Raw genomic sequence first — 72089 nt, 5'->3', positions numbered from 1 at the left:
TGTCTTGAATAATTTGATACTTGGCAATTGTTGTGCTCAAATAGATCATGTTTAAGCTCTTGCATCATGTACTTCGCACCTATTAACGAAGAACTACCATAGAGCTTGTTGAAATTTGGATTGCATGATTGGTCTCTCTTAAGTCTGGATATTTTCTGGTGAAGTGTTTGAACAACAAGGAAGACAGTGTAGAGTCTTATAATGCTTGCAATATGTTCTTATGTAAGTTTTACTGTACCGGTTCATACTTGTGTTTGCTTCAAACAACCTTGCTAGCCAAAGCCTTGTACTGAGAGGGAATACTTCTTGTGCATCCAAATCCTTGAGCCAAAACCTATGCCATTGTGTCCACCATACCTACCTACTATGTGGTATTTTTCTGCCATTCCAAAGTAAATTACTTGAGTGCTACCTTTAAAATTTCATTCCTTGTCTTTGCAATACATAGCTCATGGGAAAATAGCTTAAAAACTATTGTGGTATTGAATATGTCGCTTATGTATCTTATTTCTTATAAGTTGCTTGTTGAGCGGTAACCATGTTTCTGGGGACGCCATCAACTATTACACTTTTGTTGAATATCATGTGAGTTGCTATGCATGTTCGTCTTGTCTGAAGTAAGGGAGATTTATCATGATCAAATGGTTTGAGTATGCATATTGTTAGAGAAGAACATTGGGCCGCTAACTAAAGCCATGAATCATGGTGGAAGTTTCAGTTTGGACACTAATCCTCAATCTCTTATGAGAATATTATCTGTTGTTGAATGCTTATGCATTAAAGAGGAGTCCATTATCTGTTTTCTATGTTGTCCCGGTATGGATGTCCTTAGTCGAGATCTATCAAAAACGAGAAATCAAATGCGATCTATCTCCTTGGACCTTTGTACAGGCGGCATAGAGGTACCCCTTTGTGACACTTGGTTGAAACATATGTAATGCAATGATAATCCATGGAAATCCAAGCTAATTAGGACAAGGTGCGAGCACTATTGGTATTCTATGCACGAGGCTTGCAACTTATAGGATGTCTTATGCATAACACATATGAATTATTACTACCGTTGACAAAATTGTTTCTATGTTTTCAAAATAAAAGCTCTAGCACAAAAATAGTAATCCATGCTTCCCTCTGCGAAGGGCCTTTGTTTTACTTTATGTTGAGTCAGTTTACCTACTTCTTTCTAACTTAGAAGAAAACACCTGTGTCAACTGTGCATTGATTCTTACATGTTTACTTATTGCACTTGTTATATTGCTTTATGTTGACAACTATCCATGAGATATACATGTTACAAGTTGAAAGCAATTGCTGAAACTTAATCATCCTTTGTGTTGCTTCAACGCCCTTTACTTTGAATCTATTGCTTTATGAGTTAACTCTTATGCAAGACTTATTGATGCTTGTCTTGAAAGTACTATTCATGAAAAGTCTTTGCTATATGATTCAGTTGTTTAGTCATTGTCTTTACCATTGCTTTGAATCACTTCATTCATCTCATATGCTTTACAATAGTATTGATCAAGATCATGTTGGTAGCATGTCACTTAAGAAATTATCCTTGTTATCGTTTACCTACTCGAGGGCGAGTAGGAACTAAGCTTGGGGATGCTCGATACGTCTCCAACGTATCTATAATTTCTTATGTTCCATGCTAGTTTTATGACAATACCTACATGTTTTATTCATACTTTATATCGTTTTGATGCATTTTCCGGCACTAACCTATTAACGAGATGCCGAAGCGCCAGTTCCTATTTTCTGCTGTTTTTGGTTTCAGAAATCCTACAAAGGAAATATTCTCGGAATTGGACGAAATCAATGCCCAGGGTCTTATTTTTCCACGGAGCTTCCAGAAGACCGAAGAGCATACGAAGTGGGGCCACGAGGGGCCGTAACCATAGGGCAGCGCGGCCAGCATGGGGCCCGCGCCGGCCTATGGTGTGGGGCCCCTGCACCGCCTCCAACTCTGCCCTTCCGCCTATAAAGTCTCTCCATCGCGAAAACCCTAAAGAGATAAGCCACGGGACGAGAAAAGTTACGCAGCCGCCGCGATCGCGAAGCCAAGTTCGGGGGACAGAAGTCTCTGTTCCGGCACGCCGCCGGGACGGGGAAGTGCCCCCGGAAGGCATCTCCATCGACACCACCGCCATCTTCATCGCCGTTGCTGTCTCCCATGATGAGGAGGGAGTAGTTCTCCCTCGAGGCTAAGGGCTGTACCGGTAGCTATGTGGTTCATCTCTCTCTCCCATGTGATCTTTATGTGATCATGAGCTTTGTATCACTATTAATCTATGTGCTACTTGAAAGTGCATGGAGCCCCCATGTGTGGTTTTGGTAATTAATGACAATCCCTATGGACTAATGTTTACATTGAGTTGTATTTGTAGGAGTTGTCCATAGGCAATGCTTGAACCATATGTTGGCTTCAAGGTTGCAATAAGAAGAAATTGATGAAGGATATCAAGTGTCAAGTATGTCTTGAAGATGAAGATGAAGTGAGCCCTCAAGTTACTTCAAGACATCCACATGATGAAGAAATGAAGTGCAAGTTCAAGATGAGCCAACTCGAAGAGCGAGATCATATGCTTGAAGCTTGCCATGAAGAAATGAAGTGCAAGTTCAAGATGAGCCAACTCGAAGAGATCATATACTTGAAGCTTGCCATGAAGAAATGAAGTGCAAGTTCAAGATGTGCCGAAGAAGAAGCTCTCCTATGGTGGATTAGGGGGGAGCAATCCACAAGACTTCATCAAGCAAGCACAATCAAGAAAGGCGTTCCATCTTGTTGTGATCAAGATCATCTTCATCGAGCTCAAGAGGAACGCGCAAGGTTAAGGTTTGCTCTTGATAGGGTTTCTTTCTCACCGGTCTCATAGTGTAGTTGGAGACCGGTTTATAGTTTAGTTGCCGTAGTATCAAGAGGGCTCTCGAGTGAGTAACTCGATCGTATCGTTCGGAGAGAGCTCAAACCTTTGCATCCTTGCATCATCTTTCTTGGTTGTTATTTGGATCTTACCCATGTGATGTTTTAGAGCTTGTGCTTATTCTCACGACAAGCTCTAGTTCATCGAAAACGGATTTTGCATAGATCACTTGTTGCGTTTTCGAGTTTGGTGATTTTCTCGGTTTCTCATGTTGAGGTATTGCACCTCTAAAAATAGTAGAAAATCACCCCCCACTGATTTCCATATTTCCAACAAAATTGGTTTCACCTAAATCCGAGTTTCCTAACTCAACTTATTGCATTTTCGAGGTTGGAGGTTTTACCGGTGTGTCTTTTGCTCCTGGCGGAAGTTCCGGCCTCTACAGCCGGAAGTTCCGCCCAGATACTCCTTTCGTCAGCACCCACAGCGCCCCTCACAGTTGGTGCATTCAAAAGCTGGCCGGAAGTTCCGGCGAAGAAGGCCGGAAGTTCCGGCCAGCGGAACTTCCGCCCAACTTCCGGGCTAGTTCCGGAAATCGGAAAATTGTGGCTCAGTATGTCTAGTATGGTTTTCTCGAAATTCCGGAACTTGGCCGGAACTTGGCCGGAACTTCCGGTCGCCGGAAGTTCCGCCCTAGTTCCGCCCCTATCTCTTTCTGACCAGGTCGTCTGCGCGGAATCTTCCTGGCGGAACTTCCGGTGTTACACAATATCCTGCAACGGCTCGTTTTTTCGGGGGGGGGGGGTATAAATACCCCCTTCTTCCTCCTTGGGAAGTGCTGCTCTTACTCTCTCTCTCTCCTCCATTGTTGATCTTGAGAAGCTTGCCCTATCTCTCAATCCCTCCATGGTTCTTGCCCCCATTTGAGGGAAAAGAGAGAGGAGATCTAGATCTACATTTTAACCAATCAAGTCCCTCTCTTTGTGAGTGGAATTCTCTAGATCTAGATCTTGGAGAATTTTGTGTTCTCCTCTTTGTTCTTCCTCTCTTATTCCCCCAATAGCTTTTGTAGCTTTGTTGGAATTTGAGAGAGAAGGACTTGAGCATCTTTGTGGTGTTCTTGCCATTACATTTGGTGCATCGGTTTGAGTTCTCCACGGTGATTCGTGGTGGTGAAAGCAAGAAGGTTGTTACTCTTGGGTTCTTGGAACCCTAGACGGATTCTAGACCTTTGTGGTGATTTGTTGGGAGCCTCCAATTAAGTTGTGGATGTGTGCCCCAACCTTTGTGTAAGGCCCGGTTTCCGCCTGGAAGGAAATCCCTTAGTGGAACCGTGACCTAGGCCTTTGTGGCGAGGGTCACCGGAGATTTAGGTGAGGCGCCTTCGTGGCATTCGGTGTGTGGTGTGAGTACCGCATCTTGGGGTGAGGCCTTTGTGGCGTTGGTGTGCATCGAGCAACCACACCTCAAGGTGAGCCTCTTGTGGCGTTCGGGGGCACTAAGCAACCGCACCTCTCCACCGGAGATTAGCACTCGCAAGAGTGTGAACTCCGGGATAAATCATCGTCTCCCGCGGGCCTCGGTTATCTCTATACCCGAGCTCTTTACTTATGCACTTTACCTTGTGATAGCCATCGTGCTTTAAGTTATATATATCTTGCTATCACATACTTGCTTGTATTGCTTAGCATAAGTTTTTGGTACACATAGGTGAACCATTGCTTAGAATAAGTTGTTGGTGCACATAGGTGAACAATAGTATATAGGCTTTGGGCTTGACAAAGTAAATGCTAGTTTTATTCCGCATTTGTTAAGCCCATCTCGTAAAAGTTTTAAATCGCCTATTCACCCCCCTCTAGGCGACATCCCTGTCCTTTCACTACTCTAGTGATGTTATTAAAGTAATCTATTCCTCCTTCATGATGTAATGTTGACAGTGTGTGCATCATGTAGTACTTGGCGTAGGTTATGATTGTGATCTCTTGTAGATTATGAAGTTAACTATTACTATGCACTCTAGATGTTACTTTAATATGAACTCCGGATTCACTCTCCACGGTGTAATGGTGACAGTGTGTGCATCGTGTGTGTTTCCTTTATGACGTTGTGGAGCTTGTTAACTCCGGCTTGAGGTGTGCTTTTGTAGCCCCACACAATGAATGGTGTTTGTTATCCAACAATAGAGTCTTTGAAAGTAGCATAAGAGAAGAGAAGTTATTTATTTATGTGATCATTGTTGAGAGTGTCCACTAGTGAAAATATGATCCCTAGGCCTTGTTTCCAAATACTGCAAACATCGCTTGTTTACTGTTTTACTGCATCTTTACTTCCTGCAATACCACCATCTATACCACCTATGTTTTACTATCTCTTCGCCGAACTAGTGCACCTATACATCTGACAAGTGTATTAGGTGTGTTGGGGACACAAGAGACTTCTTGTATCTTAATTGCAGGGTTGCTTGAGAGGAATATCTCTGACCTCTACCTCCCTGAGTTCGATAAACCTTGGGTGATTCACTTAAGGGAAACTTGCTGCTGTTCTACAAACCTCTGCTCTTGGAGGCCCAACACTGTCTACAGGAATAGAAGCATGCGTAGACATCAGCGGCCAGAGGAGTTCGTGGCCGAAGCCGGGGCGCGACGTCCGGCCTGCTCCTGGGTTGAAACGAAGTACGCCACCGCCACCATGAACGGTGATCTCGCCTTCCGCATCGAGCTCGACTGATCAATCAATGACGACGAGGACCAGCCAGGATCCCAGCGAATAAAAACGGAAGGGAAACCCACGCGCATGATCCTACAACGAAGAAAACAGGGAGGGATTCCCGCTGCGAGCGCACCCGGGGTGATTACTTCATCCCTCATAAAAAAACAACCTAAATCTATTGATCTGGAGTTCTGGACGCCAAGAAGGGCTTGGCGCCACTCGCCTCATGCGTAGAACCTCAGTAAGCCTCCCGGATCAATACGACGCCAAGCAGCTTTCTGATTTAGCACTTTTGTCAAATAACTGTGGCATCGGGTGCATTGAGATGGATCAGACTATGGGGTTGAAGGAGAAAGATGTGGTGCAGAAAAGAAGCGTTCAAGATTTGGTTCACCGGATTCGCATGTGCCTCCGCTGTCGTCTTATCTACTACACCCAGTCGTGAAGCTCCCCATGGCACTCTCACATGTCAGCAATATGAATGGCAAGCAATGACGAAACCTCTATCAGGGGTGACTCCAATGGACTGCACGTCCGCACCCTCGCTAAAGCCTTCACAAAATCTCCACTCGAATTAAGTGCTTTTACAAGGAAGATAATTTTGGAGCCAAATTCGGAAGCGGTCGATGATGCCACCCTTGTGAGATCGGCTATCATGCTTCTCATCTCACAGCCTATGCATGTTTTTTCACTCACAGTCAATTGACTAGATACTAGATGCCACCATCATTATAAGTGCGGTTTTACAAGTCGGTGAATCGATGGACTTTTAAAATAAATTATGTTAATAAAAAATAGGAGAAAACATGACCAACATCGATGATGGTGACCAAGAGGAGAAGTGTTAACACAGATAATTTACAAGAGTATTTTATTTATTTAACCCACTTTTACTAAATACATGGGGTAAACAATTGATATACCCGTAGCAACGCACGGGTATTGTGCTAGTCATTATATACTGGATTGCTAGCCGGACGTAGCGATCCTCCACCGCGGGGACGTGAAATTGGGTACGTCGTGTGCCATCTCGCTCCCGGAGTCTCCATCGTCGCCTTTATCTAAATCCTAATCCCCTCATGGTGGGCATTGCCGATGAGCCGCCTCGTTAGGATCCTTATTCTATGATATTATTTTATGAGATCTACTCATATTATATTGTGAGATGTATTGATAGATGCATATTATGTACCCCGTTCTTAAGTATTTGTTCTGATAAAAAATATGTTCAAGAGCGTGTGTGGGGTGATGTGTGTATTAGAGGGAGTAGCATGATTTTAGTGATTGAATAGTGACAATATGTTCAAGATCTATTATGTCCTTGCCTCTATTTTGCTACCTCACTAGGGATAAAGTGAATGCATGTGCTATCTTTATCCCGTGTGGTGATCTTGTTTGTTCAAAGTAGCATATTTGATATTCAAATTTAATGTCAAAGTACATATTGTTATGCTATGTTAATTCTTAATACATGATTGATGAAGTTTCTTTCTTGTGGAGTATAAGAGAGCTGTGTTACATCATCTCTATGTTAGGACGTGATGCACATATTAATTATGATCTTACATATACGATTATCTGCACGTTCATATCTCGTTGATGAATTGCTATTTGTCCACCACAACTTTAAGAGAGAATAACCCATGAACCCCGATCCATTTTTATCATAAGAAACATCTTTATATTGCTTTTACCTTATTTTCTATATGCCGCACTATTTTAATCCAAAAATACAAAAATATTTACTTTTCTTCTTTGCATCCAAAACACCAAAAACAATCAACCCTTTACAGTTTTTACTTAGTTATTTTGTCTAGTTTAGTTTTTACTTGTTTTATTTCTACTTGTGTTATTTACTTACACGCAACCTTGTGTGCTTGATAACCACACAGTGGAGTTGGGGACACAAGGCATTTACTTTACCTGCAGGATTGATAGAAGAAGAGAGAAGAGTATACTATTTTGTCCAGTTCCCCGAGAGTTCGATATAAACCCTCGAGTCACCCTTGTGGAGAAAATACTCTGCTGACGCAACACTCTACAGTTGGAGTCCCAACGTCATCACTGGGTTCGCTCTAGTCGCTACGCCGACTATCTTGCGGGTGGCGGTGATGATTCAGACGGTGACTCTTTTGTTGCAGCGGCGAGGATCCTAGGTGTGGTTGCCCAAGGGATGCTGGGCTCGGCTTCCTATTTTCAACGTCTTCGACGACGGACATCGCGATCTCTTCGTGTCGGTCGTTGGCTTAGCTCCGATGGTGCCCGTCGATCCCGGGCTTTACGTGGCACCCAGATGTCAGGGCGGCAGCCCCGGTTTGGTGGTTCTTCATTGTGCCGAGCTAGGAGGTGGCTCTGGCGTGAGGCGGTTGTAGGCCCCGGTGCCTAGTTCCGTTTGTGGTCATAGAAGTCAGGCGCGTGGGGCTGGTGTTGCTGTGTGCGGGTTGGGGATGGTGGTTCGGCCTCTTCGGGGCGGGGGCGCTCAGGGCCGGGGTGGGGACGCTCGGGGCGGAGGAGACGGCGGCGGGGCCTGTGACGACGTGTGCCCGCCTCCTCTTCACGCCGACGTGCATGGAGGCCACCATGCCGGCCACCACGGCGCTCGGGGCTGGGGCGGGAGGCGGCGGCGCGGGGCTTCTCGAGCCACGGCCGGGCGCGGGATTCGGCGACGGGGACGGGGGCACTCGGGTCCTCCATGGCCGGTGGCGGGCGGACGAGGGGCGGCGGGGCGCAGGGAAGGAGGAGCAGTTGAGGAAACTTCCCTCCCGCGACGCGACGTTGATCAGATGAAGGGCTCTGTGTATTTTGCCTCTCAACCTGTGTTTGTACAGGTTGGGATGGAAAATGAGGGTCGGGCGTTCAAATTTTTTTTTGATGGTTCATGGATTTGAGGGCTCTGTTCCACGCTAACTTTCTCAACCCTCAAAAAAATAGTTAATTTGAGGGTTTGACCAGTTTGAGGGTACCGCTAGTGATGCTCTAATGGATGATAACACCAGAGTCGCTCTTCCATGATTCCATCCAGACTCAATATATTTTGGGCCAGAACACGGCCTACCCTTCATACTAGACTAAAAAATAAATTAGTAGTATTTGCTAAAAAAACAATTCATTCAGTGCAACTAGGGAGTAAACGAATCGGATCAGATTTTGCTCATACCATTTTCTTTACCATAATTTTTTCCGGATGTAGATCGAAGTAGATGTTAACCGGTTTCGTATTTGAATGTGGATACACCGGACTGCGATTTCTAATCGGAAATGGGGCAAACTTGGACCGAAAATAAAAACAATCAGATATATGCTCCCATTGGTAGATAGTTATAGTTCTTGTAAATTTTAAGAGGGATTTAGACATTCAGTCTTGTTTAGTTAAAAAAAGAGACACAATTTATGCTAAAATTGAAGCATTCCTAGAAATTTACAGCTAAAAATAAATTTAGTAACTCAATAACTAGCCTTGGCTTTTGACTTAGTAATCAGATTATATGGTTTTAAATCTTTGAATTACTCTAATTAAATTTTAAATAATCCATATCTACATGATATTTTCCATACCATATCCTACATCGAAACCGAAGACCACTTCGTAATCAGATATCCTTATCCGTCGAATTCTTTAAAATCGGATATGGATATCTTAAAATGCATTTGAGGTCGGTTTCGGCGTGGAAACTCATCTTGCGGTCACGACAGGGGGGTTCTCCTATTCAACGTGTTTAGCGTCGAGAAGTGACTAAACGCACGCACGAACACCACAGTGGGCCGAGGCCCACCATTGCAGCGCCATCTTCTTGTTGTGCATCTCAATCGTCTTCTTCAAGTACGGTCACTTCACCTTCATCACCCGTGTCTGCGCTGCTCTCGCAGTCTTACTGCACCGCCCTCCACTGGTCTGATGGCGCTTTGAACCTCCCTCTAACCCCTCCCCCACCTCCTAGTATCAGGCGAACCCTGCACCCTAGCCCTAAGAACCTCGTCGGCGAGCCCCGAAAACCCTAAGTTTCTTCCTTAAGAACGAACTCAAAGGTTCTGATAATCCAGCTCTTCGGCTCCTTTCGAAGCTTGCACCGTTTTGAAGACCCGGTAGATTAAAAGTATCGAATGAAGGAATAATTTGAATAAGTCATCATCAACACCAACATCAAGCTCTTCGAGTAGTACAACGTGAGTCTACGCACGGTTGCAAGCACCCGTCCATAGACTCGGGGGCTACTCCCATCGGAAGCGCTTCACGCACCCGATACAAAACAAGTTCCACTCTACATCAAGCGCAAGATTCAACATTCTTTGGATGATCAAGATATTCGGACGATGACAACTTTAGTCCCTGCCCGAAGCTTTACTTCGGCCAGACACTCGGAGGCTACTGATGTGGGCATTACCTTCGGGTACCCGACATTGCTATATCCGATACAAATTATGAAGATGGACCTGCGCAACGACTCGACAAGCTTGACCCAGAAGGAATATCAATTTAGACTACAAGAAAGAAGACTCCAATATGAATTCTACTAGGACTCTTGTAAACCCTAGCATGGTTGATATATAAAGCCAGGCAGGGGCACCCCTTAGAAGATAGATTCAGATTTAGAAAAACATACACGCGATACGCCTAGACATCGCGCAACCCGTAGATTAGAACTAGATTAGATACAACTCTACCCACGGCGCCCCCTGATATCTTTACTATTAAATGTCAATACGGCCATGGTACGTCGTCCCGTCCCGTCCCCTCGCTCGCACGTCCATCTTCATAATGGGCCGGGCCGGTCCTGTCGCGCGTCGCACATATGGGCCACGCCCTCGCTCCTGGCCCCTCGCTCACGGAAAACAAGCCCAACAAAGAAACTACGGAAAACCGGAGGAGTTAGGGTTCCTTCTCCCGAGCGAGAACAAACCGGATGGAGCAAACCTCCTCGTCCCGCACGTATCGTGAAGATAACAACTCCACGGCGAGCACGTTTAGTCTTTCCTTGTACATATACGGTGAGGTAAGATCTTTTTTTTGAAAGCCGGTGAGGTAAGATCGAACACCATGGAAACTACCAATACCTACACACCGTCGATTGACCGCATCTACTCTTCCACCTGACCCTTTCGATGGCGATATCTGGATGAACAGGGGCAAGCACAACAGCCATGACCACCATATCGATCGACAGCCTCGCTACCACAACTCTCGGCGTGCAGCCTCCCCTATCGCTCGCCTCCGCGTCCGGCCTGGAACTCGCCATCACGTATTCTCTGAAAGAAGCTTGTTGAGCAGCCGGGGGGGGGGGGGACGGCGGCCAGAGGAGTTCGTGGCCGAAGCCGGGGCGCGACGTCCGGCCTGCTCCTGGGTCGAAACGAAGTACGTCACCGCCACCATGAACGGTGATCTCGCCTTCCGCATCGAGCTCGACTGATCAATCAATGACGACGAGGACCAGCCAGGATCCCAGCGAATAAAAATGGAAGGGAAACCCACGCGCATGATCCCACAACGAAGAAAACAGGGAGGGATTCCCGCTGCGAGCGTCCCCAGGGTGATTACTTCGTCCCTCATAAAAAACAACCACAATCTATTGATCTGGAGTTCTGGACGCCAAGAAGGGCTCGGCGCCACTCGCCTCAGCCGCGTAGAACCTTAGTAAGCCTCCCGGATCAATACGACGCCAAGCAGCTTTCTGATTTAGCACTTTTGTCAAATAACAGTGGCATCGGGTGCATTGAGATGGATCAGACTATGGGGTTGAAGGAGAACGATGTGGTGCAGAAAAGAAGCGTTCAAGATTTGGTTCATCGGATTCGCGTGTGCCTCCGCCGCCGTCTTCTCTACTACACCCAGTCGTGAAGCTCCCCATGGCACTCCCACATGTCAGCAATATGAATGGCAAGCGATGACGAAACCTCTATCAGGGGTGACTCCAATGGACCGCACGTCCACACCTCGCTAAAGCCTTCACAAAATCTCCACTCGGATTAAGTGCTTTTACAAGGAAGATAATTTTGGAGCCAAATTCGGAAGCGGTTGATGATGCCACCCTTGTGAGATCGGCTATCATGCTTCTCATCTCACAGCCTATGCATGTTTTTTCACTCACAGTCAATTGACTAGATACTAGATGCCACCATCATTATAAGTGCGGTTTTACAAGTCGGTGAATCGATGGACTTTTAAAATAAATTATGTTAATCAAAAATAGGATAAAACATGACCAACATCGACGACCGTGACCAAGAGGAGAAGTGTTAACACAGATAATTTACAAGAGTATTTTATTTATTTATCCCACTTTTACTAAATACATGGGGTAAACAATTGATATACCCGTAGCAACGCACAGGTATTGTGCTAGTCATTATATACTGGATTGCTAGCCGGACGTAGCGATCCTCCACCGCGGGGATGTGAAACTGGGTACGTCGTGTGCCATCTCGCTCCCGGAGTCTCCATCGTCGCCTTTATCTAAATCCTAATCCCCTCATGGTGGGCATTGCCGATGAGCCGCCTGGTTAGGATCCTTATTCTATGATATTATTTTATGAGATCTACTCATATTATATTGTGAGATGTATTGATAGATGCATATTATGTACCCCGTTCTTAAGTATTTGTTCTGATCAAACATATGTGCAAGAGCGTGTGTGGGGTGATGTGTGTATTAGATGTAGTAGCATGATTTTAGTGATTGAATAGTGACAATATGTTCAAGATCTATTATGGCATTGCCTCTATTTTGCTACCTCATTAGGGATAAAGTGAATGCATGTGCTATCTTTATCACGTGTGGTGATCTTGTTTGTTCAAAGTAGCATATTTGATATTCAAACTTAATGTCAAAGTACTTATTGTTATGCTATGTTAATTCTTAATACAAGATTGATGAAGTTTCTTTCTTGTGGAGTATAAGAGAGCTGTGTTACATCATCTCTATGTTAGGACGTGATGCACATATTAATTATGATCTTACGTATACGATTATCTGCACCTTCATATCTCGTTGATGAATTGCTATTTGTCCACCACAACTTTAAGAGAGAATAACCCATGAACCCCGATCCATTTTTATCATAAGAAACACCTTTATATTGCTTTTACCTTGTTTTCTATATGCCGCGCTATTTTAATCCGTAAATACAAAAATATTTACTTTTCTTCTTTGCATCCAAAACACCAAAAACAATCTACCCTTTACAGTTTTTACTTAGTTATTTTATCTAGTTTAGTTTTTACTTGTTTTATTTCTACTTGTGTTATTTACTTACACGCAACCTTGTGTGCTTGACAACCACACAGTGGAGTTGGGGACACAAGGCATTTACTTTACCTGCAGGATTGATAGAAAAAGAGAGAAGAGTATACTATTTTGTCCAGTTCCCCGAGAGTTCGATATAAACCCTCGAGTCACCCTTGTGGGGAAAATACTCTGCTGACGCAACACTCTACAGTTGGAGTCCCAACGTCATCACTGGGTTCGCTCTAGTCGCTACGCCGACTATCTTGCGGGTGGCGGTGATGATTCGGACGGTGACTCTTTTGTTGCAGCGGCGAGGATCCTAGGTGTGGTGGCCCAAGGGATGCTGGGCTCGGCTTCCTATTTTCAACGTCTTCGACGACGGACATCGCGATCTCTTCGTGTCGGTCGTTGGCTTAGCTCCGATGGTGCCCGTCGATCCCGGGCTTGACGTGGCACCCAGATGTCAGGGCGGCAGCCCCGGTTTGGTGGTTCTTCATTGTGCCGAGCTAGGAGGTGGCTCTGGCGTGAGGCAGTTCTAGGCCCCGGTTCCTAGTTCCGTTTGTTGGTTCGGCCGGTCATCTGACCCTGCGCGTGGGGCTGTGTGCGGGTGCGAGGTTTGCAACTCCCTACCAGGCGAAATCCTTGCCCTGGCTGCTGCGGGGTCAGATGACGCCGATGCCCTTGGGTCCCGTGTCCTTCTTGGAGGCGTCATCGTGGCATCGTTCTTCCTCCTCCACCCGGGATTTTCCGAGGGAAACTCCATATCCAGCATGGGATCGGACGAGGGTGACGTTCTTGCGTCACTTTCCTGTTGGGGCCTCGCTTTGGTTGAGACGCCGATCGGAGGGACTAGTGGAGCGCTTTGGTGGTTGGTGTCGGCGAGCTCGTATCTGTCGTGTTGCATCGAGGTATCAAGGTATCGGCTTTGGTTGCTTGGGTGACTTGGTCGGCGGCTCGCGTGGGGGCGCGTCCTCGGGGCCGGTGAGGTTTCCGGAGCTACGGCTCCGGCCTTTTGCCTCCGCCTTATCGCATTGAGGTGTCGACCTTGGTCGTTCGGGCGGATTAATCGTCGACTCGTATGTGGGCGCAGCCTCAGGGGTCGGAGTGTTGTGTTGGCTGTTGTATCAGGTTTTCAGACGGTTTCCCTTATAAATTGTTCAACTATTTTTTTGACTTAATCAATGAAAAAGCCATTGGCCAGGTTCAAAAAAAACTGAATGATATCTAGGAGCATGGATCTCAAAGAATGGAACAAAGTGAATCCAATGACACCAACATGCACGGAATGGGACAAGCACGTTTGTCCTAGGACAACATGCCTTTTTTCTCTTTCATTTAGAACAACTCCAATAGTATAGTTGGTTGTTGGCTATAAGAATGCCAAGTCATATATAGCCAATAGGTAGCTAACAAGTAGTATAATAGTTAGTTATAAAAATGTACTACTTTCTCAATAGATGACCCACCTTTCATTCACAAAACTTGCCTAGAAGCACGTGCTAGATCTAGCTCACAATAGGAAGTATCATACACTAGTATCATGCAAATGATACTAGTTTATGATACTATCCCACAATGCATAGTATCATAGTATCATCATAATTAATATTTGGTAGAATCTCAATGCAAATTTTTGTACATGATACGGTATCATATTATGATACCACTACCATCTGTCACCTCATTAATTGCCACATCAAATTTTTGCCAACATGGCATGCATGATACTACTTAGACTAGTCATAGTGCATAGTATCATAAAGTAGTATCATGCATATGAAGTGCGGACGAATTACACCCGAGCTTGGGTGCACTCGGTGAATGTGTGGCTGAGGTTAATCCATGATCATTTATTGTTTCTATTTTTTATATGAGAATTGGCTGAAATTTGCAATACCTCCGCATGTTGTGTACATCTCGCGTACGATATTGAATGAATATGGATGGTCGGCGGTATGAGAATTAAATCCGGCCGTGTGGTTGAGCAGGTGTAACATGTACGGAGTTTGGCACATGCATCTTGTACCTGTTGTGTTAGTGCAAGCCACTAACTAGATTTTTGAAGGTTGCCGCCGTGGAGTTTTTGTTTTCAAACCAGCATTTTAGAGTTTCAAAACAGTCCGACGAAAAATTCCTGGATTTTGACAATGCCATATTGTACGGTGCAAAAATATTAACATGAAATAGTTTGTTTTTTTTGGCTTACACAAAAATGAAAATACTCACTCCGGCGCGCCCCAAAAAGCGTCGGCGATGTTTCGGGCCCAATTAAACAGTAACCAACCCCGTGCTGATCCCTTCGCGCAGGCTGCCGAATGGGCGCGCCAGCGCCTCGTGCCACGTCGGATTCAATGTGTGGGCTCCGCCTGTCATCAACACGAGCACAATCCCTACAAGTTTCCCCAAAATCTCCCCCTTCCACCCGCCGCTCAATCTCCCGCGCCCATCCAGCTCCCATGATGCAAAATCCTTGCCGCAAAATTCTCGCCACCATGCCACCGAAGAAGAAGGCTACGGCGAAACCGCGTGCGGTGGCGCCGAAGGAGAAGCCAGCGCACATGACGCAACAGTAGTGGGGCGACGAGAAGAGGCACTGCTCCATCTTGACGGCGGACCGTAGACGGCGTCGCCTCGCGAGCGATGCGAAAAAAGCTGAGGAAGCGGCGACGGAAGCCGCGAGGTAGATGTGCCTAAGCTTGGGTGGCACGCCATCCAAAGCCGGAAGCAGCTGCTACCCCCTCACCGGCCGCAGCATGGCAGGAGGTGGCACGTTCTCGAGAAGTGCCTCTCCCTCCTCGACGGCCTACTTCGCCGAGCCTCCATCGCTCTCGCAGATGCATTTCTCGCAGATGGGGGCGCGCCCGCTACTCCCCCGAGTACGCCGACATCGACATGACCGTCGACCCGAACGTGACGTACTCGCGGACGTCGGCGCCGAGGCGTAGCCACGCCTTACGCTACACCATCGACCTCAACAGCGACATCAACAACGGCTCGCCGGATCTGCGCCGCGCACCGGGAGGTAGCACCGGCCACGTGACCGACCGCACTGGTCTCCCCCGCAGCCTCTTCAGCGGTGACAGCAGGAGCGCCCACCATGTGTTTGGCAGCGCGTCCGGGGCCGCCACGGAGGACGAAGATGTAAGTTTTCCCTTGAATCATGGCTTGTGCACATATAATAGAGCTCTGGGAGCAAAATATGAGCCTTTTGATTGGTTTGCTAGGTGCCGCAGGTGATCGCTGACGAGGAGGACGTTGTCGAGGTGCAGCCTCCGTTGACGCCCTTCATGTGATCATTTGGCCTTGAAGCACAAACTATTTTTTGGGTGCCGGATTATGATGAATGACGGTGACTTGGTGGCCGGATGTTAGCCTAGACTTCTATTCGAAAACCTTAAATTCGAATTTCTATCCATGTTTGTGTGTTCTTTATTCAAAAAATCCTATTGTGGCCGCATGTGTGGGGAAGCCTTCCCCAAATGGAGGAACCCGTGCCGGCGTCCCCCATACGCGAGTGCCGGTGCAGCTGCCGGCGCCTATTGGGGGCCGCCGATGGAGATGTCCAATTGGCGCCAGCAAGATGATTAAATATTGTACTTGGATAAAAATGTTTTGGCTTGAAATGACAACAAGCCCCACTTCTAAGCATGATCCACGCTATATTTGTCATAAATTTACTTTTTTTTATCCAGAATACCATGGAAATTATTTAGAGCATAAATATTTTTATAAATATTTTATACGAGTGCAATATTTGATCATCTTTTGTTTTCAGGAGTATTTAAAATTACCCTGAATTTTAGAATTTATAGGATGCATAGCACACATCGTATGAACACAGCCGTCACATGTTTCAACACAAGAAGAGGACAGGTGCAGTTCGGGAACTTGGTACAATGCAAACGCGTTGCCTGTCGCCTTTTCAGCCTGATTTCGCTAGGATGCATAGCAGTGAGGTGGTTGGCATGCTCAGGCTCTGTATTCGTCTCGCCGTGTGCACAGAATTATACACCATGATATATGACGTAGGTCAAGGAAACGAATGGCTCGATGGAAATAGGATAAACGGAGCATCCAAGCTCGGGCTGACTTCCGAGTTTTCGCATGCATATGATACTTGTCTATGATACTATGTCTATAGTGGGTGGTATTATAGAGTAGTATCATAAACTTTCAAATTTATTATTTTGTAGAATCTCAATGTAAATCTACGTATAAGATTTATTTTTCATTTACTTTTCTCGTAACGTGCGCTATGATACAGTACCCACCTATATTACTCTAATCATATCTCTCCTCCTTAATTAGATGTCACATCATCATTTTTGTGGGCCTAAAATGCATGATACTACCTATGATACTACCACTATGACCAGCCTTAGGCTAGTCATAGTGGGGAGTAACTTAGAGTAGTAACATGACATATGTTACTAATCTAAGTTACTACCTCCATATTGGGTAGAAACTTATATGTGGTGTCATGCATTGTCATTTATTATGTTGTAGACTCATTTTATCTTGGATGTGTGATGTAATGGTAACATAGCTAGTTACCACCTCACTTTTTTTTTCATTCATTGTCATGCCATGGCACCAAAATGCCTTGAGTTGTGTGATGTTACTAGTTATGCTACTCTTTATGAGTAGTCTTATATATGATACTTTCACTCAGGCTAGTCTTAGAAGAGACCACTTGTAGCTAACTGACTAGAATTTATTGTACTTTCTCTTAGACGGGATCATTTTCTTTGTGGAACGGTAAAAAAAACCTTAATGAAACGCAAATACTCGTTGATCCCCGCGAATACTCTCGTACCAAACGAGCCCTTAGGCCTTGTTTACTTCTCTGGTATATTTGGGTTTGGGAGGGGAAAATACCGGCCCACGAGCAAATCCCGAAATTTCTCCGATAGCCCATTTACTTCTCTGGTATATTTGGGGAATTCCCCGGCCCATTCCCTATCTTCCCGGCCTGGTAAGCCCCTTCCTCGGGTATTCTCACCCACGACCCTACCCCCGTGTATTTGGTCGTGGAAGGAAAGGGAGAGACGAGGCGATGATGGTGATCGGAGCCGACGGCGGCGGGGGAAGGAGACGATGGTGACTGAACGAGCAAACCACAACGACGACGACGAGTTCCTACTCCGGCGACAGTTTTCCGGTGAGCTCGCGCCTCCTCCCCTTTTCCCCTCCTCCCTAGCTAGGGTTTCTTGGTGTTGCTACCGTCCACGACGGTGCTCCGGCATCTGGATCATCCTGCTGACCCTCCTCTTCGTCCCGTGCTGGCGCATCGTCCTCCTCCTGACGAGGCTCCAGGAGCTGTACCGGAGCATGATGGTGCCGAGGCTGGTGCTCACCACGCGGGAATATGACATTTGGATCTGCATGCCCAGGCTTAACTCCATGGCCTTCATGGTGTGATGCCTGCTTGCTTCTTAATTTGCCTCTTCCTCGTCTAAAACAATATTAAACTAAGGTCATTTATCTTGTGATAGTGTTCCCGACCTGAATTTTAAACCAAGTTTGGAATTTCCGAGTGATATATTTCCATCATACTATGATTCACTTTCTGATATGCTAACTCTTATCTAATGTGAGAACTAGGATCCCCACATTGTTATACATGCTTGCAAATAACTATATGTAAATTGGTTGTTGGAGAATTTTGATTAGACTAGTACTGTTAGTTCTATAATATTTCGTTAACTGAAAGTTAATCTTCCTTTTTGCAATTAGCAGCGATAAGAAATTATGGTGTGTTTATCTTTCATTAAATTGCTGCATTTTCAGATCCTTCCATAATATGATTGCAGAATGAAACTGTCCATCAAAACTGAATGAGAAGGTCTTTGTTTGTCAGCCTGTCAATTCGTTTGGGAAATTTGAATGCTGCCATCACCATTATCAGGGAGGCCTGCAGTACAGCCGTGGCCATTGTTGCTAATCTACTTCTCTTAGAACTTGGGTCATGCCTGAAACTGTTTTAGTTTTGTAGATAACTAATAGTTGAATGAAAACAATACGTATTTACAGTGTAACTTGTGGATCATAAGAAAGATGGTCTGAGGCTACCTGGCTATTTATAAGCCACATGTTTGGAGTAAACCTTAATTTTAGCCTATTCTTAAGAGTATGTGTCTTGTGGATTCACCACTATGTACACATGCTTCGAATTTTTATTAATATTTTTTCATAAGTTGCATGATCAAACCGTCAGTACTCTCCTTTATTCAAATGATTCAGTTTGTTCATTTTGTACTGCTTTTCAGTTGTAGTTTATGGAACTACAAAACCAAAACCTGTTATATTCATTTCTGTCTAAAAAAATTGCTCCTGGAAGGTTCTATAACTAACTACTACTTACTAATTTTGTGCAGCAACGAAAACGAATGTCCAATGCTGGTGATTTTGAGGATCTCTACTGATATATACATGTTTATGCCATATATTTTTTATAGATACCTGCACCTTGGCTCCCTGTGACTTGTGAAAATATGATGAACTGACCACTTGTCTGTATCTATGTATGAACAATATAGCATAGCGTCCACGTCTCTGTCATGCACTACAAATTATTGTCATTGAAGTTTTCCTGATCAGATGTCCTGCTGTATTTTATTCTAGCGATGTCTTGTCTCTGAAATTTTTTTTTGTCCAGGTCTGCCATGGACTGCAGCTCCGATGAGTCATCAGAGCTAAATGATACTGGTTCCTGTTCGAGAAAATTGCATTACACTGAGTTCATGTTAAATAGTGTCTGTGTAATGCCGTTTAAAATTATACCTAATACTTGGTTATGAACTGGTTCTGCATTACACAATCAAAGATTGAGTTTCTAATTTAGTGGTTGTCCATTATCATGTTGTGTGGTGCAAAGATTGTGTTTTTAGTTATCCCGTCTCATACCTCTCATATTCCCTCTCATCCCAAAACAAAGTAACTAGAGGCTGTGGGGAAGGGTGTGGAGAAATGCGGGGAAATTAGGAGAAAAATGGGGATTGAGTGAAAGGGAGGTTTTCACCAACGCCTAGGGGATGAAAATACCCCAGGAGTAAACAAGGCTCGGTGGTGAGGTTTCATTTTCAGAAGACAGTGTCATTTTTCTATTGGATAAAAACACGACTGACGATTAATTGCAAATCAGTCAAGTAACCAATAGACAGTCCCTTCTACTAGTAGGTCGCTGTCGTATCGTATGTTGGTGGTGGTAGTTTGTGGTTCGGAAGATGGAGGTTTTAGTGTTGCCATGATTTCTCGGGACCTAGTCAGCAGTAAGGCTGGGCCGAAGTGATTTAATTAGCACATGCAGATCAGCGCAAAGAGACAGAGAGAGGGAGAATGGATGCCGATGTTCTCTTCCGGGAGCAGAAGTCTCCATGGTTCGTGTTTGTGTCGCTGGCCATCCTTGGCGTGCTGTACGTCGCCGCCGTCGCGTGCCGCCTCCTCCATATCTCCGGGCTCGCGCTCTGCCTGCGCCGGCCCAAGGACCTCCGCCGCCGCTACGGGGCGTGGGCCGTCGTCACCGGCCCCACCTCCGGCATCGGCCGCTCCATGGCCCTGGAGCTCGCGCGGCTCGGCCTCAACCTCGTCCTCGTCGGCCGCGACCCGGCGAAGCTCGACGACATCTCCCGAGCCGTCTCCGAAGCCCACGGCGTGCAGGCCAAGACCGTGCTGTTCGATTTCTCACTCGTTTCCACTCCTCAAGGTGAAGTGTAGGACCGCACACATATAACGGAAGATGGAAGAACTACGTACGTAGTGCTGAGGTGCTGATGGGTCGTATATTTATTTCTTGGCAGGGGATGAAGCCATGGGGCGGCTGCGGGAGGCGGTGCAGGGGCTGGAGGTTGGGGTGCTGGTGAACAACGCCGGCGTGGCGACGCCGCACGCGACGTACCTGCACGAGGAGGCCGACGCGGAGGCGTGGGTGAGGATGATACGGGTGAACCTGTGGGCGACGACGGAAGTCACGGCGGCTGTGCTGCCCGGGATGGTTGAGCGCGGGAGGGGCGCCGTCGTCAACATCGGCTCCGGCGCCACCGAGGCTTTGCCATCCTACCCCCTCTACTCCGTCTACGCCGCCACCAAACGGTACATACGTACGTGTATGTTGTGTTCCACTAGCAGAGGATCATACGGATTTGGGTGAGTGAGTAACTGGTGTTTCTGCGTACATTTGAAGCAGATACGTTACTCACTTCTCCAGGAGCCTTTACGTTGAGTACAGGGGCAAAGGAATCGACGTGCAATGTCAGGTAAGTTTGCGAATTTTGAAAGAAAACATGCACGCAGCCATAATTTCTGTTTCTGTACGGATTTCACATCATACTGTGCCTCCAATTCATAATACAGTACTTATTCTGTCACATGTCACCTCTAGGCAGACATTGTATATTAAAAAAAGTGTAGTGCTTTTTTTCTTATGTGCTACACACTATATAGTGTAACGCCCATGCTAAGGCAAACTACTCCATAACAGCCTATGGGATCTGCGTGCCACACTGGCAAGGTGTGTTGCGCCCTTGAGAGAGGCACTACGCTATTAACCATGACTCTTTTAACATAGGCGCTACTCAAAAGGGCTGCCCTAGCTGGCGCTCGATCGCTAGGAGATTAGCGAGCGATCGGTTTCAGACATGATTAGGAGCAAATAAAAGTTTAAAACGTTTTAACTTTCAAACGATAACTTCAAATTAAGATCCGCTTTCACCAATAAATCCGTCTCGATGAGATCTTCAAAACTAGCACCCATGTTAATATGTTTCGACGACTTTTTTTTCGGGCTAAAAGTTATCAACCCTCTCTATTTGAATAATCAACCCCTCCGTACTTGAGTGATCAACGGCAAAGGTATAAAATTATCAACCTGGTGCAGGGTATTGAGGGAAAGTTCTGCATGCATGCAAAAATAGACGAATCTGCTGATGTCAGCGGAATCTTTTCCAAATTTCAAAATTCAAAATGTTTTAACTTTCAAACGACAACTCCAAATTAAGATCCGCTTTCACCAATAAATCCGTCTCGACGAGATCTTCAAAACTAGCACCCATGTTAATATGTTTCGACAAACTTTTTTTCTGACTAAAAGTTATCAAGCCTCTCTATTTGAATAACCAACCCCTCCGTACTTGAGTGATCAACGGTAAATGTATAAAATTATCAACCTGGTGCAGGGTATTGAGGGAAAGTTCTGCATGCATGCACAAATAGACGAATCTGCTGATGTCAGCGGAATCTTTTCCAAATTTGAAAATTCAAAACGTTTTAACTTTCAAACGACAACTCCAAATTAAGATTCGCTTTCACCAATAAATCTGTCTCGACGAGATCTTCAAAACTAGCACCCATGTTGATATGTTTCGAGCAACTTTTTTTCGGACTAAAAGTTATCAACCCTCTCTATTTGAATAAACAACCCCTCCGTACTTGAGTGATCAACGGTAAATGTATAAAATTATCAACCTGGTGCAGGATATTGAGAAAAAGTTCTGCATGCATGCACAAATAGACGAATCTGCTGATGTCAGGGGAATCTTTTCCAAATTTGAAAATTCAAAACGTTTTAACTTTGAAACGACAACTCCAAATTAAGATTCGCTTTCACCAATAAATCCGTCTCGACGAGATCTTCAAAAGTAGCACCCATGTTGATATGTTTCGAGCAACTTTTTTTTGGACTAAAAGTTATCAACCCTCTCTGTTTGGAATAATCAACCCCTCCGTACTTGAGTGATCAACGGTAAATGTATAAAATTATCAACCCCAAAGTTAATTTTATTTTAAACATTTTAGCGAATCTTTTTTAGTTTAGAAGCTATCAACCCGGTGTCCTGATATTTATCAATAGTAAATATGAATAACTACCAACCCTAAAAATCTAAATTTATTTCAAATATTTTGGCGACTCTTTTTAGTTTACAAGTTATCAACCCGGAGCCTAGTTATTTATCAATGGTAATTATAAATAACTACCAACCCTAAAAAGTATTTCATTTAGAAAATATTTTAGCGAACATTTTTTTATTTTACAAGCTATCAACCTTGTGCCTCGTTATTTATCAACTATAAATATAAATAAATAATAACGCTAAAAAGTATTTCATTTAGAATATTTTAGCGACTCTCTTTTAGTTTACAAGCTATCAACCCGGTGATCCGCTATTTATCAATGGTAAATATAAATAAATATCAACCCTAATTTTTTATTTAATTTAAAATATGTAGCGACTCTTTTTTTGTTTACAAGTTATCAACCCGGTGCCCCGTTATTTATCAACGGTAAATATAAATACCCAGCAACCCTAAAAAAGTAAATTTCATTTAGAATATTTTAGCAACTTTTGTTAGCTTACAGCTTAAAAATAATACTTAATTTGAGTAGCAAGTGGTAGTTCATTTGAGTTGCAAGTGGATCTTCCCACCCGTTATTTTCCCCCCCTTAAAAACCACTGGCCCGAAAAAGGGAATTGCAAAAGGATCCCCTTAAACATGAATTACCGTACGAAAAAAAACCAAAAGGGAATTGCAAAAAGGGAATTGAGAATCTGCCTCGTGCTGAAGAAAAAAAGTGAGATGCTATGTGTATGCATGCAACAACTTACGAAAGCATGCTGAAAAGTTAGCTCATTAAATGCAAATCAATGAGATGATCTGTGCATGTGCATGCATGCAGTGTGAACGCTCTTTACTGCATGCAACTTGCAAAGTAGTAATACAAGCTGTTAGTGTGAACACATGTGAACGCAATTAAACACTAGGTGATAAAAAGGGAATTGACTCGCTGCGCGAGCGCTTCCGCGCCACAGAAAGTGATTGCTCGAGCGCTCGATTGTCAGGGAGGGGATTCGTACTCAAAATAGTTAGATCAATGAAATTCTTTCACCAAGAGTTTATTTTATAAATTTGTTAACCTTTTAGATTAGTTTTGTCCATTTCTCCCTATCCCTACAACTAAACTACTACCTCAGTCCATAAATAGACGCCTGAGATTTGTCTAAATGTGGATGTATCTAGATGCTACTTAGTGTCTAGATACATCCAGATTTTGAAAAACCTCAGACATCTATTTATAGATGGAGGGTGTATTAATTTTTGAAAATGGGAATGGAGCCTAGTGTGTGAACAACGGTGATGCACACAACATTTTTTCAATTCATAATGTAAATCTAGCAAGGAAAATGTTTAGGCCAGAAATAACATCCTTGGACAGTGACTACGCCAGACAACAACTAACCCTACGTCAATGGACAAAAGAAGTGAAAATACAAACCTCCACATGCGTCAATGGTGAAAAGTTCAACTGCAAGTCGATCTCTAGATTTTCGTTCCCAAAGCCGAACTTCCAACGATACGATGCAAACACATATCTACGTAGTTTGATTAGAGATCTTGTGTTTTCACCAGATTGCATGTACTCGATGTTGAAGCCGCTTGTACAATCATCACTAGCTTGTGCGGCTAACGACTCGTCGACCGCTGGAGGAGAAACTAGATTGAAGTCCATGACGTCCTCATACCGCCACGTCTCCAAACACTGTTGCACCACCTCCGATCGAACAACAACATGCATGAGTTGATCCCGCCGAAAGAGATGTTATGTGTAGCACCTTCCAGGATCAGGCATGACTTGATGCCTCCTCATCATACGTCGTGCATAGCCACCGCTGGACAAGCATGACTTGGCACCTCGGTAGCAGACGTCGTGTGTAGAACCTACTGAGTCAAATCAAACTCACTTTGGAACTGGAGGGGACATCACCACCACCGACCTCGAAACTCCATGGTCTCAGAAGAGGACACCCCATATGACTATCGACCGCGACACGTGAAGCTTGAGACTATCACCAAATTGAAGATACAACCACCACGTCATCTACGGAGTACATGACAACGATGCCCGACACTGTCAAAAACCAGGATGGTCGGACGTCCTAGCACGCAGATCGTGCCAGATCACCCCTGCTAGACCAACTACCAGCTACCACGCTGCTACACAACACTATTCACTGACTTGGATGTAATCTGCCATTGTCCTACGAGGTGCATGCATGTTGGATTCGGTGTAGTTTCTCAAGAGTGCACTCGATTTGTGTTCAAATGAGTAGCAGCCCACTACGTTGTGCCGAGCGGGGGCAGACGATTCCCCCCTCCCAGGCTCTCAAACCTCCACAATAACCTTATTTTCCCCCCTCCTTTGACTGGGCCGCCGACGGCCACTCCACCGGAATAGCTGGCTGGAGTTGGTCTAGGTTGGTTGCCGGTGTAGTCTAGGTGTAGATCTGTAGGTTTTCTACTCGTTTGTGGCTGTTTGCCACCGTTTTGGAAGGATGCCCCGTAGAGGAGGTGGTGGCTTGGATCCTCGCCGCCGGATCCTGGCCAGGCTAGGGTTGCTACTGGCGCTTTCTCTGATCCGGTGGTCGGAGGCAGGTGCGGTGGCAAGCGACGCCGTCTTCTTCAATAAGTCTGTGGCGGCAGGTTCTTCTAAATCCCTTGTAAGACGAAGCTCCCTAGGCCGGCTGTGGAGACGAGGTGGGGATCCTTCTTGGAGCTGCAAGGTACATTGTTGTTTCTCTCCTGGCCGGTCTTGGTGGCGAGGAGGAGCAGGAGTGCGGCGTGCTGATTTTGGATCGTGATGGAGGATCCTGTCCTCTCCGTCGATGTGGCGTGTGGCTGGTGGTTGCTAGCCGGCAGCTTCTTCTTCATATCCATGGTGGCCAGAAGAGGAGCGGCGGCGATGCACTGGCGGCCCTTGCTCGTCGGCTTCTGCCTGTAGGGTGCTACGGAGCTTCTGTACAAGAGCTCCTTCGAGCGAAACACGCGGCGTCCTCCAGCGACGCCGTGATCCTTGGCCGGCATAGCGGCCATTCTGCAACCTCCAAGACGGAGGCCCTCCTCTTCTTCATTCGCCGGAGCTCAACGCCTCTTCACCGACAAGTGATTCGTCCCCGGAGGAGGAGAGGTGGCCGGCGGATGCTAAGCTTCGCCGGAAGCGTGCTACTGGGCATTTCGGTACCGAATCTCGACGGAAACGTCTTGAGATCGCCGGCAGTTGGTAGCGGCGGTGCCCAGGGGCCTGATTGCTTTTTCTTCTTTTGCTCCAGGGTCTTTCTGGTTATTTCTGAGGTCCTTTCTTCAAATTACTGGTTTCTTCGTGCGAGTGTTGTTAAAGGACCTCTGTGTAAATGTACCCGCCACGTGTTGAATGAACCTTCTCTAGGGTCTTCAAGACCCCTCTCTTGTTCAAAAAAAAAAGATTTGTGTTCAAATGTATTTTGCTGACCTATATGCCACTATATTGGTGTGCCTGTGATATTGAGGGGCAGGACTATGACTTGGGCGATTCTTAATCCCGGCACACAAAATTTTGGGTACGCCAGCGGTAATTGAGCACTGTCGCACCGAGGAAGTGGTATGTCGGCAGCGCGCCAGCAGTTGTGGGGCTATAAGCTATTCCCTAGTAATGTATTCTGGTTTCTGAGTTTCTGAACTCTAAATAGTAGTAGTAATAGATAAGAAACTTTAAAATTACCAGGTGCCTCATGGACACCGGCCCACCCGCTCGGTACGCCCATGGTTCGATGGCAGCAATGAGGGTTCAATCTGGTCGGATTCGGTGTAGTTTCTCAAGAGTGCACCGGAATTGTGTTCAAATGTATTTTGTTGACCTATATGCTTTTCAGCACTTCATTTCGCAAGTTTTATCTTGGTATTCACCGAGGAACAATTTTCTTAGGTAAAGGAAGTCGAGATAGAAAATAGTTGTCCCATATAGTCAAAGGTTAATTATCATATACTAACTAGTATGCCTTCTGTGTGGTGTAGGCCCCGCTCTTTGTGGACACGAAGATGACGACGAACATGGTGACTCAGGAAGGCCTCTTGTCGTGGATAATCATGCCGACGCCAGAGGCATACGCCCTCGCAGCGGCACGCTGGATTGGGCACCGCCGCCCCCTCTGCATGCCTAATCTAAGCCACCGGCTGCAATGGTGCCTTAGCCAATTCGTGCCGGACCACGTCCTCAACATGCACCGCCTCCGTGAGAACCTCCGGCAACGTACCATCTTCCAACGGCTCAAGTGATAGAGAGCTGCCGCACGGGGTAAAGAGTCAGCTTGGCATGCAGTATTTGTTGGTGGGTATGTTACTAATTTCGTACTCTCTCCATCTTATAAATTGGTTTTAGATTTGTCATAATTTAAATGTATATAGATGCTATTTAGTATCCAGATACTAGATAAATCTTAGACATCGTTAATGGGACAGAGGAAGTACGATATGAAAAGTGTGCTAAGAATTCTGATATGGCAATACTAAGAATTTATGTGTACGGTATGCATATCTCTAAAACGCCATTTCATTTAATCATCGTGGTCAGTGGTCACGCTGGTGTATACATGTATTTGCATCTGTCTGCCACTCAACAAAGTCATCTTGGCTAGCTAGTACGCTGTATTATTTGTTGGTGTGTCTGACATGTTAGTATTTATGATATAGTTATATGTGTACAACTTGTCTCTCGGCCGGAGCTTGGTTTAAATCCATGTTGATGCATAATTAATGTCTAACGGTACCTGCATCAACAGACTGCATGAAACATTTTACCCGGCCCTTTTTAATTATACACAAGGATTAATAAGGAAGGTGGTGTTTTAGGTCGTAGGTGCATATGAACCGGCCTATAAAAAATTAACTAAAAAACAAATTTAATTTCTATAAAATTTCTGAAATAAAATTTCGCAATATCCGGACATTTTATGTCCATACACAATATTTCGTGGAAAATTAATATTTTATGTGGTCTGTATAAAAAAGACAACAAATGTCCCGTAAATAGTCGTGATGGAGCATCAAAGTTTGTCTTTTTACAATGGACATAAAAACATTCTTTTTCCACGAAAACTTATGGGCGAACATACAATGTCTAGATATACATGTGAAATTTTATTTCAATTTTTTGGTATTTTAAAATGCATTTTTGCATAATTAATTCATATGCAACCATGAGCCAAGTTGGATTTCCCATTAAGGAGCCATCACTTTCACAATAGAATCCATAAAACTACCCACAAGATACATCGAATAAGAATATAATTTTGAAAATTGATTGTTTGCAGCCCATGGATGTCGCCCCTTCCATCAACACCCTTTTCGTTAGGCTAAGAAGAATTGCATTGTTCCTTAATGGGCTTGCTTCCTTTTCCATCCCTCCTATGATTGTTGCATTTTTTTAAGGGCTTTGAAAGAGAAGATCTAGATCTACAACCTCTACCAATCCATTCCTCCTCTAAGTGAGGGAAACACTTGGGATCTAGATCTTGAAGTTATTGGTTAACCTCCACCATTCTTCTTTCTCTCTAGTTCCTTCTTAGTATTTTTTGCTTTGGTGGGATTCGAGAGAGAATGATTTGAGCATTTTTCTTGGTGTTCTTCGGTTGCATCCTTGCATAGCGTTGAGCTCTTCAATACAATTAGTTCGAGTGAGAGATCATGAGCTTGTTACTCTTGCAGGGGTTACCTACTAGTTGGCTTGACGATTGGTGCTCCGGTGATCTCTTCGTGGATGATTGTGAAGAGAACCGAGCTTCTCCTTCATGGAGCTTGTAAAGTGGTTATGGAGCTTGCCATCTCCAGACTAGAGAAAAATCTTGCCATAAGGGAAAGGCATTTCTCCTTCGTGGTATTGGCTTGGAGAAGAATGTGAGCCTTCATGGAGTTCAAAAGATATTCGTGGTAGCCCGCATCTCTCCAATGTGACGTACCTCATCTTGTATGGAGGAGCACAGGAATACGTATTCGTCTCCGCGTGCCTCGGTTATCTCTATACTCGAGTTTACTTTTCTTGTGATAGCCATCGTGCTTGAATTACATATACCTTGCTATCCCTTGTGTTACATATATCTTCGTTCTATCTTGCTTATCTTGAGTTATTGTTGCACTTAGTTGAGCCTAACATATTTAGGTTTTGTGCTTGTAAAATAAATGTTAGTTTAATTCCGTAATCTTACATGCCAACTTCTTAATAGTTTTAAAACGCCTTGATAACGCGTGAAGCACACGTCCGTTGGGAACCCCAAGAGGAAGGTGTCATGCGTACAACAGCAAATTTTCCCTCAGTAAGAAACCAAGGTTATCGAACCAGTAGGAGATGAAGGCCACGTGAAGGTTGTTGGTGAAGGAGTGTAGTGCGGCGCAACACCAGGGATTCCGGCGCCAACGTGGAACCTGCACAACACAATCAAAATACTTTGCCCCAACTTAACAGTGAGGTTGTCAATCTCACCGGCTTGCTGTAAACAAATGATTAAACGTATGGTGTGGAGAATGATGTTTGTTTGCGAAGAACAGCAGAGAACAATGATTGCAGTAGATTGTACTTCAGATGTAAAAGAATGGACCGGGGTCCACAGTTCACTAGTGGTGTCTCTCCAATAAGATAAATAGCATGTTGGGTGAACAAATTACAGTTGGGCAATTGACAAATAGAGAGGGCATAACAATGCACATACATATCATGATGACTAATATGAGATTTACTTAGGGCATTACGACAAAGAACATAGACCGCTATCCAGCATGCATCTATGCCTAAAAAGTCCACCTTCGGGTTAGCATCCGCACCCCTTCCAGTATTAAGTTGCAAACAACAGACAATTGCATTAAGTATGGTGTGTAATGTAATCAACACAAATATCCTTAGACAAAGCATTGATGTTTTATCCCTAGTGGCAACATCACATCCATAACCTTAGAACTTTCTGTCACTGTCCCAGATTCAATGGAGGCATGAACCCACTATCGAGCATAAATACCCCCTCTTGGAGTCACAAGTATCAACTTGGCCAGAGCCTCTACTAGCAACGGAGAGCATGCAAGATCATAAACAACACATATATGATAGATCAATAATCAACTTGACATAGTATTCCATATTCATCGGATCCCAACAAACACAACATGTAGCATTACAAATAGACGATCTTGATCATGATAGGCAGCTCACAAGATCTAAACATGATAGCACAAGAGGAGAAGACAACCATCTAGCTACTGCTATGGACCTATAGTGCAAGGATGAACTACTCACGCATCAATCCGGAGGCGGGCATGATGATGTAGAGTCCTCCGGTGATGATTCCCCTCTCCGGCAGGGTGCCGGAGGCGATCTCCTGAATTCCCCGAGATGGGATTGGCGGCCACGGCGTCTCAGTATGTTTTCTCGTATCGTGGCTCTCGTGAAGGAGATATGCCCTAGAGGCAATAATAAAGTGGTTATTATTTATATCTTTATGTTTATGATAAATGTTTATATATCATGCTAGAATTGTATTAACCGAAACATTAGTACATGTGTGATATGTAGACAAACAAGAAGTCCCTAGTATGCCTCTTAAACTAGCTTGTTGATTAATAGATGATTAGTTTCATAATCATGAACATTGGATGTTATTAATAACAATGTTATATCATTGTATGAATGATGTAATGGACACACCCAATTAAGCGTAGCATAAGATCTCGTCATTAAGTTATTTGCTATAAGCTTTCGATACATAGTTACCTAATCCTTATGACCATGAGATCATGTAAATCACTTATACCGGAAAGGTACTTTGATTACACCAAACACCACTGCGTAAATGGGTGGCTATAAAGGTGGGATTAAGTATCCGGAAAGTATGAGTTGAGGCATATGGATCAACAGTGGGATTTGTCCATCCCGATGACGGATAGATATACTCTGGGCCCTCTCGGTGGAATGTCGTCTAATGTCTTGCAAGCATATGAATGAGTTCATAAGAGACCACATACCACGGTACGAGTAAAGAGTACTTGTCAGGAGACGAGGTTGAACAAGGTATAGAGTGATACCGAAGATCAAACCTCGGACAAGTAAAATATCGCGAGACAAAGGGAATTGGTAATGTATGTGAATGGTTCATTCGATCACTAAAGTCATCGTTGAATATGTGAGAGCCATTATGGATCTCCAGATCCCGCTATTGGTTATTGGTCGGAGTGAGTACTCAACCATGTCCACATAGTTCTCGAACCGTAGGGTGACACACTTAAAGTTGGATGTTGAAATGGTAGCACTTGAATTATGGAATGTAGTTCGAATATTTGTTCGGAGTCCCGGATGAGATCCCGGACATCACGAGGAGTTCCGGAATGGTCCGGAGAATAAGATTCATATATAGGATGTCATTTTATGTGAATAAAATGTCGCGGAAGGTTCTATGGAAGGTTCTAGAAGGTTCTAGAAAAGTCCGGAAGAAACCACCAAGGAAGGTGGAGTCCACAAGGGACTCCACCTCCATGGCCGGCCAGCCCTAGTGGGGGTGGAGTCCCAAGTGGACTCCACCATAGGGGGCCGGCCACCCCCCACATGGGAGGTGGGAATCCCACCTTTGGGTGGGAGTCCTAGTTGGGCTAGGTTTCCCCCTCCTATGGAAGGTTTTGGTTTCGGGTCTTATTCGAAGACTTGGACACCAACACTTGGGATCCACCTATATAATGAGGGGCCAAGGGAGGGGGCCGGCCACCCCAAGACCACAAGCTGGCCGCCCCCCATAGAGTGGCCGGCCACCCCCTCCCAAACCCTAGCTTTGCTCCTCCACTTCATATTGCCCGCGTAGCTTAGCGAAGCTCCGCCGGACTTCTACACCGCCACCGACACCACGCCGTCGTGCTGTCGGATTCAAGAGGAGCTACTACTTCCGCTGCCCGCTGGAACGGGGAGGTGGACGTCGTCTTCATCAACAACCGAACGTGTGACCGAGTACGGAGGTGCTGCCCGTTCGTGGCGCCGGAACCGATCGTGATCAAGATCTTCTACGCGCTTTTGCAAGCGGCAAGTGATCGTCTACCGCAGCAACAAGAGCCTCCTCTTGTAGGTTTTGGAATCTCTTCAAGGGTGAGACTCGATACCCCCTCGTTGCCACCGTCTTCTAGATTGCATCTTGGCTTGGATTGCGTGTTCGCGGTAGGAAATTTTTTGTTTTCTATGCAACGTTCTCCTACAGTGGTATCAGAGCCGTGTCTATGCATAGATGGTTGCACGAGTAGAACACAATGGTTTGTGGGCGTTGATGCTCTTGTTATCTTTAGTTTGAGTACTTTGCATCTTTATGGCATAGTGGGATGAAGCGGCTCGGACTAACTTTACATGACCGCGTTCATGAGACTTGTTCCTCGTTCGACATGCAACTTGTATTGCATAAGAGGCTTTGCGGGTGTCTGTCTCTCCTACTATAGTAAAGATTCAATTTACTCTTCTATTGACAACATTAGTATCAACGTTGTGGTTCATGTTCGTAGGTAGATTAGATCTATATCGAAAACCCTAAACCACGTAAAATATGCAAACCAAATTAGAGAGCGTCTAACTTGTTTTTGCAGGGTTTGGTGATGTGATATGGCCATAATGTGATGATGAATATGTATGAGATGATCATTATTGTATTGTGGCAACCGGCAGGAGCCTTATGGTTGTCTTTAAATTTCATGTTGAGTAGTATTTCAAAGTAGTTGTAATAGTTGCTACATGGAGGACAATCATGAAGACGGTGCCATTGACCTTGGTGCTTCGCCGACGATGATGGAGCGAGCTACTGACTTATTGGAAATCATACATACCGATGTATGTGGACCAATGAGCGTAGCATCACGCGGTGGTTATCGTTATGTTCTAACCTTCACAGATGATCTGAGTAGATATGGGAATATCTATTTCATGAAACATAAATCCGAAACTTTCGAGAAGTTTAAGGAATTTCAAAGTGAAGTAGAAAATCAACGTAACAAGAAGATCAAATTTCTACGATCTGATCGTGGAGGTGAATATCTGAGTTATGAGTTTGGCATGCATTTAAAGAAATGCGGAATACTTTCACAATTGACACCGCCGGGAACACCTCAACGAAACGGTGTGTCCGAACGTCGTAATCGAACTCTCTTAGATATGGTTCGTAGTATGATGTCTCTTACTGATTTGCCGTTATCATTTTGGAGTTATGCATTAGAGACAGCCGCATTCACTTTAAATAGAGCACCATCAAAATCCGTAGAAACGACACCGTATGAATTATGGTTTAATAAGAAACCTAAGCTGTCGTTCCTGAAAGTTTGGGGTTGCGAAGCCTATGTAAAGAAGTTACAACCGGACAAGCTAGAACCCAAAGCGGAGAAATGCGTCTTCATAGGATACCCTAAGGAAACTATAGGGTACACTTTCTATCACAGATCCGAAGGCAAAATATTTGTTGCTAAGAACGGAACCTTTCTTGAGAAAGAATTTCTCACTAAAGAAGTGACTGGAAGAAAAGTAGAACTCGATGAGATTGATGAATCTATACTCGTTGATCAGAGTAGCGCGATGCGGAAGTTGTACTGTACCGCCTACACCGCAACAGAGGAAGCTAATGATAATGATCATGAAACTTCGAACGAGGAAACTATTGAACCTCGCAGATCGACAAGGGAACGTGCCACTCCTGATTGGTATGATCCTTGTCTAAATGTCATGATTGTAGATAACAATGATGAGGACCCTGCGACGTATGAAGAAGCGATGATGAGCCCAGATTCCAACAAATGGCAAGAAGCCATGAAATCCGAAATGGGATCCATGTATGATAACAAAGTATGGACTTTGGTAGACTTACGATAGCCGAAAGGCTGTCGAAAATAAATGGATCTTCAAGAGAAAAACAGATCTTGATGGTAATATTCTGTCTATAAAGCTCGACTTGTCGCAAAGGGTTTCCGACAAATTCAAGGAGTTGACTACGATGAGACTTTCTCACCTGTAGCGAAGCTAAAATCTGTGAGGATTTTGTTAGCAATAGCTGCATTTTTCGATTATGAGATTTGGCAGATGGATGTCAAAACGGCGTTCCTTAATGGAGACATTGAGGAAGAGTTGTATATGGTACAACCCAAAGGTTTTGTCGATCCTAAAAATGCTGACAAAGTATGCAAACTTCAGCGTTCAATCTATGGACTGAAGCAAGCATCGAGAAGTTGGAACCGACGCTTTGATAAGGTGATCAAAGACTTCGGGTTTATACAGTGTCATGGAGAGGCCTGTATTTACAAGAAAGTGAGTGGGAGCTCTGTAGCATTCCTGATATTATATGTAGATGACATATTATTGATCGGGAATGATATAGAACTATTAAGCAGTGTTAAAGGTTATTTGAATAATAGTTTTTCAATGAAAGACCTTGGTGAAGCATCATATATATTAGGCATCAAGATTTATAGAGATAGATCAAGACGCCTAATAGGGCTATCACAGAGTACATATCTGGACAAGATTCTAAAGAAGTTTAGAATGGACGAAAGTAAGAAAGGGTTCTTACCTATGTTACTGTGCAAGGTATTGAGTAAAACTCAAGGACCGGCTACGGCAGAAGAAAGAGAAAGGATGAGTAACATCCCCTATGCCTCGGCGATAGGATCTATCATGTATGCCATGCTATGTACTAGACCGGATATAGCACATGCTTTGTTAGTTTGACTAGCAGATATCAAAGTGATCCAGGAATGGAACACTTGGACAGCGATCAAGAATATCTGAAGTACTTGAAAAGAACTAAGGATATGTTTCTTTGTTATGGAGGTGACCAAGAGCTCGTTGTAAACGGTTACACCGATGCAAGTTGGAACACCGATCCCGATGACTCTAAGTCACAATGCAGGTACGTGTTTATATTGAATGGTGCTGCGATGGTGGGCAAGCTCGAAGCGGTGCACGGTGGCGAAGTCTTCAACGAATCGAGTACATAAGCGGCTTCAGAGGCTTCATCGAAGCGGTATGGATGAAGAGGTTCATTGTAGAGCTCGGTGTGGTTCCTAGTGCATTGGACCCATTAATCATTTACTTGTGATAACATGGGTGCCATCGCCAATGCACAAGAGCCAAGGTCACACAAGAGGCGAAGCATATCAAGCTGCGTTACCACTCGATTCGCGAGTACATCGAAGATGGAGAAGTAAAGATTTGCAAAGTACACACCGATCTGAATGTAGCAGATCCGTTGACTAAAGCTCTCCCTAGGGCAAAGCATGACCAACACCGAATGCCATGGGTGTTAGGTATATTACAATGTAATCTAGATTATTGACTCTAGTGCAAGTGGGAGTGAAGGAGATATGCCCTAGAGGCAATAATAAAGTGGTTATTATTTATATCTTTATGTTTATGATAAATGTTTATATATCATGCTAGAATTGTATTAACCGAAACATTAGTACATGTGTGATATGTAGACAAACAAGAAGTCCCTAGTATGCCTCTTAAACTAGCTTGTTGATTAATAGATGATTAGTTTCATAATCATGAACATTGGATGTTATTAATAACAAGGTTATATCATTGTATGAATGATGTAATGGACACACCCAATTAAGCGTAGCATAAGATCTCGTCATTAAGTTATTTGCTATAAGCTTTCGATACATAGTTACCTAATCCTTATGACCATGAGATCATGTAAATCACTTATACCGGAAAGGTACTTTGATTACACCAAACACCACTGCGTAAATGGGTGGCTATAAAGGTGGGATTAAGTATCCGGAAAGTATGAGTTGAGGCATATGGATCAACAGTGGGATTTGTCCATCCCGATGACGGATAGATATACTCTGGGCCCTCTCGGTGGAATGTCGTCTAATGTCTTGCAAGCATATGAATGAGTTCATAAGAGACCACATACCACGGTACGAGTAAAGAGTACTTGTCAGGAGACGAGGTTGAACAAGGTATAGAGTGATACCGAAGATCAAACCTCGGACAAGTAAAATATCGCGAGACCAAGGGAATTGGTAATGTATGTGAATGGTTCATTCGATCACTAAAGTCATCGTTGAATATGTGGGAGCCATTATGGATCTCCAGATCCCGCTATTGGTTATTGGTCGGAGTGAGTACTCAACCATGTCCACATAGTTCTCGAACCGTAGGGTGACACACTTAAAGTTGGATGTTGAAATGGTAGCACTTGAATTATGGAATGTAGTTCGAATATTTTTTCGGAGTCCCGGATGAGATCCCGGACATCACGAGGAGTTCCGGAATGGTCCGGAGAATAAGATTCATATATAGGATGTCATTTTATGTGAATAAAATGTCGCGGAAGGTTCTATGGAAGGTTCTAGAAGGTTCTAGAAAAGTCCGGAAGAAACCACCAAGGAAGGTGGAGTCCACAAGGGACTCCACCTCCATGGCCGGCCAGCCCTAGTGGGGGTGGAGTCCCAAGTGGACTCCACCATAGGGGGCCGGCCACCCCCCACATGGGAGGTGGGAATCCCACCTTTGGGTGGGAGTCCTAGTTGGGCTAGGTTTCCCCCCTCCTATGGAAGGTTTTGGTTTCGGGTCTTATTCGAAGACTTGGACACCAACACTTGGGATCCACCTATATAATGAGGGGCCAAGGGAGGGGGCCGGCCACCCCAAGACCACAAGCTGGCCGCCCCCCATAGAGTGGCCGGCCACCCCCTCCCAAACCCTAGCTTTGCTCCTCCACTTCATATTGCCCGCGTAGCTTAGCGAAGCTCCGCCGGACTTCTACACCGCCACCGACACCACGCCGTCGTGCTGTCGGATTCAAGAGGAGCTACTACTTCCGCTGCCCGCTGGAACGGGGAGGTGGACGTCGTCTTCATCAACAACCGAACGTGTGACCGAGTACGGAGGTGCTGCCCGTTCGTGGCGCCGGAACCGATCGTGATCAAGATCTTCTACGCGCTTTTGCAAGCGGCAAGTGATCGTCTACCGCAGCAACAAGAGCCTCCTCTTGTAGGTTTTGGAATCTCTTCAAGGGTGAGACTCGATACCCCCTCGTTGCCACCGTCTTCTAGATTGCATCTTGGCTTGGATTGCGTGTTCGCGGTAGGAAAATTTTTGTTTTCTATGCAACGTTCTCCTACATCTCGGTACTAGGGTTTTCCGATACGAAGGATTATATAGGCGAAGAGGCAGCGTCAGGGGAGCCAGGGGGTGGACTCCCCACACCTGGGCGCGCCAGGGGGCTGGGCCACGCCGCCCTATGGGGTGGCCCCCCTACTGGTCGCCTCCGACTCTTCTTCGGTGTTCTGGAATCCTCCGTGGAAAATAGGGCCGTGGGCTTTTGTTTCGTCCAATTCCGAGAATATTTCCTGTGTAGGATTTCTGAAACCAAAAACAACAGAAAACAGGAACTGGCGCTTCGGCATCTTGTTAATAGGTTAGTGCCGGAAAATGCATCAAAATGATGTAAAGTGTATATAAAACATGTGAGTATTGTCATAAAACTAGCATGGAATATAAGAAATTATAGATACGTTTGAGACGTATCAAGCATCCCCAAGCTTAGTTCCTACTCGCCCTCGAGTAGGTAAACGATAACAAGGATAATTTCTGAAGTGACATGCTGCTATCATAATCTTGATCAATACTATTGTAAAGCATATGAGATGAATGAAGTGATTCAAAGCAATGGTAAATATAACGAGTAAACAACTGATCATATAGCAGAGACTTTTCATGAATAGTACTTTCAAAACAAGCATCAATAAGTCTTGCATAAGAGTTAACTCATAAAGCAACAGATTCTTAGTAGAAGGTTTTGAAGCAACACAAAGGAAGATATAAGTTTCAGCAGTTGCTTTCAACTTCAACATGTTTATCTCATGGATAATTGTCAATACAAAGTAATATGATGAACGCAAATAAGCAAGTATGTAGGAATCAATGCACACAGTTGACACAAGTGGTTGCTTCTAAGACAAAAGGAAGTAGGTAAACTGACTCAACATAAAGTAAAAGAAAGGCCCTTCGCAGAGGGAAGCAGGGATTACTCATGTGCTAGAGCTTTTTTATTTTGGAAACATGGAAACAATTTTGTCAACGGTAGTAATAATTCATATGTGTTATTCATAAAACATCCTATAAGTTGCAAGCCTCATGCATCGAATACCAATAGTGCTCGCACCTTGTCCTAATTAGCTCGGATTTCCATGGATTGTCATTGCATTACATATGTTTCAACCAAGTGTCACAAAGGGGTACCTCTATGTCACCTGTACAAAGGTCCAAGGAGATAGATCGCATTTGATTTCTCGTTTTTGATTAATCTCATCTTGAGGACATCCGTACCGGGACAACATAGAAAACAGATAATGGACTCCTCTTTAATGCTTAAGCATTCAACAACAGATAATATTCTCATAAGAGATTGAGAATTAATGTCCAAACTGAAACTTCCACCATGATACATGGCTTTAGTTGGCGGCCCAATGTTCTTCTCTAACAATATGCATACTCAAACAATTTAATCATGATAAATCACCCTTACTTCAGACAAGACGAACATGCATAGCAACTCACATGATATTCAACAAAGGTGTAATAGTTGATGGCGTCCCCAGAAACATGGTTACCGCTCAACAAGCAACTTATAAGAAATAAGATACATAAGCAACATATTCAATACCACAATAGTTTTTTAATCTATTTTCCCATGAGCTATGTATTGCAAAGACAAGGATTGAAATTTTAAAGGTAGCACGCAAGCAATTTACTTGGAATGGCAGAGAAATACCACATAGTAGGTAGGTATGGTGGACACAAATGGTATGGGTTTTGGCTCAAGGTTTTGGATGCACGAGAAGCATTCCCTCTCAGTACAAGGCTTTGGCTAGCAAGGTTGTTTGAAGCAAACACAAGTATGAACCGGTACAGCAAAACTTACATAAGAACATATTGCAAGCATAATAAGACTCTACACTGTCTCCTTGTTGTTCAAACACCTTTATCAGAAAATATCTAGACTTTTTTAGAGAGACCAATCATGCAATCCAAATTTCAACAAGCTCTATGGTAGTTCTTCACTAATAGGTTTAAACTACATGATACAAGAGCTTAAACATGATCTATTTGAGAGCCCAAAACAATTGCCAAGTATCAAATTATTCAAGACAATATACCAATTACCACATGGAGCATTTTCTGTTTCCAACCAAATAGCAATGAACGAAGCAGTTTTCAACCTTCGCCATGAACATTAAAAGTAAAGCTAAAAACACCAGTGTTCATATGAAACAGCGGAGCGTGTCTTTCTCCCACACAAAGAATGCTAGGATCCGAATTTATTCAAACAAAAACAAAAATAAAAGCATACAGACGCTCCAAGTAAAGCACATAAGATGTGACGGAATAAAAATATAGTTTCACTAGAAGTGACCTGATAAGTTGTCGATGAAGAAGGGGATGCCTTGGGCATCCCCAAGCTTAGATGCTCGAGTCTTCTTGAAATATGCAGGGATGAACCACGGGGGCATCCCAAAGCTTAGACTTTTCACTCTTCTTGATCATATTATATCATCCTCCTCTCTTGACCCTTGAAAACTTCCTCCACACCAAACTCAAAACAAACTCATTAGAGGGTTAGTGCATAATCAAAAATTCACATGTTCAGAGAGGACACAATCATTCCTAACACTTCTGGACATTACCCAAAGCTACTGAAAATTAATGGAACAAAGAAATCCACTCAACACAGTAAAAGAGGTAATACGAAATAAAAGGAAGAGTCTATCAAAACAGAACAGTCCGTAAAGACGAATTTTTTAGAGGCACTTAACATGCTCAGATGAAGAAGCTCAAATTGAATGAAAATTGCGTACATATCTGGGGATCACTCATGAATTTTCGCAGATTTTTCTGAGTTTCCTACAGAGAGTTCTACTCAAATTCGTGACAGCTAGAAATCTGTTTCTGCGCAGAAATTCAAATCTAGTATCAACCTTACTATCAAAGACTTTACTTGGCACAACCAATGCAATAAAGTAAAGATAAGGAGAGGTTGCTACAGTAGTAACAACTTCCAAGACACAAATATAAAACAAAAATTGCAGAAATAAAATGATGGGTTGTCTCCCATAAGCGCTTTTCTTTAACGCCTTTCAGCTAGGTGCAGAAAGTGTAACTCAAGTATCATCAAGAGATGAAGCATCAACATCATGATTTTCCTTAAAAACACAACTTGTCACAATAGGTATCTTAGATGCTCCATTATCTAAATTTCCCATAGTGGTGCTAAGGGCTTTATCAATTTTAGGCTTATAATAATTCTTTGGCTTAGGCACCTTAGAGACATACATGAATTTTTGCTCCTTACCCACGTAAGCTTTCTCCTTAAACTTAAGAGAAGAAAAAGTTGAACCCAAGGTTCCCATAGCTTTTTCAAGTTCACCAATCCTATGGGTTTGATTATCATGGATAGCACAAGTTTCTAAGACAGCAATTCTTTCATTAATTCCTCCTAGACATTTATCAAGTTTATCAGTGTTATCAAGTAATATTCCCAATTTAGTCTCAACACTTGGAAGATTTTTCTCTATGGCCTCCAACTTTTTCATGACATCTTCAAGAGAGATTTTAATTTTAGCTTCATTAACAGGTGGTATTCCAACTAGACTCTCAATAATGCAACTAGCTTCTAAAGCAGGAGTGCCTAGGAAATTACCTCCCGCAAGAGTATCAAGAACATACCTATTCCAGCTAGAGATACCAACATAAAAGTTCATAAGGAGGATAATAGTGGAGTGTTTCTTAGTGCACCTATGATGAGCATCACTAATTCTATACCAAGCATCTTTAAAACTTTCTCCCCCTTGTTGCTTAAACGAACGAACTTCAACTTCAGAATTAATTATTTTAGCAATAATAAAAATAAACTAAGCAGAACAGAATTAAATAAGTAAAACTAGTAACTAATTTGTTTGTGTTTTTGATATAAAGAAAGAAAACCAGACAGAAAATAAAATGAAGTAAATGCAAGTAACTAATTTTTTTGTATTTTTGATATAAGGAAAGCAAACAAGACAGAAAATAAAATAAAGTAAAGCAAGACAATAAACAAAGTAAAAAGATTGGATGTGAGAGACTCCCCTTGCAGCGTGTCTTTATCTCCCCGACAACGGCGCCAGAAAAAGAGCTTGATAACGCGTGAAGCACACGTCCGTTGGGAACCCCAAGAGGAAGGTGTGATGCGTACAGCAGCAAGTTTTCCCTCAGTAAGAAACCAAGGTTATCGAACCAGTAGGAGATGAAGGCCACGTGAAGGTTGTTGGTGAAGGAGTGTAGTGCGGCGCAACACCAGGGATTCCGGCGCCAACGTGGAACCTGCACAACACAATCAAAATACTTTGCCCCAACTTAACAATGAGGTTGTCAATCTCACTGGCTTGCTGTAAACAAAGGATTAAACATATGGTGTGGAGAATGATGTTTGTTTACGAAGAACAGCAGAGAACAATGATTGCAGTAGATTGTATTTCAGATGTAAAAGAATGGACCGTGGTCCACAGTTCACTAGTGGTGTCTCTCCAATAAGATAAATATCATGTTGGGTGAACAAATTACAGTTGGGCAATTGACAAATAGAGAGGGCATAACAATGCACATACATATCATGATGACTAATATGAGATTTACTTAGGGCATTACGACAAAGAACATAGACCGCTATCCAGCATGCATCTATGCCTAAAAAGTCCAGCTTCGGGTTAGCATCCGCACCCCTTCCAGTATTAAGTTGCAAACAACAGACAATTGCATTAAGTATGGTGCGTAATGTAATCAACACAAATATCCTTAGACGAAGCATTGATGTTTTATCCCTAGTGGCAACAGCACATCCATAACCTTAGAACTTTATGTCACTGTCCCAGATTCAATGGAGGCATGAACCCACTATCGAACATAAATACCCCCTCTTGGAGTCACAAGTATCAACTTGGCCAGAGCCTCTACTAGCAACGGAGAGCATGCAAGATCATAAACAACAAATATATGATAGATCAATAATCAACTTGACATAGTATTCCATATTAATCGGATCCCAACAAACACAACATTTAGCATTACAAATAGACGATCTTGATCATGATAGGCAGCTCACAAGATCTAAACATGATAGCACAAGAGGAGAAGATAACCATCTAGCTACTGCTATGGACCCATATTCCAAGGATGAACTACTCACGCATCAATCCGGAGGCGGGCATGATGATGTAGAGTCCTCCGGTGATGATTTCCCTCTCCGGCAGGGTGCCGGAGGCGATCTCCTGAATCCCCCGAGATGGGATTGGCGGCGACGGCGTCTCAGTATGTTTTCTCGTATCGTGGCTCTCGGTACTAGGGTTTTCCGATACGAAGGATTATATAGGCGAAGAGGCAGCGTCGGGGGAGCCAGGGGGTGGCCTCCCCACACCTGGGCGCACTAGGGGGCTGGGCCGCGCCGCCCTATGGGGTGGCCCCCCTACTGGCCGCCTCCGACTCTTCTTCGGTGTTCTGGAATCCTCCGTGGAAAATAGGGCCGTGGGCTTTTGTTTCGTCCAATTCCGAGAATATTTCCTGTGTAGGATTTCTGGAACCAAAAACAGCAGAAAACATGAACTGGCGCTTCGGCATCTTGTTAATAGGTTAGTGCCAAAAAATGCATCAAAATGATGTAAAGTGTATATAAAACATGTGAGTATTGTCATAAAACTAGCATGGAACATAAGAAATTATAGATACGTTTGAGACGTATCACGCCTATTCACCCCCTCTAGGTGACATCTCATCCTTTCGGCGACGCGCGGTAGTTGCCGATCTGGTCGGCATATAGGATCCATCGGCCTCCCTGACTCATATCACGGCCTCACGGGAATCGATTGGAGCCAACTCAATGAGGTCGGGCGCTGATTGATACGACGCGTGTGAGTTCGACGAGCACGAAAAGACGCCTGATGCGAAGCGGCACATTTTTTTGTATCCTGTAGCCGGCTCACCGCCTCTTTCCGTATCATTTATGCATTTATGCAGATTCTTCGGCTTGAAGCGAAGCGATGCGTTAGTTTGTACCCATTGGCCGCTTACCCATCGGATTTTAACCCATTAGGGTAAGGGTATGGTAGAAAATTTTAACTCATGAATAAGTAAATGGTAAATAGTCCCTACCCAATGGGTATGGAGGGTGTGGGTATGGGAATGCAAAACCTATACCCGCATACCACCTACCCTGTTATCTTCATATGTGTGGGTCCTCTGTTTAATAGGATATGTCCATAAAAAATCCAAAAATCTTGTGGTAATTGCCTCCTCAGTTGCTCAATTTTTTTAAAGTCTTTTCCCTAGCCCTTGGCCACTTCCTCAAATTGACGCCCACGCCTTTTCGTCTCTCCAGTCCCTTCTTTGGCCTCTCCGTCTCCCATGTCCTGTTTTCTTTCATGTACGCGGTCTATTTTGTTGTTCCTTTTTCATTTGTTCTGGTTTGCTGAATCAGTGAAGGAATGATATTGCCGTGTTGCATTATTTGGATTGACATGTAGGTAATACCCATGTGTTTTTTTTACCCGTCTGGGTGCAGGTATGGGATCAAATCTGTACCTAGGTGCGGGTAAGATTTTAGAACATGGGTGCGGGTTTGGTTTGGCTCCACCCACACCCAATGACCACGGGTGCCATCGGGAGTTGATCGTGAATAGGTGCGTCATCCTTCCTCTGGCGTGCCTCTTTTCTGCTATTTTTTATCAGTTTTTCCCGTAGCAAGTGCCCTAAGCGGTACTAACCTAGGTATTCTTCAATCTCCATTCCTAAATTTATTAAATTGTGTTGTACTTCTGTATAGGCCCGCTTCTGACCTTCTGTTCATCTCTTTTGTAGGAGCCAACATGGGAAAGCCTGAATCTGGTTGGGAGAGTTGTGTTGAAAGTGTTAAATCTATAAGATTCGAAATGTGTATGCATTCGAGAGGCTCTACTTCAGGTACAATTTTTTTATTTATATTGATAGTGATGTAGTTTATTTTGTTCTTTTGCTATATCGAGGATCTGCTGTTCTTGGTGATTCCGAAGAGCAAGAACAGTCAACGCGAAGGTGAATGGTGACGGAAGCGATTCAGTATGTAGTGAAACCAGATTACAGCATTAGGCACAATGCACCGCTCGATCTCTCTGAAAGAGACTGTACTAAGTATTACAGCATATTATGAGCATTTCGGAGGAAAATATGCAGCAGCATAAGTTATTTGGACATTGACGGCGGTGCGTGCAGTAGCAGCAACACTATAGGTAGCTCATGGCCTGAAGAATGCTGGATGGTGACGGGCAGCAGCGGCAGAGAAGGAGGTGTCCTTGAGGTGGTCGGGGGCCTGCTCGTACGAGTGCCTCCTTGCCAGCGCCAGGATCTTCTTGTCGGCGGCGACGAAGTAGGCCATCCCGGCGATGGTGCAGACGATGAGGGCCTGCCCGGTGGGGTTCAGGTTCGCCTTGGCCCACGGCAGCATCCTCACGCTCGCCAACTGAACCACATTGACAGTTCATTACATCTCAATCAGCAACCGAGATACTAGCATGCATGAATAGACTATTAGAGATGCTCACCGTTGGGACTGCAGATGCGACCGTGGCGACTGCCGCCGCCTTTGCTCCGGCGAGCGTTGCCTCTGAAAAAAAGGCATTGCAAATTTGCTCGTATAAGCTCGATGATCAGCACGACTTGTGCCTGTACTGCACTGAACTCTAAGAATTCGATCGTTACCTCTGGAGCAGCGTTTGGCGAGGGCGAGCTTGTGGTCGAGGTAGGCACGGGTCACCGTCGTCGACGACATCTTCCTTCGTGAGATCTAAGCGAGTGAGAGGAGATGGGCTTGTCTTGTTGGCTGACGAGGAGATAGCAAAGCCGTGTATTTATAGTGGCCAAAAAGGTGGCGGCCACGCACGGTTTTGAGTGTAAACCGTGGGTCACTCGCTCCGAGTCCCGGAATGAGTTGGTGGGCGGGCGATGGCACACTTTCTGGGTGTCACAGGTGATCCAAAACTGTGGTAGGGAGCCACAGGATTTGGATGTTGTTGGAGATCCTAATCTTTACACAAAGCTTTACAAAGAAGGACCCAGAGATATACAATTAGGCAGGAGCAGTTCATCACACTGACTAGCATCTATTCTCTGTAAAATAACAAAACGAAGCAGCAGAGCATGTGCGCCTGCCTAAACCTTGACTGGTTAATGACATGAGTCAAATGTTGCTGAGCGGAAACTTTGAATAAACCCTATGAAGTAAGCCCTACCACATATGATGATGTAGCCCTTTGATCTCGAATCTACTACTCAGCATCTACTACTAGCTAGCAGCGTCTGTTCTCTGTAAAAAAAAAGAACGAAGCAGAGCATGTGCTGATGTGCACCAGCCCAAAATTTTACTGGTCAATGACATGAGTCAAATCTTTGACTAGTCATAGTGGGGAGTAACATAGAGTAGTAACATGTTGCATGTTACTACCCTACGTTACAATCTCCATAGTGGATAGTTAGTTATATGTGGTATCATGCATGCTATATTTATTAGATTGTAGACTCATCTTGTCTTGAGAAATGTGATGTTATGGTAACATAGCTAGTTACCACCTCATTCTCTTTCTTCATTTATTATCATGCCATGTCACCAAAATGCTTTGAAGTGTGTGATGTTACTAGCTATGTTACTCCCACTATGAGAAACCCACCGGTGAATGCACGAGCTATGTTTTATTATTATCTGTTTAGCTTCCCTTATTTGTGGTTCTTACCAGGTTTGGAACATGTTATAATCCTATTGTGGGAGAGGGGAGGTTGTCTCGTGCAGGGGAGGTGGACTCACGGTTTTTATGGCTTTGTGATTTATGCTGCTAAGTATTATTAAGTTTCATCATGTTTCAGATGTCTCAGACATATAAAAACACAACAAAAGAGAGCGGTTTCGTGCGTGGGATGTCTCATGCATGGAACGCAGTTATTTCTCGTTGTTGTGGCCACCTTATGTCACTACAGAGAACTCTTGTATACAGTATCAACTTTGTCATCAATAACATTGGAGTGGGCCGGTTGGTCATACGATTTTTCTTTCATTGATTACTCGTTTGTTGGATAAGGTTTTCCCAATTTTTGTTTGCACCCTAAAAAGAAACGTTCGTTACAATTTTTTGGGAGAACATTTACTAAATTGCTACTAGTGGATGACTGCACTGTTCTTCCCATGGACGTGGCATTTTGTAGCATTAAATGTAATTTATTTTCTAATAAAAAATAAAATGACATTTTTAAGTTTAAAAAATTCAGAAAAAAATATAGACATAGGCGATGTATTCTATTAATATGCAAAATATTAACTCGAAAACCCATATATTTTAGGATGGAACATTTTTATTAAAGTGTGTATCAGAACCATGAATAGTGTAAAATTTGAAACCTTTCAAATTTGTCACATCTTCTTATTTCCGTGTGTCCCAACATACTGTTGAATGTAGATGGGTTGCAGCCCAGTAAGGCAGCCCATATAGTCTACAATTCCTGAAATCTCAAGGCCCATCACGTTGGCAGCTTGGGACAGCCTTTGGGGACAAAGTTTAGTCCCACATTGCTAGTTGGGAGAGAGTTGGAGTGGTATATAAGGGCTGCTGTTCTAGTCATTCCAAGTGAGTGAGAATAGAAAGAGCCCTCGCGCACTCCTCCTCCTCCACCCGCCCCGCCTCGCCTCGCCTCGCCTCGTCACGCACGCACGTCGCGTTTCGTGACTCGAGTTCGAGTTCGAGACACACTCAAGAAAGCCTAAACTTTTTGCTTGGTGCACCAACTGTGTTGGGTACGTGTCAACCTGCATGTGCATGTTCGCCGTGTGTCCCTGGCTTCATACGCGTGTCAACGCGGTCGGGTCGGGTCGGCTTCCCAGGCTATACAAGGAGACAGATCAGATCTAGAGAAATACACAGTTCTCAGAACTCTCTAGTTCCTCTCTCTCGTGAAGTTCCTTTTGCTGCGCTACTCTCTAGTCTTCCCCATCCCGGCGACTGCGTGCACAGCCGTCCGGGAGAGCAGGCCTCCGAAACTCCGTCCGTTGAGATCCTGCACCGGGAGACGGGCGATAAGGTTTTTGGGGAGCGTCTCGGCGCGACTGCTCGCTACTGTTTGTCTTCTTCTTCGACGACCCGGCTGCTTCATCGATAGATCCGACTACACCATGGGCGACATCAACAATACCCATGGTGGTGGCGGTGCTGCTGCTGGTGCGACCTTCCCGGTCGCGATGTACGTGCTTTTCCTCTCCTACCTTGCACTGCTACTTGTTCCATGTTCAGATCTGATGCATGTGCTTAGTCTGATGTGTATGGTTAAGTATGCCTGTGCATCTGTAATGTTGATTTCGGTAATTAAACTCACACGGAAATTGCCTAATAATCTAACAATCCAAAACCTTATGTGCTTAGGCAATTTTCACCGTCTGGTTTTGCTGCTGCGCTTAAACCAAGCCCGTTTACGGGTTCTCATTTCAAGAGATGGCAGAGTAAGACCCTCTTGTGGCTCACTTCTATGGGCGTGCATCGAGTTGCGGAAGGTACCCCCAGAGGTCCGCTTACTCCTGAAGAGGATAAAGCGTTCGGGGATGCTACCGTAATCTTTGTGGGTGCCGTCCTAAGTGTGCTTGGAGAGAAGTTGGTTGATGCTTATCTGCACATACGAAATGGGAAGGAACTGTGGGATGCACTGGACGCTAAGTTTGGTGCTGCCGATGCCGGAGGTGAACTGTATGCTATGGAGTAGTTCAATGACTACAGAATGGTTGAGAACCGATCTGTAGTAGAACAGGCTCATGAGATATAGATCATGGCAAAGGAACTTGAGCTCCTCAAGTGTGTGCTACCGGACAAGTTTGTCGCGGGATGCATTGTCGCTAAGCTTTCCCCTTCATGGAGGAACTTTGCCACTTCCCTGAAACATCAGAGGCATGAGTTTTCTGTTGAGAATATCATGGGCTCTCTGGATGTTGAGGAGAAGGCGAGGGCAAAAGACAAACACACTGGAGGAACCGAGGGACGTTCTGCTGCTAATATGGTGCAGAAAAATGCCCACAAGTCCAAGGAAAAGAATAAGGGAGTCTCCCAGACTACCAACTTCAAGAAGAAGGGGAAAACGGAGAAGAAAGATCCTTGCTGGGTGTGTGGCGAGACTGGCCATTGGGCCAATCGTTGTCCACAACGCAAAGGAAAGAAATGTCAGGCTGGACAGAACTCAAATTCTGTCAGCATGGTCATTGGCAACACAGAAGAAGGAACTACAGGGTATGGTAATATGTTACCTACTGTTCTTTCGGTGTTTCAGCCCACGGAATGGTGGGTTGATACAGGTGCTAATGTTCATGTGTGTGCTGATATCTCCATGTTTACCTCTTATCAGGCCCGAGGTTTCTCAGTAATGATGGGAAATGGGTTACATGCTACTGTTCGTGGTGTTGGCACGGTAGATCTGAAGTTTACTTCGGGAAAGATCGTGCAACTGAAGAACGTGCTGCATGTCCCTTCTATCAAGAAGAATCTCGTTAGTGGCTCCCGTCTTATGAAAGATGGGTTTAAGTTGGTGTTTGAGTCCAATAAAGTTGTACTGTCTAAGTATGGAACTTTTGTTGGAAAGGGATATGAGTGTGAGGGAATGTTGCGCTTCTCTCTAGAAGACTTCTGTGATAATGTTGTGAACCATGTAAGCACTAGTGTTAATGAAACTAATGTTTGGCATTCACGACTTTGCCATGTTAATTTCGGTTGTATGACGCGGCTTGCTGATATGAGTTTAATTCCGAAATTCACCTTTGTCAAAGGCTCTAAGTCCGATGCTTGTGTGCAAGCAAAGCAGCCTCGTAAGCCTCACAAGCCTGCGTAGGAAAGAAACTTGGCACCACTAGAGCTCATACATTCAGATCTATGTGAGATGAATGGTGAGTTGATAAAAGGTGGAAAGAAATATTTCATGACTTTGATTGATGATTCCACTAGGTACTGTTATGTGTATCTCCTGAAAACTAAAGATGAGGCTCTTGATTTCTTTAAAATCTATAAGGCTGAAGTTGAGAACCAACTTGAAAGAAAGATAAAAAGGGTTCGGTCCGATCGTGGTGGAGAGTACTTTTCTAATGAGTTCAATTTATTCTGTGCGGAACATGGTATAATCCATGAGAGGACGCCTCCCAATTCCCCACAATCCAATGGGATTGCGGAAAGGAAAAACCGTACTCTAACAGATTTGGTTAACGCCATGTTAGATGTTTCGGGTTTATCCAAGGAATGGTGGGGGGAGGCTATATTGACTTCGTGTCATGTCCTAAACCGTGTTCCAACCAAGAATAAAGAGATTACCCCTTATGAGGAATGGGAAAAGAAGAGACCAACACTCTCCTACCTACGAACTTGGGGCTGTTTGGCTGAAGTGAATTTGCCAATCACCAAAAAGCGAAAGCTTGGACCAAAAACCGTGGACTGTGTCTTTCTTGGCTATGCTGTCCATAGCATTGCTTATAGATTTCTTGTGGTGAAATCTGGAGTGGACGACATGAATGTTGGCACCATCTTTGAATCAAGAGATGCTACATTCTTTGAGGATATATTTCCTATAAGAGATATGCATGGCATGTCTAGTTGGGAATCTGATCCAATACATGAAACTCATATGGAGTCTGATGACGAATCTGATGATGAGAGTTCAGATTCTGATGAAGATAACAATGAAGCTCCTACAAGGAGTAAGAGACAAAGGACTGCAAAGTCTTTTGGCAATGATTTCATTGTGTATCTTGTGGATGATACTCCCACTACCATTTCAGAAGCTCTCGCATCTCCTGATGCAGACTACTGGAAGGAAGCGGTTCAAAGCGAGATGGATTCCATCTTGGCTAATGGAACGTGGGAGTTATCTGAGCGTCCTTATGGGTGCAAACCTGTAGGATGTAAATGGGTATTTAAGAAGAAGCTTCGAGCTGATGGTACTATTGAGAAGTACAAAGCTCGGCTTGTAGCCAAAGGCTATACCCAAAAGGAAGGTGAAGATTTCTTCGATACCTACTCACCTGTAGCGAGATTGACCACAATTCGAGTACTACTGTCATTGGCTGCCTCACACGGTCTTCTCGTTCATCAAATGGACGTTAAGACGGCTTTCCTAAATGGATGGTTGGACGAGGAAATTTACATGGAACAGCCTGATGGTTTCATACTACAGGGTCAAGAAAGAAAGGTGTGTAAATTAAAGGAATCTTTGTATGGTCTCAAACAAGCACCCAAACAATGGCATGAGAAGTTCGAAAGAACTTTGACATCTATGGGCTTTGTTGTCAATGAAGCCGACAAATGTGTGTATTACCGCCATGGTGGGGGTGAGGGAGTTGTCCTATGCTTGTATGTGGATGACATACTAATTTTTGGGACAAGTCTCAAAGTGATTGAGGAGGTAAAAACCTTCTTATCTCAGTGTTTCGAGATGAAAGATCTTGGAGAAGCTGATGTTATATTGAACATCAAGTTATTGAGAGATGGGAATAATGGGATTACACTTGTGCAATCTCATTATGTTGAGAAGGTGTTGAGCAGATTTGGCTATGCTGATTGCAAATCTTCTCTCACACCTTATGATCCTAGTGTCTTGCTTCGAAAGAATGAAAAGGCAACTAAAGATCAATTGAGATACTCTCAAATCATTGGTTCACTCATGTATTTAGCTTGCGCTACGAGGCCTGATATCTCGTTTGCTGTATGCAAACTCAGCCGGTTTGTGGCCAACCCGGGAGATGATCATTGGCATGCTCTTGAGAGAGTGATGCGCTATCTAAAGGGAACCATAAGTTATGGAATTCATTATACCGGGTATCCAAGAGGACTTGAAGGGTATAGTGATTCCAATTGGATTTCTGATGGTAAGATGGAGGCCACAAGTGGATATGTTTTCACTCTTGGTGGTGGCGCTGTTTCCTGGAATTCTTGCAAGCAGACCATCTTAACGAGGTCAACTATGGAAGCAGAACTCACAGCATTAGATACAGCTACTGTCGAAGCGGAATGGCTTCGTGAGCTCTTGATGGACTTGCCTATGGTTGAAAAACCAATACCGGCTATCCTCATGAACTGTGATAATCAAACTGTGATTATCAAAGTAAAAAGTTCTAAGGATAATATGAAAAGTTCCAAACATATCAAGAGGAGATTGAAGTCTGTCAGAAAACTGAAGAACTCCGGAGTGATAGCATTGGATTATGTCCAAAGTGCTAAAAATCTGGCAGATCCTTTCACAAAAGGACTATCAAGAAATATGATAGACCTTGCATCGATGGAGATGGGTTTGAGACCCACTTGAGTTGCCGAGGGGGTAACCCAACCTATGTGATCGGAAATTCCGTGAACTAGGACCTGGGAAAACAAACCGGAGTAACTGAGTTGAGAGAAAATTTAATACTCCCACTCCGCTGCAGATGCAATTCTCTCATAGCTACTGTAAGGCAGGTTGACAATGTCTTAATGTGTTCTGAGCGGCTCTTAATGAGCGAAGACGCTATCCTACAGGGCGATCTTTGAAGAACACACCTATATGAGTGACACTACTGGTCATAGTGTGGGAGATTTGGGTGAATCTCTAGTAAGCTCATGAAAGGCCGAGGAGTATGACTTATAAGCTCCACCCGAGGGGAAGGCTATGGTAGCCTAGTACCATGCCGGCATTGAGCGAAACTTGCTGCACAAAGACTGACAATTCAAGGCATAGTCCATTGTTCAGTTGTAGTCAAGCGTAGCACCTTGCCTAAGTGGAAGTTCAACTTAACAGTCTCCACCGAAGTGCAGGTATATTAAACAGTGAACGGAACTAATGTGTCATCTGATGTGCATTTGAGATCTGGTGGGGGATTGTTGAATGTAGATGGGCTGCAGCCCAGTAAGGCAGCCCATATAGTCTACAATTCCTGAAATCTCAAGGCCCATCACGTTGGCAGCTTGGGACAGCCTTTGGGGACAAAGTTTAGTCCCACATTGCTAGTTGGGAGAGAGTTGGAGTGGTATATAAGGGCTGCTGTTCTAGTCATTCCAAGTGAGTGAGAATAGAAAGAGCCCTCGCGCACTCCTCCTCCTCCGCCCGCCCCGCCTCGCCTCGTCACGCACGCACGTCGCGTTTCGTGACTCGAGTTCGAGTTCGAGTTCGAGACACACTCAAGAAAGCCTAAACTTTTTGCTTGGTGCACCAACTGTGTTGGGTACGTGTCAACCTGCATGTGCATGTTCGCCGCGTGTCCCTGGCTTCATACGCGTGTCAACGCGGTCGGGTCGGGTCGGCTTCCCAGGCTATACAAGGAGACAGATCAGATCTAGAGAAATACACAGTTCTCAGAACTCTCTAGTTCCTCTCTCTCGTGAAGTTCCTTTTGCTGCGCTACTCTCTAGTCTTCCCCATCCCGGCGACTGCGTGCACAGCCGTCCGGGAGAGCAGGCCTCCGAAACTCCGTCCGTTGAGATCCTGCACCGGGAGACGGGCGATAAGGTTTTTGGGGAGCGTCTCGGCGCGACTGCTCGCTACTGTTCGTCTTCTTCTTCGACGACCCGGCTGCTTCATCGACAGATCCGACTACACCATGGGCGACATCAACAATACCCATGGTGGTGGCGGTGCTGCTGCTGGTGCGACCTTCCCGGTCGCGATGTACGTGCTTTTCCTCTCCTACCTTGCACTGCTACTTGTTCCATGTTCAGATCTGATGCATGTGCTTAGTGTGATGTGTATGGTTAAGTATGCCTGTGCATCTGTAATGTTGATTTCGGTAATTAAACTCACACGGAAATCGCCTAATAATCTAACACATACAAGATGTTTTTGATAGAATACACCATTATCAATAATATGTTGGAGTTTTTCATAATTTTTTAAAACTTCAAAATATCATTTTCAAAGTAAGATGAATGATGAAAGGGGTAACCTTGAGGGATGTACAAATAGGAGTACTATATAGTTACAGATCCAAGATTTCTGGCTCATAAGATACATGCATGATTAAATCATCAGATAATTAAGTGCTTAATTTCCTCAGGAAGAGAAGGACAAAACACTACTATCTGCACTGTATCACCTCGCCTCTGTCGCTGACATTATAGTACCATCTTTCAGCAGACACGTGCATAGAGGCGGACAGCGTACACGCAGTTTATTGCAAACTTATTGATCTAGAGCCTATACTGGAAGGATGTGTTCTTCAGATGCTCCGGCGCGCCCTCAAACGAGTGCTTCCTGGCCATGGACAGGATGGTCTTGTCGGCGACGATGAAGTATGCCATCCCGGCGACGGTGGAGATGATGAGCGCCTGGCCGGCTGGGTTCAGGTGCGCCTTCGCCCACGGCAGCATCCTCACGCTCGCCAGCTGAGAGTAGAGGAGAAATCGCACGGAAGAAGAAACATGATGAGATCGTGCATTGTTCCCAAATAAAGAAGTCAGTAGCGAAGGGTGAAAAAAGGTGATGTTTGTGCGGTTGTAGTACTTACGGTGGGGACTGCGGCTGCGACGGTGGCGACGGCCGCGGCCTTGGCTCCTGCCATGGCGGCCTCTGCAGTTTCAAATCACCACAGACATGTTAATCACATAAAAGTTTCAGCATGGACACGCAGCTATGTACAACAGAATGGTAAGAGCATTGCTGGCCTGAGGAACCGGCCATTGCTGGTTACCTCTGGAGCAGCGCTTTGCCATGGCGAGCCTCTGGTCGAGGTAGGCGCGGGTCACCGTAGACATGGCCGCGAGGTAGCTGCAGTGAAGTCGCTGAAGAGTACAAAGCTGGCTAAGTCGCTAAGAGAGTGTGTGAGTGAGAGTGAGATGAGTTGGGGGCAGAGCAAGGTGCTCCGGATTTTATAGGTTACAGGAAACCGCTCAACCCAGCGCAGAGGAAGAAGACGATACGGTGGGAAGCCAGACCCTGGTTTTAGCCTAGATGGTGTGGCCGACAGGCGGGCGGTGCGGCAGATCGCAGGTGGCGCCGCCTCGTTGGTCATATAAAATGGGGCGCACGTGCCTAGCCTGATTATTTGGGTAGGAGCTTCTTGCTCCACAGGATAAGAGGCTAACCTAGGAGCATCTCCACCCGCATGCTTCAAAGCCTTTTTTTTATCCGGCGCGGCTCGATACGGTGTCCGGCGCTCCGAGCCCGTCCTCGCCCACAGGAGACGCTCCAGGCACGCCGGACACAAGGAGAGGAGGGACCGAGGCGTCAGCGGCACATTGAAGTTTAACCTAACTGTCGCCTACCTCGTGACGAAAATCATTGGCGTGCAGAGACGGTGCAGTTCCTGCAGACGTGCCTAGCTCTGCGTGCCGGCGTTAATGAGCGTCACCGCTTCCCCGCCTCCCTCCGGCCTATAAAAAGGGTCGATCTCTCATCGTCCCTCACACGCAAACCCTAGCGCCTCTCTCCCCAACTCTAGCTGCCACCATCTCATCAAGAGTTGACGCCATGTCTAGTAGAGGTGGAGGCCGAGGTCACGATCGTGGTCGTGGCCGCGGCAGAGCTAAACGCTTGCCGTCGCCTGTGACGCCGTCGTCTTCATCGTCGGACATGCAGGAGGAGGAGCGACAAGTGATGTTCGTCGTCGTCCTCAAGGGCGACCCACTCGGCATCCAGTGGCTGCCGGACAAATTCGTCGCCTTCCTCGCCGGCGACGAGCTTTCCTCGCTGCATCTCCGGGAGGCTGCATGCGGCTGCTGCCGGTGGATTGCGGATGTGATCTTCGACGCGCGCGGCAAGATGTACCTCCACACCGGCTGGGAGAAGTTCGCGCGCTACCACCACCTCCAAGCTGGCTTCGTGCTCACGTTCTCCTACCTTGGCGGGGCCGACATGAGCGTCAAGGTGTTCGGCGAGACGCGCTGCCGCCGGCAGAACCACGACGACAGTGACGAGGAGGACTGAGTGTTGTTTCTTCGCAGCGAAAATAGGCACTGAGGTTTCTGGTTGTTCTTCCTCGAAAGAACCAACAAGGGTACCGTCAACAGCTGGATTTTCCAGTTTGGGTGACTGGGTGTGCCTGAGAGTGTTCTTTCTTGGCAGCGAACACAAGAAATTTGTGATGCCAACACTAGTAATATTTCATTATTTTGCAATATTTTATATTTGTGTCAACCATGATTCAAACTATGTATTAGTTTGTGAAAACCATGTTCCAAACTATGTCTTAGTTTGTGTAAACAATGTTTCAAGTTATGTATTAGTTTGTGGAATGTTTCTTCTCTCTATTGAAATAAAAATGCAAAAAAAGAGTATTTTAATGTTAAAGAAGTTTGGGGGCGGCGTTTGGGGGACGCGGCTGGGGAACAATGTCCCCCAAATGCGGCACAAAGAAAACACGTCCCCCAAATGCTCGATCCGACACCGTTTGGGGACGCTTTGGGGGACGCGGCTGGAGATGCTGAGCTTCTCTGTGTGTGCACAGCCAATCGGAGTGCCCTCAGTTTTTTGCGTGGATCTGCATGCACGGCGGGCGCTCCGTTTTTTGGCCCAACCCACCGGTGACCTAAATAGCAATCTCAATAGTCGTTTAGGGCTTCGGTGTTGTGTTTGAGTCACACCGGTGTGCCTAATAATACCACGACCTAAATAGCAATCTCAACAGCCGTTTAGGGCTTTGGTGTTGTGTTTGAGTCACACCGGCGTGCCTAATAATACCACGTCAGATGGAATTTCTTAAGCTCGCTTGGTAGCCGTTGATTGAGCAGTCAGCTTTGTAAATGACCCACTAGTGGAGATAGACCCTTCTATCACGGCCCGTAAGGGCCTTTAGTCCCGGTTGGCCAACCTCGACTACTCAGGTGGGACTAGAGGTAGAACCTTTAGTCCCGGCCCGGTTACCAGCCGGAACCAATGGCCCTCCACGTGGGTGCCGCAGAGCGGGCTGGGGCCAACCCCTTTAGTCCCGGCTCGTAACACGGGCCGCGACTAAATAGTCTTTGCCACGATATGAGTTTGGGAACTTTCTGTGCCGCGCAGGAATAGGGTTTAGCGTTAGGGTTTAAGGGTTAGGGTTTACGGTATTTATATCAGTTCCAAATAGTTTTCATATATTTCTACGCGTATAGATTCATACATAAATTTATAAGATAACTTGTCTTACGATCGAGCATATATATACAATTATATGGAGATCCCAATTACCGGGATTAGAGCCCGTCTATTCGGTTACACGGACCGACATCATTAATGGCCCCTAGCTACACTAAATCGTCCTTTGTCGTCTATAGCTTCTACCCTCAAAAAACCCGCGAGCTCCTCTACAACAGCAATTGCGTGTTCCTCTGGTAGGGACTTCTCTCGCATGGCATCGAACTATATAAGAAAAAGAGATCAATATGAATATCAATCATGATAACAAAAAAGTGACGGTAATAAATAAAGTTTTTTTTGAAGCATGACTGTGAGGCAAAAAGCCCCACAACAAATTTTATAATTTAGAAAAAAGTCTTATGTACAGAACAAAGAAATAAAACAGAAACTAGAAGCTAAAAAACTAGGAAGAGAAAGCCTCTAAGGTAGGAACTTAATCCAACTAATTAAACTATCCTTATGATTGGCCTTGATTCTATACTGCAGCCAAGTCATGTCTTGTACAAACTTTGTCTTCCACCTAGTGAATGACACATTCTCTTGTCGAAAAATTCTTCCATTTCTGATAAGCCAAATATTCCAACATGCTGTAATAATCACCTCCATGAAAAATGGTGTAGGGATTCGTAGCATAGAAAACAAAAAATTTCCTACCACAAGAACGAACAACAAACCAAGATCTAATCTAGTAGATGGTAGCAACAAGGTGAAGATCATTATACCCTTGAAGATCGCTAAGCGTTAACGAGATTGATGTAGTGGATCACTTGCCGCTTGCAAAAGCGCGTAGAAGATCTTGATGGTGCCACAGTCGGGCAGCACCTCCGTACTCGGTCACACGTTCGATGTTGATGACGACGTCCTTCTCCCCGTTCCAGCGGGCAGCGGATGTAGTAGATCCTCCTCGGAATCCTGACAGCACGACGACGTGGTGGCGGTGGTGGTGGAGATCTCCGGCAGGGCTTCGCCTATGAACCGCGGGAGTAACGGGAGGAGGGGGTGGCTAGGTTCTGGGGAGATGGGGCACTTGGGGCGCCGGCCTTGGGTGCCCTTGGGTGGTGCGGCTCAAGTGGTTAGGGTTTGGGGAGAGGGGGCACTTGGGGCGCCGACCTTGGGTGCCCTTGGGTGGTGCGGCTCAAGTGGTGGCCGGCCCCCTCCCTCTCTCCCTCATTATATAGGTGGAACCCCAAGGGTTAGCCCAAAGATTCGAATAAGAGTCCAACTCAAAACTTACCATATGGGTGAAACCTAGGGGAAGTGGGACTCCTCCCTTTCCTTCCCCTATGGCCGGCCATGGTGGTGGAGTCCACCATGGACTCCACCTTCCCCTTAGGTCGGCCAGCTAGGGTTGGTGGAGTCCATCTGGGACTCCACCTTCCATGGTGATTTCTTCCGGAAGGTTCTAGAACATTCTAGTGCCTTCCATAAATACACCGGATCATTTCCAAACTTGGAAAGTGACTTCCTATATATGAATCTTATTCTCTGGTCCATTCCGGAACTCCTCGTGATGTCCTGGATCCCATCCGAGACTCCAAACAACATTCAAACTCCATTCCATATTCCATATCTACTTAAAACGACATCAAACCTTAAGTGTGTCACCCTACGGTTCGAGAACTATGCGGACATGATCGAGACTCCTCTCCGATCAATAACTAATAGCGGGACCTGGAGATCTATAATAGCTCCCACATATTCAACGATGACTTTGTGATCGAAAGAACCATTCACATAAAATAACAATTCTCTTTGTCTCGCGATATTTTACTTATCTGAAGTTTGATCATCGGTATCTCCATACCTAGTTCAACCTCGTTACTGATAAGTACTCTTTACTCGTACCATGATATGATATCCCTTGTGAACCAGTCACATGCTTGCAAGCTAATCAGATATCATTCCACCGAGAGGGCCCAGAGTATATCTATCCATCATTAGGATGGACAAATCCCACTATTGATACAAGTGCCTCAACCCTATACTTTTCGAATACTTAATGCCACCTTTATAACAACCCATTTACGCAGTAGTGTTTGGTGTCATCAAAGCATCCATCCGGTGTAGGTGATTAACAAGATCTCATGGTCGAAGGATTAAATTACTATGCATATTATAGCTTTGAAGCATAAAGAACTAAATGACTTGATCATATGCTACCTTACTACGGGTGTATGTCCATCACATCAGTCACCTAATGATATGACCTTGTTATTAATAACATCAAATGTTCATGATCATGAAACTATGATCATCTATTAATCAACAAGCTAGTTTAACAAGAGGCTTACTAGGGACTCTATTATGTTTACATAACACACATGTATTAATGTTTCCGGTCAATACAATTATAGCATGAGATGTAAACATTTATCATGAACACTAAGATATAACAATAAACACTTTTATTATTGCCTCTTGGGCATATCTCCAACAGTCTCCCACTTGCACTAGAGTCAATAATCTAGTTTACATTTGTAAAGATATAACACCTTGGCCTTCTGGTGCTTATAAAGTTTGCTTATGGGAGAGGTTTCAGTCAACGAATCTGACATACTCAGAAATGTATGTATTTTGCAATTCATTTTCGCCTCTACGCATTACTCAGTTTTTCAAATGAGTCGGAATTAATCGTATATGTTTGGTCTTCTGGTGGAACCTTAATTCCGCGGTCTGAAATATGTTACCAATATTGTCACATACAATATAGTTTCATAGTTCTGACACTACCGGAACTACACCAAGTTCTCAAAGAACTCTTCGACTCAAACACCTTTGATCATTGTAAAAACAATTGATCATTGTCAAAACAATGAGATACTCTGCCTTTGTTTGTAGAACCCGTCACAATATTTAGAATTTATCTAAATCTAGCATAAACTCACTAGTAGGAAAACCCTTATAGGCGGAGCTTAGTTCTGTGGCGCACCACCAAAAATGCGCCACAGAAAGTTATTTTGTGGCGCACCAGGCACGGTGCGCCACAGAAATAGCTTAATTTTGTGGCGCACCAGGGATCCATGCGCCACAGAAATTTGGTGGGGCCAGTCCCAATCATTGGTTTCACTATTTCTGTGGCGCATAGGATCACGTGCGCCACAGAAATAAGATATTTTGTGGCGCACTGGTCCTGGTGCGCCACTGAATTAAGACTTTCTGGCGCACATGGGTTCCATGCGCCACAGAACTTTTTTTGGCTCCCCATGCAACTCCACCCCCCCCCACCCATGGATCGCCTTTTTTACCTCTATAAAAAATTAACAAAATAGATAAAAATTTCAAAAAATAAATTCCTTCAAGATGCCCATGTATTATGTCATCTTTTCCCACTGAGAATTAACAAACAATAGTTTCGACTTTTTTTTGCAAAATTACGTGGGAAAATCATCAAACTGGATTTCTGGTTGCATACGAACTCGAAAAAAAACCGCATAATATATCAAAATGTTCCCATGAAAAATCTACATCTGAATTCACCTGGGCTTGCCCGGTTGGACAATTTTTTGAATCTCCAAATTCGAAAAGAGTAAAAAGTAACGGCCAGTTAAAGATTTTTTGCTGCAAAATACAAAAAAAGAAAAAAAATTCTGTGGCGCACCAAGTGCCCATGCGCCACAGAATTAACGTTCAAAATTTGTAATTTCTGGCGCCCACTTCTCCTTCTCTCCTCCATTTCTCCCCTTCTCCACTTCTCCCCTTGTCCCCTTCTCCACTTCTCCACTTCTCCCCTTCTCCACTTCTCCACTTCTCCCCTTCTCCACTTCTCCTCCTCTCCTCTTCTCTTCCTCTCCTCCACTTCTCCACTTCTCCTCTCTCCTCTCCTCCACCGGCGACCTACTCCGGCGACCTCCTCCGGCGACCATGACCAACACCTCCTCCGGCGACCACCTCCTCCACAACAACCACCTTCTCCTCCTCCTCCGGCGACAACAACAACAACCACCACCACCTCCTCCTCTACCACCACCTCCTCTACCACCACCACCACCACCACCACCACCTCCACCTCCACCTCGTCCTATTCCACCACCACCACCACCACCACCTCCACCTCCACCTCCTCCTATTCCACCACCACCACCTCCTCCGACCGGCCTCATCCTCCACCCACCCACCCACCACCCACGCAACCAACCACCCACCTCCGGCGACCTTCCAGAAAAATTAAAAAAAAATTCGGTGGCCCCAGATCTACATCTGGCCGCCACTTTTTTTGAAATTTTAAAAAAAATTCTGTGGCGCACCTGGCGCACCACCGCCCGGTGCGCCACAGAAATAAGACTTTCTGTGGCGCATGGACAGGTGCGCCACAGAATCCTTATTTTTGTGACGAGAATTCTGTGGCGCACCACCCATGCGCCACAGATTCAATTTTTCGTGCGCCACTGACGAGGCTTTTCCTACTAGTGACTCTTTCTAGCCCATTGTGCTACCTTTTAATGAACATATTAGCTTAATTGAGACTGAAATTTCATTTTTATATGTGACCAAACTAATATCGGTGTAACACTTTACAGTGATTCGTTTGTCATTACCCCATATAAAACTACATATTTATATCCTCGGCTCTGACAAAGCACTCACGGATATTCTTACTGTTGTCCAATGATCATCATATGAATCATTCTGATATATGCTCGTAACAATTAGAGCATAGGATATCTGATTGTATACATATTATTCATGATCTAAAATCACTCATGTGTTTTTACTCATTGAGTGTCAAATGCACTCAAGTCTTGTTTAAACATCCAGATGGAAAAGAACACCTTCTTAACGTTTTGATATTGTACTATTTCAATATTCATCCTATGTACTTTGACTTACACTTATTATTCGTTTCAATCTATCTTCATAGATCTTGACGCTAAATATGTTTTTAGTCCATATCCTTTCATTGAAGTTGATTTTAAATGAAACCTTCTAATCATATCAAGTACATGATTTACATTAATTATAATCAACGATATGTCATTTACATAAAGTATTATAAATATGTCTCAGCGCTCCCACTTAATTTATTGCAAATGCAAGCTTCTTCATCGTTTCTGATGAAATCATAACTCTTTGATTATTTCATCCGGTGAAGATTCCAACTCCGTGATACTCACTTCATCCAGTGAAGTTTGTATATCTTTCTAGTATTCTACGGACTAGCAAAACTCTCAGCTGTATCTTGTATACACCTTTAATACACACTTCTGTTAAGTAATGTATTTTCCATCCTACTATCTTATCTCATAAAAGAAATATGTAGCGATTACTAGAATAATCCGCATAGACTATAAGCATCGCTGCTGAAGATCTAATCTTATCGCAGTCAACTCTTTGAACTTTGTCGTAAACAATCTTTTGACAAGTCGAGCTTCTTCAAGGATATCATATCCAAGTATATTAATTTTATAGATCCATTTACTTTCAAAAAGTATTTATTCCTTCACAAGGTTTACCGAGCTCCAAGCTTGATTATAGATACTATCTTGGATTTCATGGCTCTTAGCCATTTTAACAGAGTCAAGGCCCATCATAGCTTCTTTGTATGTAGTTGGTTTATCATTGTTCAAAATCAATACTTTGTTCATAAACCATACCTACAAGGTTCAATAGGTACTTTGATCTCCATGACTATAACATTTTGTAGACATGGGAGCCATGATCGTCGTGGCCGCTTCCGAAACCATTTTCAATGTTGCGCTACTCTGATTATCATGCTCAGGTTCATCAACCTTATCAAGTTCAATTGTCCACCCACTCAAATACTTCGCTAGAAATAATTTCTTGGAAATAAGCAAGTAACATCAACAAACACTTTTGTTTTTAACTTCATAGTGGAAAGAATTCCCAAATTGTTCACTGGGATAACCAACAAAGACACTCATCCGATCTTGGTTGTAAACTCATTTACTTATGCTATGCATACCAAAATTTTAAGAAAGGACTATTAGGGTTTATACCCATGCCATAACTCATATGGTGTCATTTCAACGGATTATGATGACGCTCTATTTAGTGTAAAAGCGGTAGTATCTAAAGCATAATCTACAAAAATATAATGGCATCATTTTATTTTATATCATCATTAATCCAACAAAGTTTGGATACGTCTCTCAAATACTCCATCATAACTATGGTGTTCCGAAAAACGAGAGTTGTGGAACAATTTCATAACTCTCTTAGATGTTCGCTCAAACTCGTAATTCAAATATTTCCACCATGATCTAATCATAGATATTTGATTTTTCTATTACGATGATTTCTACTTCATGCTGAAATTTATTTGAATCTTCTCAAATGTTTCAGACTTCTTCCTTATTGAATAAATATATCCATATATATACACTCAATTCATTGTTGGAAGCTTTCATGAACTAGAAGAATCTTCCGCACTCAACTATGCGCAATGAACCACATACATCATCATGTATGTTTCCACTAAGATAGTTGCCCGTTCAACTCTTGGCCTATGAACGGTATTTCAGTCATTTTCTTTAGAAAAGATTTGCAAGTGCCATACGATTCAAAAATCAAATAACTCCAAAAATCCATTTTCATGGAGTTTCTTTATGCGTTCCTTTCTAACATGACCTAAATGGCGGTTCCACAAATAAGTGGAATTCAAATCATTTGCCTTATGGCATTTTAGCGTCAGTGTTATGCATGTGTGTTTCACCCTTAAGATTTATAATAACTTATCCATCGTACAACGAGTACGGTCATAATTTGAACAACTCATTGTTTTCATTTGACCAGAGCAAAATAATAATTATTAAGTTCTTTATTATATATCTGAAGGGCTAGGTAGATTGCCAACGACGAACATAATAATACTTTATTTTGTTCTAGACGTGCATTATTACCACATTCTTTATCAAACACTTAGGCCATTGAATTCTTGTATTGTGTTGTGTTGTATGACATCTCATACAAACCAATATGGTACAAATACCCAAGAACTTCATTGTGTGACCAATCAAAGAATACATTCATAACATGTATATCATCTATATACACCTGAGCTAGACTTTCTAGTCTTTTCTTTCTTTCTGCCAAAATCCTTTTGTAGTTTCTCTTTCGACTTTCCTCATATTTATGAAAACACTTCAACATCAATAACTTCTAGGTTTGTTGGTCAAATACCAATAACCTTAAGGTTCGCACTTTGAAGTTGATCATCACATGACAAGTATTCCGGGTTTCACTATTAGTAACTTTTAATGCGATGAACAATTTCACTCATAATTTTATCCATCAATCATGACAACTTCATGATGAAGCTACTATGGCTTTCATGGATATGCGAATAACGTTAGTGCCCAACTATTTGGAGGATCAGAACGCCTAGCGTCTTCAACCTTCGTACATTCCCATAAAACTTATGAGTTTATGTAGTCTCACTAAATTATATTCTATTATCTTGTAATAAGGTCTTAGATATCACATATATCTCACACCTTGCTTATTTCTGAAAACAAACTTTTAAGCTCCTTACTTTTCAAACGGATTTGAACATCAAGTTTCACGGAGACAAGATAATTTTAGATACTAATTGAAAGCATTGCTTTTAGAATGAGCAATTTGAGGATTACCAAAATTTTGCTATAGGACTTAATTATTTCTTGATTCTTTAACAATACGGTACCGGCCGGTAAAGTTACTTGTCATATTTAACAGTATTTCTATCTCAATTACAAGCCTAGCGCAAAGTAGAAAACGGATGCCAATTCTACAAAATTTAATTCAAATACAATTTAGACTTTGTTCATGATAAATTTGATTTTACTATTAATTCTTAAATTAACTAGGTGAACTCCCACTCAAAACAATATCCCTCACATTGTGTTAGTGATTACACGAACCAAATCCACTACATCAAGTCTGATCATCATGTGAGATGATGTAGTTTCAATGGCGAACATCAATATGTTCATCACATCATCTATATGATTCATGCTTACCCTTTCGGTCTGCCGTGTTCCGAGGCCATGTCTGTACATGCTAGGCTCGTCAAGTCAAATCCTAGTTTACGCATGTGCAAAACTGGCTTGCACTCGTTGTATGCACACGTTGAGTTTATCACACCCGATCATCACGAGATGCTTCAAAACAACGAGTCTTAGCAACGGTGCTAACTAAGGACGAACACTTCATTATCTTGATTTTTAGTGAGAGGGATCATCTTATAATGGTACCTTCGTGATCTAAGCAATACAAGATGCATAGAAGGATTAACATCACATGCAATTCATATGTGATATGATATGGCCCTTTTGTCTTTGCGCCTTTGATCTTCATCTCCAAAGCATGGACATGATCTCCATCATCAACGGGTATGATCTCCATCATCGTTGGCGTAGCGTCAAGGTACATGGCACCATCTTCATGGTTGTTCACCACATGTAGCAACTATTACAACTACTTTGAAATAATACTACTACATGAAATATAAAGACAACCATGGGGTATTCATCATCACATCATGGCCATATTCTCATACATATTCATCATCACATCATGGCCATATCACATCACTAAACCCTGCAAAAACAAGTTAGACGCCTCTAATTTGGTTTGCATATTTTACGTGGTTTAGGGTTTTCGAGTAAGATCCAATCTACCTACGAACATGAACCACAACGCTGATACTAGTGTTGTCAATTGAAATAGTAAATTGAATCATAACTATGGTGAGAGAGATAGACACCCGCAAAGCCACTTATGCAATACAAGTTGCATGTCGAGCATGGACCAAGTCTCATGAACGCGGTCATGTAAAGTTAGCCCGGGCCGCTGATGTCTACGGGTGCTTCTATTCTTGTAGACAGTGTTGGGCCTCCAAGAGCAGAGGTTTGTAGAACAGCAGCAAGTTTCCCTTAAGTGGATCACCCAAGGTTTATCGAACTCAGGGAGGAAGAGGTCAAAGATATCCCTCTCGTGCAACCCTGCAACCACAAAGCAAGAAGTCTCTTGTGTCCCCAACACACCTAATAGGTGCACTAGTTCGGCGAAGAGATAGTGAAATACAAGTGGTATGAATGAATATGAGCAGTAGTAACGGCGCCAGAAAAGTGCTTGCTGGCGTGCAGTTGATGGTAGTAATATTGCAGGAAGTAAAGATGCAGTAAAACAGTAAACAAGCAGCGATAGCAGTATTTAGGAACAAGGCCTAGGGATCATACTTTCACTAGTGGACACTCTCAACATTGATCACATAACAGAATAAATAAATAGATGCTAGACTCTACACCCTCTTGTTGGATGATGAACACCACTAACTGTGTAGGATTACACGAACCCTCAATGCCGGAGTTAACAAGGTCCACAATATTCAATGTTCATATTTAAATAACCTTAGAGTGCATAAGAGATCAACATAACCAAACCAAGTACTAACATAGCATGCACACTGTCACCTTCACACTACGAAAGGAGGAATAGATCACATCAATACTATCATAGCAATAGTTAACTTCATAATCTACAAGAGATCACAATCATAGCCTACGCCAAGTACTACATGATGCACACACTGTCACCATTACACCGTGCAGGAGGAATAAACTACTTTAATAACATCACTAGAGTAGCACACAGATAAATTGTGATACAAAACACATTGCAATCATAAAGAGATATAAATAAGCACTTCACTATGCCATTCATAACAGCGAATAAGTATTCTGTGAAATATAGCCTAAGAGACCCACACGGTGCACACACTGTCACCTTTACACACGTGGGACAAGGAGTCTCCGGAGATCACATAAGTAAAATCCACTTGACTAGCATAATGACATCTAGATTACAAGCATCATCATATGAATCTCAATCATGTAAGGCAGCTCATGAGATTATTGTATTGAAGTACATAGGAGAGAGATGAACCACATAGCTAACGGTACAGCCCCGAGCCTCGATGGAGAACTACTCCCTCCTCATGGGAGACAGCAGCGTTGATGAAGATGGCGGTGGTGTCGATGGAGGAGCCTTCCGGGGGCACTTTCCGTCCGGCGGCGTGCCGAACAGAGACTCCTGTCCCCCAGATCTTGGCTTCGCGATGGCGGCGGCTCTGGAAGGTTTCTCATACCGTGGCTTTTTCTGTATCGTGTTTTAGGTCAGGGACCTTTATATAGGCGAAGAGGCGGCGTCAGAAGGTCAACGAGGCGATGACACAACAGGGGGGCGCGGGCCCCCCCTTGGCCGCGCCGGCCTACTGTTTGGTGGGCCTGTGGCCCCCTCTGGCGGCTCTCGGGTGTTCTGGAAGCTTCATGCAATCCTAAGATGCTGGGCGTTGATTTCGTCTGATTCCGAGAATATTTCCTTACTAGGATTTCTGAAACCAAAAACAGCAGAAAATAGCAACTGGCCCTTCGGCATCTCGTCAATAGGTTAGTTCCGGAAAACGCATAAATATGACATAAAGTATGCATAAAACATGTAGATATCATCAATAATGTGGCATGGAACATAAGAAATTATCGATACGTCGGAGACGTATCAGCATCCCCAAGCTTAGTTTTTGCTTGTCCCGAGCGGTAAACGATAACAAAGATAATTTCTGGAGTGACATGCCATCATAACCTTGATCATACTATTGTAAGCATATGTAATGAATGCAGCAATCAAAACAATGGTAATGACATGAGTAAACAAATGAATCATAAAGCAAAGACTTTTCATGAATAGTACTTTCAAGACAAGCATCAATAAGTCTTGCATAAGAGTTAACTCATAAAGCAATAAATCAAAGTAAAGGTATTGAAGCAACACAAAGGAAGATTAAGTTTCAGCGGTTGCTTTCAACTTATAACATGTATATCTCATGGATAGTTGTGAATGCAAAGTAATATAACAAGTGCAATATGCAAGTATGTAGGAATCAATGCACAGTTCACACAAGTGTTTGCTTCTTGAGATGGAGAGAAATAGGTGAAGCTGACTCAACATAAAAGGTAAAAGAATGGCCCTTCGCGAGAGGGAAGAATTGATTGCTATATTTGTGCTAGAGCTTTGGTTTTGAAAACATAAAGAGAGCATAAAAGTAAAATTTTGAGAGGTGTTTGTTGTTGTCAACGAATGGTAGTGGGCACTCTAACCCCCTTGCCAGACAAACCTTCAAAGAGCGGCTCCCATGAAGGACGTTATCTCTACCAACAAGGTAGATCATCCCTCTTCTCTTTTGTTTACACATGTATTTTAGTTTTATTTATGGATGACACTCCTCCCAACCTTTTGCTTACACAAGCCATGGCTAACCGAATCCTCGGGTGCCTTCCAACATTCACATACCATGAAGGAGTGTCTATTTGCAAAATTAAGTTGCTTACCGATGAATCGAGCAAAACATGTGAAGAGAATTATTAATGAAGGTTGATTAATTGGGGGCTGGGAACCCCGCGCCAGCTCTTTTTGCAAAATTATTGGATAAGCGGATGAAGCCACTAGTCCATTGGTGAAAGTTGCCCAACAAGAATGAAAGATAAACACCACATACTTCCTCATGAGCTATAAAACATTGACACAAATCAGAGGTGATAAATTTTGAATTATTTAAAGGTAGCACTCAAGCAATTTACTTTGGAATGGCGGAGAAATACCATGTAGTAGGTAGGTATGGTGGACACAAATGGCATAGTGGTTGGCTCAAGGATTTTGGATGCATGAGAAGTATTCCCTCTCGATACAAGGCTTAGGCTAGCAAGGTTATTTGAAACAAACACAAGGATGAACCGGTGCAGCAAAACTCACATAAAAGACATATTGTAAACATTATAAGACTCTACACCGTCTTCCTTGTTGTTCAAACTCAATACTATAAATTATCTAGACTTTAGAGAGACCAATTATGCAAACCAAATTTTAGCAAGCTCTATGTATTTCTTCATTAATAGGTGCAAAGTATATGATGCAAGAGCTTAAACATGAGCACAACAATTGCCAAGTATCAAATTATCCAAGACATTTTATCAATTACTACATGTAGCATTTCCCGTTTCCAACCATATAACAATTAGCGAAGCAGTTTCAACCTTCGCCATGAACATTAAAAGCTAAGAACACATGTGTTCATATGAACCAGCGGAGCGTGTCTCTCTCCCACACAAGCATTTATTCAAACAAAAACAAAAACAAAAACAAACAGACGCTCCAAGTAAAGTACATAAGATGTGACCGAATAAAAATATAGTTTCAAGGGAGGAACCTGATAAATTTGTCGATGAAGAAGGGGATGCCTTGGGCATCCCCAAGCTTAGATGCTTGAGTCTTCTTGAAATATGCAGGGATGAACCACCGGGGCATCCCCAAGCTTAGAGCTTTCACTCTTCTTGATCACATTGTATCATCCTCCTCTCTTGACCCTTGAAAACTTCCTCCACACCAAACTCAAAACAACTCATTAGAGGGTTAGTGAATAATCAAAAATTCACATGTTCAGAGGTGACACAATCATTCTTAACACTTCTGGACATTGCCCAAAGCTACTGGAAGTCAATGGAACAAAGGAATCCATCCCACATAACAAAAGAGGCAATGCGAAATAAAAGGCAGAATCTGTCAAAACAGAACAGTCCGTAAAGACGAATTTTATTGAGGCACCTGACTGGCTCAGATGAAAATGCTCAAATTGAATGAAAGTTGCGTACATATCTGAGGATCACGCACGTAAATTGGCATAATTTTCTGAGTTACCTACAGAGAATTAGGTCCAGATTCGTGACAGCAAGAAATCTGTTTCTGCGCAGTAATCCAAATCTAGTATTGACTTTACTATCAAAGACTTTACTTGGCACAACAATGCAATAAAATAAAGATAAGGAGAGGTTGCTACAGTAGTAACAACTTCCAAGACACAAATATAAAACAAAATTACTGTAGTAAAATAAACACATGGGTTATCTCCCAAGAAGTTCTTTCTTTATAGCCATTAAGATGGGCTCAGCAATTTTAATGACGCTTGCGCAAGAAATAGGAATTGAAGCAAAAGAGAGCATCAAAAAGCAAATTCAAAACACATTTAAGTCTAACATGCTTCCTATGAAAAGGAATCTTGTAAATAAATAAATTCATGAGGAGCAAAGTGACAAGCATAGGAAGATAAAACACGAGTAACTTCAAAATTTTCAGCATAGAGAGGGGAAACTTAATATTATTAAGATGCATAGAACCATGTTTCCCTCTCTCATAATAACTTTCAGTAGCATCATTGATGAAATCCACAATATAACCATCACTTAAAACATTCTTATCATGAGTCTCATGCATAAAATTATTACTCTCCACATAGGCATAATCAATTTTATTAGTTGCAGTGGGAGCAAATTCAACAAAGTAGCTATCATTATTATTCTCATCATCAAATATAGGAGGCATATTGTAATCATAATCAAATTTATCCTCCATAACAAAGGTACTAAAAGACCAATATCATTATAATCATCATAAATAGGAGGCAAAGTATCATCAAAGTAAATTTTCTCCTCAATGCTTGGGGGACTAAAAATATCATGCTCATCAAAGCCAGCTTCCCCAAGCTTAGAATTTTCCATATCATTAGCAACAATGGTGTTCAAAGCGTTCATACTAATATGTTCCATAGGTTTTTTAATTTTCGCATCAAACCATCCATGTCTTAAATCAGGAAATAGAATAAGAAGCTCATTGTTGTCCATTATGCCTAACTAGTGTAAACAAGAAACAAAAAGATGCAATTGTAGGATCTAAAGGAAATAGCTTCGAGCACACACACACAACGGCGCCAGAAAAGTACTTTACCTGGGACCGGAGTATGAGAGCCTTTTACCTTTCCTCCCCAAGAACGGCGCCGGAAAAGTGCTTGATGTCTACGGGTGCTTCTATTCTTGTAGACAGTGTTGGGCCTCCAAGAGCAGAGGTTTGTAGAACAACAGCAAGTTTCCCTTAAGTGGATCACCCAAGGTTTATCGAACTCAGGGAGGAAGAGGTCAAAGATATCCCTCTCATGCAACCCTGCAACCACAAAGCAAGAAGTCTCTTGTGTCCCCAACACACCTAATAGGTGCTCTAGTTCGGCGAAGAGATAGTGAAATACAAGTGGTATGAATGAATATGAGCAGTAGTAACGGCGCCAGAAAAGTGCTTGCTGGCGTGCAGTTGATGGTAGTAATATTGTAGGAAGTAAAGATGCAGTAAAACGATGAAACAAGCAGCGATAGCGATATTTAGGAACAAGGCCTAGGGATCATACTTTCACTAGTGGACACTCTCAACATTGATCACATAACAGAATAAATAAATAGATGCTAGACTCTACACCCTCTTGTTGGATGATGAACACCACTAACTGTGTAGGATTACACGAACCCTCAATGCCGGAGTTAACAAGGTCCACAATATTCAATGTTCATATTTAAATAACCTTAGAGTGCATAAGAGATCAACATAACCAAACCAAGTACTAACATAGCATGCACACTGTCACCTTCACACTACGAAAGGAGGAATAGATCACATCAATACTATCATAGCAATAGTTAACTTCATAATCTACAAGAGATCACAATCATAGCCTACGCCAAGTACTACATGATGCACACACTGTCACCATTACACCGTGCAGGAGGAATAAACTACTTTAATAACATCACTAGAGTAGCACACAGATAAATTGTGATACAAAACACATTGCAATCATAAAGAGATATAAATAAGCACTTCACTATGCCATTCATAACAGCGAATAAGTATTCTGTGAAATATAGCCTAAGAGACCCACACGGTGCACACACTGTCACCTTTACACACGTGGGACAAGGAGTCTCCGGAGATCACATAAGTAAAATCCACTTGACTAGCATAATGACATCTAGATTACAAGCATCATCATATGAATCTCAATCATGTAAGGCAGCTCATGAGATTATTGTATTGAAGTACATAGGAGAGAGATGAACCACATAGCTAACGGTACAGCCCCGAGCCTCGATGGAGAACTACTCCCTCCTCATGGGAGACAGCAGCGTTGATGAAGATGGCGGTGGTGTCGATGGAGGAGCCTTCCGGGGGCACTTTCCCGTCCCGGCGGCGTGCCGGAACAGAGACTCCTGTCCCCCAGATCTTGGCTTCGCGATGGCGGCGGCTCTGGAAGGTTTCTCATACCGTGGCTTTTTCTGTATCGTGTTTTAGGTCAGGGACCTTTATATAGGCGAAGAGGCGGCGTCAGAAGGTCAACGAGGCGATGACACAACAGGGGGGCGCGGGCCCCCCCTTGGCCGCGCCGGCCTACTGTTTGGTGGGCCTGTGGCCCCCTCTGGCGGCTCTCGGGTGTTCTGGAAGCTTCATGCAATCCTAAGATGCTGGGCGTTGATTTCGTCTGATTCCGAGAATATTTCCTTACTAGGATTTCTGAAACCAAAAACAGCAGAAAATAGCAACTGGCCCTTCGGCATCTCGTCAATAGGTTAGTTCCGGAAAACGCATAAATATGACATAAAGTATGCATAAAACATGTAGATATCATCAATAATGTGGCATGGAACATAAGAAATTATCGATACGTCGGAGACGTATCAGCATCCCCAAGCTTAGTTTTTGCTTGTCCCGAGCAGGTAAACGATAACAAAGATAATTTCTGGAGTGACATGCCATCATAACCTTGATCATACTATTGTAAGCATATGTAATGAATGCAGCAATCAAAACAATGGTAATGACATGAGTAAACAAATGAATCATAAAGCAAAGACTTTTCATGAATAGTACTTTCAAGACAAGCATCAATAAGTCTTGCATAAGAGTTAACTCATAAAGCAATAAATCAAAGTAAAGGTATTGAAGCAACACAAAGGAAGATTAAGTTTCAGCGGTTGCTTTCAACTTATAACATGTATATCTCATGGATAGTTGTGAATGCAAAGTAATATAACAAGTGCAATATGCAAGTATGTAGGAATCAATGCACAGTTCACACAAGTGTTTGCTTCTTGAGATGGAGAGAAATAGGTGAACTGACTCAACATAAAAGGTAAAAGAATGGCCCTTCGCAGAGGGAAGAATTGATTGCTATATTTGTGCTAGAGCTTTGGTTTTGAAAACATAAAGAGAGCATAAAAGTAAAATTTTGAGAGGTGTTTGTTGTTGTCAACGAATGGTAGTGGGCACTCTAACCCCCTTGCCAGACAAACCTTCAAAGAGCGGCTCCCATGAAGGACGTTATCTCTACCAGCAAGGTAGATCATCCCTCTTCTCTTTTGTTTACACATGTATTTTAGTTTTATTTATGGATGACACTCCTCCCAACCTTTTGCTTACACAAGCCATGGCTAACCGAATCCTCGGGTGCCTTCCAACATTCACATACCA

General features: G+C 43.8%; 3 protein-coding genes across 4 annotated transcripts; 1 reads left to right on the top strand and 2 right to left on the bottom strand.

Annotated features, from left to right (window-relative positions):
- Positions 1 to 20060: 20060 nt before the first annotated feature.
- Positions 20061 to 28677, top strand: LOC127311318 (very-long-chain 3-oxoacyl-CoA reductase 1). 2 transcript variants are annotated; one of them, XR_011749738.1, is made up of 5 exons: positions 20061 to 20501; positions 20596 to 20887; positions 20982 to 21051; positions 26618 to 26934; positions 28307 to 28677. XR_011749738.1 is itself a non-coding variant. In XM_051341726.2 (4 exons), the coding sequence occupies exons 1-4, from the start codon at positions 20135 to 20137 to the stop codon at positions 26876 to 26878; spliced, it is 990 nt and encodes a 329-aa protein (XP_051197686.1). In that variant the 5' UTR covers positions 20062 to 20134; the 3' UTR covers positions 26879 to 27130. The 2 variants fall into 2 exon arrangements, 1 of the variants encoding a protein (XP_051197686.1); XM_051341726.2 differs by lacking the exon at positions 28307 to 28677 and having other exon boundaries at positions 20062 to 20501; positions 26618 to 27130.
- Positions 28678 to 43714: 15037 nt separating this feature from the next.
- Positions 43715 to 44481, bottom strand: LOC127311319 (early nodulin-93). The gene is made up of 3 exons (XM_051341727.2): positions 44373 to 44481; positions 44216 to 44277; positions 43715 to 44133 (listed from the first exon to the last, which is right to left on the bottom strand). The coding sequence occupies exons 1-3, from the start codon at positions 44440 to 44442 to the stop codon at positions 43909 to 43911; spliced, it is 357 nt and encodes a 118-aa protein (XP_051197687.1). The 5' UTR covers positions 44443 to 44481; the 3' UTR covers positions 43715 to 43908.
- An 8175-nt stretch (positions 44482 to 52656) lies between these two features.
- On the bottom strand, positions 52657 to 53532 carry LOC127311320 (early nodulin-93). The gene is made up of 3 exons (XM_051341729.2): positions 53332 to 53532; positions 53149 to 53210; positions 52657 to 53026 (listed from the first exon to the last, which is right to left on the bottom strand). The coding sequence occupies exons 1-3, from the start codon at positions 53393 to 53395 to the stop codon at positions 52832 to 52834; spliced, it is 321 nt and encodes a 106-aa protein (XP_051197689.1). The 5' UTR covers positions 53396 to 53532; the 3' UTR covers positions 52657 to 52831.
- Positions 53533 to 72089: the final 18557 nt, after the last annotated feature.

This window comes from Lolium perenne, chromosome 7 (genome assembly GCF_019359855.2).
Source record: "Lolium perenne isolate Kyuss_39 chromosome 7, Kyuss_2.0, whole genome shotgun sequence".
Lineage (NCBI taxonomy): Eukaryota > Viridiplantae > Streptophyta > Magnoliopsida > Poales > Poaceae > Lolium > Lolium perenne.
This window is presented reverse-complemented; position numbering and strand designations above follow the sequence as displayed.

What these genes read in the sequence shown, in the direction of transcription:
- LOC127311318 (XM_051341726.2), top strand. Translation starts at nt 20,135, where the DNA reads ATGGATGCCGATGTTCTCTTCCGGGAGCAGAAGTCTCCATGGTTCGTG. An exon ending in ACTCGTTTCCACTCCTCAAG is followed by an intron (nt 20,502 to 20,595) that starts GTGAAGTGTAGG and finishes ATTTCTTGGCAG; the next exon opens with GGGATGAAGCCATGGGGCGG. An exon ending in GTCTACGCCGCCACCAAACG is followed by an intron (nt 20,888 to 20,981) that starts GTACATACGTAC and finishes CATTTGAAGCAG; the next exon opens with ATACGTTACTCACTTCTCCA.
- LOC127311320 (XM_051341729.2), bottom strand. Translation starts at nt 53,395, where the DNA reads ATGTCTACGGTGACCCGCGCCTACCTCGACCAGAGGCTCGCCATGGCA. An exon ending in GGCAAAGCGCTGCTCCAGAG is followed by an intron (nt 53,211 to 53,331) that starts GTAACCAGCAAT and finishes TTGAAACTGCAG; the next exon opens with AGGCCGCCATGGCAGGAGCC. An exon ending in TCGCAGCCGCAGTCCCCACC is followed by an intron (nt 53,027 to 53,148) that starts GTAAGTACTACA and finishes CTCTACTCTCAG; the next exon opens with CTGGCGAGCGTGAGGATGCT.
- LOC127311319 (XM_051341727.2), bottom strand. Translation starts at nt 44,442, where the DNA reads ATGTCGTCGACGACGGTGACCCGTGCCTACCTCGACCACAAGCTCGCC. An exon ending in CGCCAAACGCTGCTCCAGAG is followed by an intron (nt 44,278 to 44,372) that starts GTAACGATCGAA and finishes CCTTTTTTTCAG; the next exon opens with AGGCAACGCTCGCCGGAGCA. An exon ending in TCGCATCTGCAGTCCCAACG is followed by an intron (nt 44,134 to 44,215) that starts GTGAGCATCTCT and finishes AATGTGGTTCAG; the next exon opens with TTGGCGAGCGTGAGGATGCT.